The sequence below is a fragment of the Triticum urartu genome, chromosome 7 (genome assembly GCF_003073215.2).
Source record: "Triticum urartu cultivar G1812 chromosome 7, Tu2.1, whole genome shotgun sequence".
In the NCBI taxonomy this organism is placed as follows: domain Eukaryota; kingdom Viridiplantae; phylum Streptophyta; class Magnoliopsida; order Poales; family Poaceae; genus Triticum; species Triticum urartu.
The window spans coordinates 648,095,160-648,167,010 of NC_053028.1; the positions used below are offsets into that span (position 1 = coordinate 648,095,160).

General features: G+C 47.3%; 3 protein-coding genes across 3 annotated transcripts; all 3 read left to right on the plus strand.

Moving 5' to 3' along the window:
- Positions 1-25,359: 25,359 nt before the first annotated feature.
- LOC125519285 (peptidyl-prolyl cis-trans isomerase Pin1-like) lies at positions 25,360-26,323 on the plus strand. Its single transcript, XM_048684145.1, has 2 exons — positions 25,360-25,606; positions 26,283-26,323. The coding sequence occupies exons 1-2, from the start codon at positions 25,360-25,362 to the stop codon at positions 26,321-26,323; spliced, it is 288 nt and encodes a 95-aa protein (XP_048540102.1).
- A 1,287-nt stretch (positions 26,324-27,610) lies between these two features.
- LOC125519286 (peptidyl-prolyl cis-trans isomerase Pin1-like) lies at positions 27,611-28,621 on the plus strand. Its single transcript, XM_048684146.1, has 2 exons — positions 27,611-27,857; positions 28,563-28,621. The coding sequence occupies exons 1-2, from the start codon at positions 27,611-27,613 to the stop codon at positions 28,619-28,621; spliced, it is 306 nt and encodes a 101-aa protein (XP_048540103.1).
- A 5,873-nt stretch (positions 28,622-34,494) lies between these two features.
- On the plus strand, positions 34,495-40,834 carry LOC125519287 (transcription initiation factor TFIID subunit 5-like). Its single transcript, XM_048684147.1, has 18 exons — positions 34,495-34,628; positions 35,023-35,104; positions 35,517-35,595; positions 35,874-35,881; positions 36,294-36,381; positions 36,478-36,587; positions 36,811-36,912; positions 37,164-37,318; positions 37,546-37,656; positions 37,733-37,802; positions 37,880-37,919; positions 38,264-38,428; positions 38,537-38,613; positions 39,315-39,431; positions 39,533-39,798; positions 40,415-40,510; positions 40,598-40,673; positions 40,781-40,834. The coding sequence occupies exons 1-18, from the start codon at positions 34,495-34,497 to the stop codon at positions 40,832-40,834; spliced, it is 1,830 nt and encodes a 609-aa protein (XP_048540104.1).
- Positions 40,835-71,851: the final 31,017 nt, after the last annotated feature.

The window sequence follows — 71,851 nt, forward strand, 5'->3', positions numbered from 1 at the left end:
TGTGAGTTCCTGGCATACCAAACAAGGAGTGCCAAATCCAGAGGTCCTGTGTGGCCGCCAACTCAAGTACCAGACTGCAACTGCCTTTGGCGCCTTTGTACATCCCCTGCCAAGCAAATGGGCAGTTCTTCCATTTCCAATGCATGCAGTCGATGCTTCCAAGCATCCCAGGAAATCCTCTTGCTGCATTAGGATCCGAGCAGTGTCTTCCGCATTGGGTGTTCGCAAGTATTGCGGTCCAAACACCGCCACCACTGCCCTGCAAAACTTGTAGAAAACACTCAATGGTCGTGGACTCGGCCATGCGCCCATAGTCGTCGAGTGAATCACTAGGAGCTCCGTATGCAAGCATCCTTATAGCTGTCGTGCACTTATGGATTGAGGTGAATCCAAGTTTGCCAGTGCAATCCTTCTTGCACTTGAAGCAGCTGTCGAACTCCCGGATGGAATTCACAATCCTGAGGAAAAGCTTTCGACTCATCCGATAACAGCGCCGAAATACATTGTCGCCGTGCAGTGGAGCATCGATGAAGTAGTCGGAGTAGAGCATGAAGTAGCCTTCCAGACGATGTCGGTTCTTTGCTTTCAGTCGCCCTGATACGTCTCCAACGTATCTATAATTTTTGATTGCTCCATGCTATGTTATCTACTGTTTTGGGCAATATCGGGCTTTACTATCCACTTTTATATTACTTTTGGGACTAACCTATTAAGCGGAGGCCTAGCCCAGATTTGCTGTTTTATGCCTATTTCAGTGTTTCGAAGAAAACGAATATCAAACGGAGTCGAAACGGAACGAAATCAACTGGAGAAGTTATTTTTGGAAGGAAAGCCACCGGATAGACTTGGACTCTATGTCAGAAGATACGGGAGCTGGCCGCGAGGGTGGGGGCGTGCCCCCTGCCTCGTGGGGCCCCCGAAGCTCCACCGACGTACCCCTTGCACCCATATATACCTACGTATCGCAAAACTTCCGGGACGGAGATTAGATCGGGAGTTCCGCTGCCGCAAGCCTCTGTAGCCACCAAAAACCAATCGGGACCCTGTTCCGGTACCCTGCCGGAGGGGGGAACCCTCACCGGTGGCCATCTTCATCATCCCGGCGCTCTCCATGACGAGGAGGGAGTAGTTCACCCTCGGGGCTGAGGGTATGTACCAGTAGCTATGCGTTTGATCTCTCTCTCTCTCTCTCGTGTTCTTGATTTGGCACGATCTTGATGTATCGCGAGCTTTGCTATTATAGTTGGATCGTATGTTTCTCCCCCCCTCTTCTCTCTTGTAATGGATTGAGTTTCCCCTTTGAAGTTATCTTATCGGATTGAGTCTTTAAAGATTTGAGAACACTTGATGTATGTCTTGCCGTGCGTATCTGTGGTGACAATGGGATATCACGTGATTTACTTGATGTATGTTTTGGTGATCAACTTGCGGGTTCCGCCCATGAACCTATGCATAGGGGTTGGCACACGTTTTCGTCGTGATTCTTTGGTAGAAACTTTGGGGCACTCTTTGAGGTTCTATGTGTTGGTTGAATAGATGAATTTGAGATTGTGTGATGCATATCATATAATCATACCCACGGATACTTGAGGTGACATTGGAGTATCTAGGTGACATTAGGGTTTTGGTTGATTTGTGTCTTAAGGTGTTATTCTAGTACGAACTCTAGGGTTGTTTGTGACACTTATAGGAATAGCCCAACGGATTGATTGGAAAGAATAACTTTGAGGTGATTTCGTACCCTACCATAATCTCTTTGTTTGTTCTCCGCTATTAGTGGCTTTGGAGTGGCTCTTTGTTGCATGTTGAGGGATAGTTATATGATCCAATTATGTTATTATTGTTGAGAGAACTTGCACTAGTGAAAGTATGAACCCTAGGCCTTGTTTCCTATCATTGCAATACCGTTTACGCTCACTTTTATCGCTTGCTACCTTGCTGTTTTTATATTTTCAGTTTACAAAAACCTATATCTACCATCCATATTGCACTTGTATCAACATCTCTTCGCCGAACTAGTGCACCTATACAATTTACCATTGTATTGGGTGTGTTGGGACACAACAGACTCTTTGTTATTTGGTTGAGGGTTTCTTGAGAGAGACCATCTTCATCCTACGCCTCCCACGGATTGATAAACCTTAGGTCATCCACTTGAGGGAAATTTGCTACTGTCCTACAAACCTCTGCACTTGGAGGCCCAACAACGTCTACAAGAAGAAGGTTGCGTAGTAGACATCAAGCTCTTTTCTGGCGCCGTTGCCGGGGAGGCTAGGTAAGTGAAGGTATATCTTTAGATCTTGCAATCGAATCTTTTTGTTTCGTGTTTTAGCACTAGTTAGTCTATAAAAGAAAAATAAAAAAATGGAATTGAGTTTACCTCATACGCTTTATCTTTTAAATATCTTTCGTGAGTATGATGGGAAGGAAAATTGTGCTCAAGTACTAGAAGAAGAATTACATAGAATGCTTGGCATAAAATATGTGAATGAGCATGATTGCAATGTTATTAGTATGAATTCCTTGAATATCCATGATGCTAATGATATGCAAAGACACAAGCTTGGGGAAGCTATGTTTGATGAAGATGATATTTTTTGTCCCCCAAGCTTTGATGAGAAAATTTACTATGATGAAAGCATGCCTCCTATCTATGATGATTATTGTGATGACACGTATGCTTTAAAGAATAATGATAACCATGAAACTTGTCATCTTGATCTTAATTCTCAATCATATGATAGTTATTTTGTTGAGTTTGCTCCCACTACTATTCATGAGAAGAATTTTGCTTATGTGGAGAGTAATAAGATTTCTATGCTAGTAGATCATGAAAAGAATGCTTTAGGTGCTGGTTATGTTGTTGAATTCATTCATGAGGCTACTGAAAATTATTATGACGGAGGAATATATGCTTGTAGGAATTGCAATAATATCAAGTTTCCTCTCTATGTGCTTAAAGTTTTGAAGTTATGCTTGTTTTGCCTTCCTATGCTAGTTGATTATTGTTCCCATAAGTTGTTTGCTCACAAAATCCCTATGCATAGGAAGTGGGTTAGGCTTAAATGTGCTAGTCATATTCTTCATGATGCTCTCTTTATGTTTCAATTCTTATCTTTTATGTGAGCATCATTGAAATCATAATGCCTAGCTAAGGGCATTAAACGATAGCGCTTGTTGGGAGGCAACCCAATTTTATTTTAGTTTCTTGCTTTTTGCTTCTGTTTAGGAATAAATAATCCATCTAGATTCTGTTTAGATGTGGTTTTTTGTTTTAATTAGTGTTTGTGCCAAGTAGAACCTTTGGGAAGACTTGGGTGAAGTGTTTATGATCATGCTGTAAAAAACAGAAACTTTAGCGCTCACGAGATTAGCTTCAACTTTTTACTGGAGAGTGCTATTTAGTTGATTCTTTTTTCAGATGATTACTAGACAAATTACTCAGGTCCACCAATTTATTTTAGAATTTTTGGAGTTCCATAAGTTTGCATTAGTTACAGATTACTACAGACTATTCTGTTTTTGACAGATTCTGTTTTTCGTGTGTTATTTGCTTATTTTGATGACTCTATGGCTAGTAAAATAGTTTATAAACCATAGAGAAGTTGGAATACAGTAGTTTTAACACCAATATAAATAAAGAATGAGTTCATTACAGTACCTTGAAGTGGTGTTTTGTTTTCTTTCGCTAACAGAGCTCACGAGTTTTCTGTTAAGTTTTGTGTTGTGAAGTTTTCAAGTTTTGGGTAAAGATTCGATGGACTATGGAATAAGAAGTGGCAAGAGCCTAAGATTGGGGATGCCCAAGGCACCCCAAGGTAATATTCAAGGACAACCAAGAGCCTAAGCTTGGGGATGCCCCGGAAGGCATCCCCTCTTTCGTCTTCGTTCATCGGTAACTTTACTTGGAGCTATATTTTTATTCACCACATCATATGTGTTTTGCTTGGAGCATCATTTTATTTTCTTTAGCTTTGCTTTCTGTTTGAATAAAGTATGAAGATCTGAAGTTATTAAATGGGAAAGTCTTCACATAGTTGTATAATTATCCGACTACTCATTGTTCTTCACTTATATCTTTCGGAGTAGTTTGTCGTTTGCTCTAGTGCTTCACTTATATCTTTTAGAGCATGGTGGTAGTTTTATTTTGAAGAAATAGATGAACTCTCATGCTTCACTTATATTATTTTGAGATTCTTAAATAGCATGGTAATTTGCTTAAATAATCCTAATATGCTAAGCATAAAAGATTTGTAAGAACTCTTATGAGTGTGTTGAATACTATGGGAAGTTTGATCCTAGATGATTGTTTTGAGATATGGAGGTGATAATATTAAAGTCATGCTAGTTGAGTAGTTGTGAATTTGAGAAATGCTTGCGTTAAAGTTTGTGATTCCCGTAGCATGCACGTATGGTGAACCGTTACGTGATGAAGTCGGAGCATTATTTATTTATTGATTGTCTTACTTATGAGTGGCGGTCAGGGACGAGCGATGGTCTTTTCCTACAAATCTATCCCCCTAGGAGCATGCACGTAATACTTTGCTTCGATAACTTCTGGATTTTTGCAATAAGTATCTGAGTTCTTTATGACTAATGTTGAGTCCATGGATTATACGCACTTTTTCCCATCCTTCCACCATTGCTAGCCTCTCTAATACCGCGCACTTCTCGCCGGTATGATACACCAACCATATACCTTCCTCAAAACAGCCACCATACCTACCTATCATGGCATTTCCATAGCCATTCTGAGATATATTGCCATGCAACTTTCCACCGTTCCGTTTATTATGACACGCTCCATCATTGTCATATTGCTAGCATGATCATGTAGTTGACATCGTATTTGTGGCAAAGCCATTGTTCATAATTCTTTCATACATGTCAATCTTGAATCATTGCATATCCCGGTACACCGCCGGAGGCATTCGCATAGAGTCATATTTTGTTCTAAGTATCGAGTTGTAATTGTCGAGTTGTAAGAAAAATAAAAGTGTGATGATCATCATTATTAGAGCATTGTCCCAGTGAGGAAAGGATGATGGAGACTATGATTCCCCCACAAGTCGAGATGAGACTCCGGATGAAAAATAAAAAAAAATAAAAAAAAGAGGCCATAAAAAAGGAAGAAAAAGGCCCAAATAAAAAATAATAAAAAATGAGAGAAAAAGAGAGAAGGGACAATGCTACTATCCTTTACCACACTTGTGCTTCAAAGTAGCACCATGATCTTCATGATAGAGAGTCTCTTATGTTGTCACTTCCATATACTAGTGGGAAATTTTCATTATAGAACTTGGCTTGTATATTCCAATGATGGGCTTCCTCAAAATGCCCTAGGTCTTCATGAGCAAGCGAGTTGGATGCACACCCACTTAGTTTCTTTTGTTGAGCTTTCATATACTTATAGCTCTAGTGCATCCGTTGCATGGCAATCCCTACTCACTCACATTGATATCTATTGATGGGCATCTCCATAGCCCGTTGATACGCCTAGTTGATGTGAGACTATCTTCCCCTCTTTTTGTCTTCTCCACAACCACCATTCTATTCCACATATAGTGCTATATACATGGCTCACGCTCATGTATTGCATGAAGATTGAAAAAGTTTTGAGAATGTCAAAAGTATGAAACAATTGCTTGGCTTGTCATCGGGGTTGTGCATGATTTAAATACTTTGTGTGGTGAAGATAGAGCATAGCCAGACTATATGATTTTGTAGGGATAACTTTCTTTGTCCATGTTATTTTGAGAAGACATGATTGCTTAGTTAGTATGCTTGAAGTATTATTATTTTTGTGTCAATATGAACGTTTGTCTTGAATCTTTCGGATCTGAATATTCATGCCACAATTAAGAAGAATTACAATGAAATTATGCCAACTAGCATTCCACATTAAAAATTAACTTTTTTATCATTTACCTATTCGAGGACGAGCAGGAATTAAGCTTGGGGATGCTTGATACATCTCCAACGTATCTATAATTTTTGATTGCTCCATGCTATGTTATCTCCTGTTTTGGGCAATATTGGGCTTTATCATCCACTTTTATATTACTTTTGGGACTAACCTATTAACCGGAGGCCCAGCCCAGATTTGCTGTTTTATGCCTATTTCAGTGTTTCGAAGAAAAGGAATATCAAACGGAGTCGAAACGGAACGAAATCAACTGGAGAAGTTATTTTTGGAAGGAAAGCCACCGAATAGACTTGGACTCTATGTCAGAAGATACAGGAGCTGGCCACGAGGGTGGGGGGCGCGCCCCCTGCCTTGTGGGGCCCCCGAAGCTCCACCGACATACCCCTTGCACCCATATATACCTACGTATCGTAAAACTTCCGGAACGGAGATTAGATCGGGAGTTCCGCCGCTGCAAGCCTCTGTAGCCACCAAAAACCAATCGGGACCCTATTTTGGCACCCTGCCGGAGGGGGGAACCCTCACCGGTGGCCATCTTCATCATCCCGGCGCTCTCCATGATGAGGAGGGAGTAGTTCACGCTCGGGGTTGAGGGTATGTACCAGTAGCTATGTGTTTGATCTCTCTCTCTCGTGTTCTTGATTTGGCACGATCTTGATGTATCGCGAGCTTTGCTATTATAGTTGGATCTTATGTTTCTCCTCCCCCTCTTCTCTCTTGTAATGGATTGAGTTTCCCCTTTGAAGTAATCTTATCGGATTGAGTCTTTAAAGATTTGAGAACACTTGATGTATGTCTTGCCGTGCGTATCTGTGGTGACAATGGGATATCACGTGATTTACTTGATGTATGTTTTGGTGATCAACTTGCGGGTTCTGCCCATAAACCTATGCATAGGGGTTGGCACACGTTTTCGTCATGATTCTTTGGTAGAAACTTTGGGGCACTCTTTGAGGTTCTATGTGTTGGTTGAATAGATGAATTTGAGATTGTGTGATGCATATCGTATAATCATACCCACGGATACTTGAGGTGACATTGGAGTATCTAGGTGACATTAGGGTTTTGGTTGATTTGTGTCTTAAGGTGTTATTCTAGTATGAACTCTAGGGCTGTTTGTGACACTTATAGGAATAGCCCAACGGATTGATTGGAAAGAATAACTTTGAGGTGGTTTTGTACCCTACCATAATCTCTTTGTTTGTTCTCCGCTATTAGTGGCTTTGGAGTGACTCTTTGTTGCATGTTGAGGGATAGTTATATGATCCAATTATGTTATTATTGTTGAGAGAACTTGCACTAGTGAAAGTATGAACCCTAGGCCTTGTTTCCTATCATTGCAATACCGTTTACGCTCACTTTTATCGCTTGCTACCTTGCTGTTTTTATATTTTCAGTTTACAAAAACCTATATCTACCATCCATATTGCACTAGTATCACCATCTCTTCGCCGAACTAGTGCACCTATACAATTTACCATTGTATTGGGTGTGTTGGGGACACAAGAGACTCTTTGTTATTTGGTTGTAGGGATGCTTGAGGGAGACCATCTTCATCCCACGCCTCCCGCGGATTGATAAACCTTAGGTCATCCACTTGAGGGAAATTTGCTACTGTCCTACAAACCTCTGCACTTGGAGGCCCAACAACGTCTACAAGAAGAAGGTTGCGTAGTAGACATCAAGCCCCCGGCCGAGCCACCTCGCCGCGGCTTTTCATTGCTCGTGAGCAGGCCGGCAAGGGCGGCGAGGACCATGAGATGTTCCTCTTCCTGGACGTCGGCATCAGCTTCCTCCTCCAGCAGCGTGACGAGCGCCTCCTCCTCGTCCGAGTCCATCGCCGGGCATACAAATCACCGAACACCTGGCGGACGTGGTTGGCGCACACCCACCGGTATACCGCCCTGCGCGGCCGGAGTGCTAGAAAATTCGCCTGGACGATGGCGGAGAGGCTGCCGCGGCGAAACCTTCTCTCTTTTCCGGCAGGGAATGGCCTATCTAGCGGTGCAGGGCGGTGGGCGGCGCCGGGATCTATAGGGTGGTGGCCGAGCGCGCGGGGGTGGGAGGTGAATCTGGACGATTGGCTTGACTTTTCACCTGACATTGTGGCCCAGGCGTGTTTTCCCCTTGCGTCGGAGCCCCTGAGCGCCCCCCTGTGCGCTGGGTTCGGCTTGCGATCACCAGGCCCAAAAACGGGCCAGGCCAGCAGATTTTCGGTGTCTTGAGGGTGCGAGTGGGGGGATTTTTCAGCATCGGCATGTAAAAATGCGCCTGGGGGGCTTGTTGGGGGCGCGGCTGGAGATACTCTTATCTCTTCCCCTCCACTCGTTTCTCGCTTTCCCTTTTCAATTCTCTTGTTCGGGAGATGCTGGATGAGAGGGTCCAGGAGGGAATTAGGAGGACCACCATCGTAGTTGAGTAATTGAGTGGAGGACCACCGCACGGCCGCTACCCCGATGTCCTACGCCTGTTGCTGCCCTCACAATTGAAATCCATGCGGAACGTCCGCCATTGTTGCAGCAGAGGAGAGCCGCACAATGCCATCCACCCTGCTGTCATGAGCTGCAGGGCCGCCACCGCTGCTGATAGGCTCGCTGTACCACCGTTCGAGGATGTGGCGTTGCTGCAAAAGGAGAGGTCGCATCACTTGTGAAGTTGCAAAGCGGTAGCAGTCTGGCGACTGCAACACAGCTCTCCCCGTGCTGTAATGGAGCGCTCGTCGGCGGCACGCAATGCTGGTCGGCGTTGCTGTAGTTGCAATACAGCAGTCACAATGCTGCAATGGAGCACTCGCCGACAGTTGTCGGTGCTGCAACGCAGCGGTCGTTGGCACCGGCAGAGCTGCGATGCAACGGTTGCGATGCTATAGGGAGGAACTAGTGCTTTGATGTAGCTTTGCCGGTGGTTGCTGGTGCTGCGACGCAGCGCTGTCGGAGCTGCGATAGAGCACTCACGATGATGCATGGATGTTATTGGTGCTTCAGTGCAACGCTTGTCGGTGGTTGCCGTGCTGCAATGCGGTGCTCGTCAACGGCTGCTGTAAGGGAAGACAGGGGTGTGGCAGGGGAAGCTAGCGACGAACATGGGGGACGGGGACAACCCCTGCCTCAAAGCAGAGGCTGCGAGGCAAGCGACGACACAGAGGAGAAATAAGTAGGGCATGTGGAAGCGATAGGAGAAGCATGACGCAGCTTTGCGTGGACCGATCCAGTAGCCACGCGGGACAGATCCAACGGCTTCAGACCCGATTGATTTCCTCTGAAAATCAGTTGGATGACGCCTAGAAGTGGCCTTAAAATAGGGCAACTATTGGAGATAGATAATTCCATAGAAATGCAGTGGTGTCCTATTTTATGACACTTGTTGGAGACATCACTTTTTCATGCCCAAAAAATATGTTTTTTCATGCCCTAAGATTTCTTCCAGCTGCTTTTTCTTGCCTTAAAACAGGGCAACTATTGGAGAGTGATAATTCATAGAAACTATGCTGAGTACTGCTAAGGTTTTACACCTATGCTGCAAAACGCAGGCATTCCTTTTTTCGTGAGAAAATTTCTGATCTATTTATCTTCAATCATGGTAGTACAACGAATACCAGAAATAATAGAAATTACATCCAGATCCGTAGACCACCTAGCAACGACTACCAGCACTGAAGCGAGCCGAAGGCGCGCCGCCGTCATCGCCCCTTGCTACCTCTTGAGCACTGCGTTGCTTTTCCCTTGAAGAGGAAAGGGTGATGCAGCAAAGTAGCGTAAGTATTTCCCTCATATTTTGATAACCAAGGTATCAATCCAGTAGGAGGCCACGCACGAGTCCCTCGCACCTACAAAAATAAATAAGATCCTCACAACCAACACAATAAACGGGTTGTCAATCCCTTCACGGTCACTTACGAAAGTGAGATCTGATAGATATGATAAGATAATATTTTTGGTATTTTTATGATAAAGATGCAAAGTAAAATAAAGGCAATGAAAATAACTAAGTGTTGGAAGATTAATATGATGGAAAATAGACCCCGGGGCCATAGGTTTCACTAGTGGCTTCTCTCGAGAGCATAAGTATTACGGTGGGTGAACAAATTACTGTTGAGCAATTGATAGAATTGAGCATAGTTATGAGAATATCTAGGTATGATCATGTATATAGGCATCACGTCCGTGACAAGTAGACCGACTCCTGCCTGCATCTACTACTATTACTCCACACATTCACCGCTATCCAGCATGCATCTAGAGTATTAAGTTCATAAGAACAGAGTAACGCTTTAAGCAAGATGACATGATGTAGAGGGATAAACTCATGCAATATGATATAAACCCCATCTTGTTATCCTCGATGGCAACAATACAATACGTGCCTTGCTGCCCCCGCTGTCACTGGGAAAGGACACCGCAAGATTGAACCCAAAGCTAAGCACTTCTCCCATTGCAAGAAAGATCAATCTAGTAGGCCAAACCAAACTGATAATTCGAAGAGACTTGCAAAGATAACCAATCATACATAAAAAGAATTCAGAGGAGATTCAAATATTGTTCATAGATAAACTTGATCATAAACCCACAATTCATCGGTCTCAACAAACACACTGCGAAAGAAGATTACATCGAATAGATCTCCACGAGAATCGTGGAGAACTTTGTATTGAGATCCAAAGAGAGAGAAGAAGCCATCTAGCTAATAACTATGGACCCGAAGGTCTGAGGTAAACTACTCACACATCATCGGAGTGCTATGGTGTTGATGTAGAAGCATTCCATGATCGATGCCCCCTCCGCGGAGCTCCGGAAAAGGCCCCAAGATGGGATCTCACGGGTACAGAAGGTTGCGGTGGTGGAATTAGGTTTTTGGCTCCGTATCTGGTAGTTTGGGGGTACGTAGGTATATATAGGAGGAAGAAGTACGTCGGTGGAGCAACGTGGGCCCCGCGAGGGTGGAGGGCGCGCCCAGGGGGGTAGGCGCGCCTCCCTACCTTGTGCCCTCCTGGTTGCTTTCTTGACGTAGGGTCCAATCCCTCTGGATCACGTTCGTTCCAAAAATCACGCTCCCGAAGGTTTCATTCCGTTTGGACTCCGTTTGATATTCTTTTTCTGCGAAACATTGAAATAGGCAAAAAAACAACAATTCTGGGCTGGGCCACCGGTTAATAGGTTAGTCCCAAAAATAATATAAAAGTGTATAATAAAGCCCATTAACATCCAAAATAGAATATAATATAGCATGGAACAATAAAAAATTATAGATACGTTGGAGACGTATCAAGCATCCCCAAGCTTAATTCCTGCTCGTCCTTGAGTAGGTAAATGATAAAAACAGAATTTTTGATGTGGAATGCTACTTAGCATAATTCTCAATGTAATTCTCTTAATTGTGGTATGAATATTCAGATCCGAAAGATTCAAGACAAAAGTTTAATATTGACATAAAAATAATAATACTTCAAGCATACTAGCTAAGCAATTATGTCTTCTCAAAATAACATGGCCAAATAAAGTTATCCCTACAAAATCATATAGTATGGTTATGCTCTATCTTCACCACACAAAGTATTTAAATCATGCACAACCCCGATGACAAGCCAAGCAATTGTTTCATACTTTTGGTGTTCTCAAACTTTTTCAATCTTCACGCAATACATGAGCGTGAGCCATGGACATAGCACTATATGTGGAATAGAAGGGTGGTTGTGGAGAAGACAAAAAGGGAGAAGATAGTCTCACATCAACTAGGCATATCAACGGGCTATGGAGATGCCCATCAATAGATATCAATGTGAGTGAGTAGGGATTGCCATGCAACGGATGCACTAGAGCTATAAGTATATGAAAGCTCAACAAAAGAAACTAAGTGGGTGTGCATCCAACTCGCTTGCTCACGAAGACCTAGGGCATTTGAGGAGGCCCATCATTGGAATATACAAGCCAAGTTGTATAATGAAAAATTCCCACTAGTATATGAAAGTGATATCATAGGAGACTCTCTATCATGAAGATCATGGTGCTACTTTGAAGCACAAGTGTGGTAAAAGGATAGTAACATTGTCCCTTCTCTCTTTTTCTCTCATTTTTTTGGGCCTTTTCTCTTTTTTTATGGCCTCTTTTTTTTGTTTTTTTTTTCTTTTTCGTCCGGAGTCTCATCCTGACTTGTGGGGGAATCATAGTCTCCATCATCCTTTCCTCACTTGGGACAATGCTCTAATAATGATGATCGTGACACTTTTATTTACTTACAACTCAACAATTACAACTCAATGCTTAGAACAAAATATGACTCTATGTGAATGCCTCCGGCGGTGTACCAGGATATGCAATGAATCAAGAGTGACATGTATGAAAGAATTATGAATGGTGGCTTTGCCACAAATACAATGTCAACTACATGATCATGCAAAGCAATATGACAATAATGGAGCGTGTCATAATAAACGGAACGGTAAGGTGCATGGCAATATATCTCGGAATGGCTATGGAAATGCCATGATAGGTAGGTATGGTGGCTGTTTTGAGGAAGGTATATGGTGGGTGTATGATACCGGCGAAAAGTGCGCGGTATTAGAGAGGCTAGCAATGGTGGAAGGAAGAGAGTGCGTATAATCCATGGACTCAACATTAGTCATAAAGAACTCATATACTTATTGCAAAAATCTACAAGTTATCAAAGAAAAGTATTACACGCATGCTCCTAGGGGATAGATTGGTAGGAAAAGACCATTGCTTGTCCCTGACCACCACTCATAAGGAAGACAATCAATAAATAAATTATGCTCCGACTTCATCACATAACGGTTCACCATACGTGCATGCTACGGGAATCACAAACTTTAACACAAGTATCTCTCAAATTCACAACTACTCAACTAGCATGACTCTAATATCACCATCTTTATATCTCAAAACAGTTATCAAGCATCAAACTTCTCATAGTATTCAACACACTCATAAGAAAATTTTTACTAATCTTGGATGCCTATTACCTTAGGACAAATTTCTCAATTTAAGCAAATTACCATGCTGTTTTGTAGGACTCTCAAAATAATCTAAGTGAAGCATGAGAGAACAATAGTTTCTATAAAAAAATCCACCACCGTGCTCTAAAAGATATAAGTGAAGCACTAGAGGAAAAACTATATAGCTCAAAAGATATAAGTGAAGCACATAGAGTATTCTAATAAATTTCGAATCATGTGTGTCTCTCTCAAAAGGTGTGTACAGCAAGGATGATTGTGGCAAACTAACAAATAAAGACTCAAATAATACAAGACACTCCAAGCAAAACACATATCATGTGGTGAATAAAAATATAGCTCCAAGTAAAGTTACCGATGGAAGTAGACGAAAGAGGGAATGCCTTCCGGGGCTTCCCCAAGCTTTGGCTTTGATTATCTTGGGGTGCCATGGGCATACCCAAGCTTAGGCTCTTGCCACTCCTTGTTCCATAATCCATCAAATCTTTCACCCAAAACTTGAATACTTCACAACACAAAACTTAGCAGAAAATCTCGTGAGCTCCGATAGCAAAAGAAAACAAAACACCACTTCAAGTACTGTAATTAACTCATTATTTATTTATATTGGTCTTAAACCTACTGTATTACAACTTCTCTATGGTTTATAAACTATTTTACTAGCCATAGATTCATCAAAATAAGCAAACAACACACGAAAAACAGAATCTGTCAAAAACAGAATAGTCTGTAGTAATCTGTAACTAAAGCAAACTTCTGGAACTCTAAAAATTCAGCCAAAATAGGACGACCTAGGCAATTTGTTTATTGATCAGAAGCAATTGGAATCACTATTTTATCACGTTCTGGTGATTTTTAACAATTGTTTTCATGAACAAAAAGTTTCTGGAAATTACAGCAAGATCAAATAACTATCATCCAAGAAGATCCTATAGGTTAAACTTGGCACAAACACTAATTAAAACATAAAAACAAATCTAACCAGAGGCTAGATCAAATATTTATTCCTAAACAGAAGCAAAAAGCAAAAAGCAAAAAATAAAATTAGGTTGCCTGCCAACAAGCGCTATCAATCTAGGTATTGCCATCTTTGGTAGGCAATCCATAGGTGGCTCTCATAATAGATTCATATGGTAGTTTAATTTTCTTCCTAGGAAAGTGTTCCATACCTTTATTTAATGGAAATTGGAATCTAATATTTCCTTCCTTCATATCAATAATTGCACCAATCGTTCTAAGGAAAGGTCTACCAAGAATAATAGGACATGCAGGATTGCAATCTATGTCAAGAACAATAAAATCTATGGGCATATAATTCCTATTTGCAACAATAAGAACATCATTAATTCCCCCCATAGGTTTCTTAATAGTGGAATCCGCAAGGTGCAAGTTTAAGGAACAATCATCAAATTCACGGAATCCTAGCAAATCACACAAAGTCTTTGGAATCATGGAAACACTAGCACCCAAATCACACAAAGCATAGCATTCATGATCTTTAATTTTAATTTTAATAGTAGGTTCCCACTCATCATAAAGTTTTCTAGGGATAGAAACTTCCAACTCAAGTTTTTCTTCATAAGATTGCATCATAGCATCAACGATATGTTTGGTAAAGGCTTTATTTTGACTATAAGCATGTGGAGAATTTAGCATGGATTGCAACAAGGAAATACAATCTATCAAAGAGCACTTATCATAATTAAATTCCTTGAAATCCGCAATAGTGGGTTTATTGATATCTAAAGTTTTAACTTTTTCAATCTCACTTTTATCAATTTTAGCATCAAGATCTAAAAACTCTGAATTTTTGGAACGCCTTCTAGGTAAAGGTGGATCATATTTAGTCCCATCATTATCAAGATTCATATTCAAAAACAAACATTTAATAGGGGACACATCAATGACTTTTAGATCTTCCTCTTTATTTTCATAGAAACTAGAAGAACACGCTTTCACAAAGCAATCTTTCTTAGCACGCATCCTAGCGGTTCTTTCTTTGCACTCATCAATGGTCATTCTCATAGCTTTGAGAGACTCATTGATATCATTCTTAGGAGTAATAGATCTAAGTTTCAAAGAATCAACATCAAGAGAAATTCTATCGACGTTCCTAGCCAATTCATCAATCTTAGGCAACTTTTCTTCAAGCAAAGCATTAAAATTCTTTTGCGAATTCATAAATTCTTTAACACTAGTCTCAAATTCAGAGGGCATCTTATTAAAATTTCCATAAGAATTGTTGTAGGAATTACCATAATTATTAGAGGAATTACTAGGGTACGGCCTAGGATTAAAGTTTCCTTTATACGCGTTGTTACCAAAATTATTCCTACCAACAAAATTCACATCCATAGATTCATTATTATTCTCAATCAAAGTAGACAAAGGCATATCATTAGGATCAGAAGAAACACTTTTATTAGCAAATAGTTTCATAAGTTCATCCATCTTTCCACTCAAAACATTAATTTCTTCTATCGCATGCACTTTTTTATTAGTAGATCTTTCGGTGTGCCATTGAGAATAATTAACCATAATATTATCTAAGAGTTTAGTAACTTTTCCTAAAGTGATTTCCATAAAAGTGCCTCCCGCGGCTGAGTCTAAAAGATTTCTAGAAGCAAAATTCAATCCGGCATGAATTTTTTGTATAATCATCCAAAGATTTAAACCATGTGTAGGGCAATTACCTATCATTAATTTCATCCTCTCCGAAGCTTGTGCAACATGTTCATGATCAAGTTGCTTAAAATTCATAATATCATTTCTAAGAGAGATGATCTTTGCGGGAGGAAAATACTTAGAGATAAAAGCATCTTTGCACTTATTCCATGAACCAATACTATTTTTAGGCAAAGACGAAAACCAAGCTTTAGCACGATCTCTAAGCGAAAAAAGAAATAGCTTCAATTTAACGATATCATTGTCCACATCTTTCTTCTTTTGCATATCACACAAATCAATGAAGCTATTTAGATGGGTAGCGGCATCTTCACTAGGAAGGCCGGTGAATTGATCTTTCATGACAAGATTCAATATAGCAGCATTAATTTCACAAGATTCAGTATCGGTAAGAGGAGCAATCGGAGTGCTAAGAAAATCATTATTGTTGGTATTGGTGAAGTCACACAATTTAGTATTATCCTGAGCCATCGTGACAAACAAGCAATCCAACACACGAGCACACAAGAAGCAAGCAAAAAAGAGGCGAACGGAAAGAGAGGGCTAATAAAACGGCAAGGGTAAAGTGGGGGAGAGGAAAACGAGAGGCAAATGGCAAATAATGTAATGCGGGAGATAATAGTTTGTGATGGGTACTTGGTATGTTGACTTTTGCATAGACTCCCCGACAACGGCGCCAGAAATCCTTCTTGCTACCTCTTGAGCACTGTGTTGATTTTCCCTTGAAGAGGAAAGGGTGATGCAGCAAAGTAGTGTAAGTATTTCCCTCAGTTTTTGAGAACCAAGGTATCAATCCAGTAGGAGGCCACGCACGAGTCCCTCGCACCTACACAAACAAATAAGATCGTCGCAACCAACGCAATAAAGGGGTTGTCAATCCCTTCACGGTCACTTACGAAAGTGAGATCTGATAGATATGATAAGATGATATTTTTGGTATTTTTATGATAAAGATGCAAAGTAAAATAAAAGGCAATGAAAATAACTAAGTGTTGGAAGAATAATATGATGGAAAATAGACCCGGGGGCCATAGGTTTCACTAGTGGCTTCTCTCGAGAGCATAAGTATTACGGTGGGTGAACAAATTACTGTTGAGCAATTGATAAAATTGAGCATAGTTATGAGAATATCTAGGTATGATCATGTATATAGGCATCACGTCCGTGACAAGTAGACCGACTCCTTCCTGCATCTACTACTATTACTCCACACATCGACCGCTATCCAGCATGCATCTAGAGTATTAAGTTCATAAGAACAGAGTAACGCTTTAAGCAAGATGACATGATGTAGAGGGATAAACTCATGCAATATGATATAAACCCCATCTTGTTATCCTCGATGGCAACAATACAATACGTGCCTTGCTGCCCCCGCTGTCACTGGGAAAGGACACCGCAAGATTGAACCCAAAGCTAAGCACTGCTCCCATTGCAAGAAAGATGAATCTAGTAGGCCAAACCAAACTGATGAAGAGACTTGCAAAGATAACCAATCATACATAAAAGAATTCAGAGGAGATTCAAATATTGTTCATAGATAAACTTGATCATAAACCCACAATTCATCGATCTCAACAAACACACCGCAAAACAAGATTACATCGAATAGATCTCCACGAGAATCATGGAGAACTTTGTACTGAGATCCAAAGAGAGAGAAGAAGCCATCTAGCTAATAACTATGGACCCGAAGGTCTGAGGTAAACTACTCACACATCATCGGAGAGGCTATGGTGTTGATGTAGAAGCCATCCGTGATCGATGCCCCCTCCGACGGAGCTCCGGAAAAGGCCCCAACATGGGATCTCACGGGTACAGAATGTTGCGGCGGTGGAATTAGGTTTTTGGCTCCGTATTTGGTAGTTTGGGGGTACGTAGGTATATATAGGAGGAAGAAGTACGTCGGTGGAGCAACATGGGCCCCACGAGGGTGGAGGGCGCGCCTAGGGGGTAGGCGCCCCCCCCTACCTCGTGCCCTCCTGGTTGCTTTCTTGACATAGGGTCCAAGTCCTCTGGATCACGTTCATTCCAGAAATCACGTTCCCGAAGGTTTCATTCCATTTGGACTCCGTTTGATATTCTTTTTCTGCGAAACACTGAAATAGGCAAAAAACAACAATTCTGGGCTGGGCCTCCGGTTAATAGGTTAGTCCCAAAAATAATATAAAAGTCTATAATAAAGCCCGTTAACATCCAAAACAGAATATAATATAGCATGGAACAATAAAAAATTATAGATACGTTGGAGACGTATCACCCCTCCATCGCCGGAGTCGAGCACAACTTGTTGTAGTAGTAGACAGTCGGGAAGTCGTCGTGCTAAGGCCCCGTAGGACTAGCGCACCAGAACAGCAACCGCCATTCATGCCAAACATTTCCTCTAAACAGTAGAGAAGGAATCAGAATCCAGTAATAGACTCCATGTCATTATGCAAAAAAAAGCAAAGTATCAGAAGCATATTGCAAATGAATCCCCCTGGTATCAGATGTGGTACCAAACCTCTAATCACACCTTCTTCCTTAGCTCTATCCAGAATTGCAGATAGTGCATCACCTACTAGGTGAAAAAGCAAAGGAGAAAGAGGATCTCCTTGCCTCAAACCTTTGAAAGTAGAGAAATATTCTCGCCAATCTCCATTCATATTCACACACACTTTGCCTCCTTCCACTGCTTGTCTAATCCAATCTATCCACCTGTCAGGGAAGTTTTTCCTATGCATTACCTCTGCCAAGAAAGGCCACTGAACTCTATCATAAGCTTTTTCAAAGTCCAACTGAAGCAAAATTCCTTTAGAGTGAGAGGTTTTCAACTCATGCAAAACTTCATGAAGAATTACACATCCATCCAAAATGTACCTCCGAGGAATAAATCCAGTCTGAAGAGAGCTGATTACTTGTCGAGCCATAGGAGTAAATCTAAGTGTCAGAGCTTTGGTAATAGCTTTAAACATAACATTTAGAACACATATGGGTCTATACTGTAGGAGACTATTAGCATCCTTAATCTTTGGCAGTAGAGATATGACACCATAGTTAAGTCTGGACAAGTTCAACCCGCCATGATACAGCTCCTGAAGCATTTATATTAGTATATCTCTCAATTGGGGCCAAAAAGCTCTAAAAAGCTAACAGAGAAGCCATCTGGACCTGGAGCAGTATTTGGTTTCATGCTTTTCACCACCTTGTCTATCTCTTCACTCATGAAGTTAATACAAGTGAGGACTAATTTCTATCATTCATATAATTCAGAAGAGGAAGGCCAGTTGAGTGCTTTCCGCATAAGACTATTGAGTTTCCAGCTGATTGCCCATATTTTCCAGGATAGGATTTGTCCACTTGATTGAATTCATGTCATTGAAGCAATGAACTTGCTAGCCAGCGTGCCAAAAAGGTTGCTAACTTTGGGTACACAGAGTAGTGGCAAGAAAAGGGCTTGCGCCTCAGCCGTTTCGCTTGATTCGGACCTTGTGGTTGTAGTCACAGGGTACAAAGATAACCCCACAACCATTTGGTGTATTCTTTAAGTCAATCGCTCGTAGTATGTGCTAGAATGAGATGAGATCCAGCTCAAAGGTGAAGACCTCATTCTTTGAACCCTCCCGGGCAGTTCCTATTCTAGCTTCTCTATCTCTAGCAAGTGATACGAACAACACAACATCTTCTCCGGTCGTAGGTCGGTAGAGCTTGCCCTGGCTAAGAAATGGAATAAAAAAATCCTGGTTTCTTGACCGTTTCTGAGATTATTTACCTTTATTTACATGAAGATGCATGGTCTCTTACACTTTTCCTAGCTTAAGTTGGTGGATTGGTAAACAAATGGCTCTGCAGCTCCGTTTGCTTCGGCACCACTCCCTTGCTTCTTATCGAGGTCGGTGCCAACAAACAAGTCACATTCGAGCAATGGAATCTATATAAGAATGTAATCACTGTTAAGTATTCCACTCACTGATGCCCAGGAAAATGGGCCTCTAAATAAAGCAAAGACGTGGCCCAGACCAAAAAAGGAACTTGATCACCCGGAGAAGATTTCTTTTCTTTGTTGATTCCTCTCAATGAAATTTGCCATGTTGCACTAAGTTACTTACGGATGTATGCATGCAGTCCGGGAACACTTTGGGGTGAACACCCATCCGAACAAGTAGGGTCAATAGTTCAGCATTTAGGCCATAACATTTAGCAAAAAACGAATCTGAAACCCAACAAGTGCTCTCCGAACCAAGCTAGATAGTCTACTATCACTAGGCTCACCAACCAACCTGGACTTTGATTCTTTCTTATTATTCTAACCGGATATAAAAACCATAAGGATTGTTTCCAGCCGAGAGTTCCCATATGACATAAGCGCTCTTGGGTGGGGTGGCCCCTCATTCACTAGGTCTTTGAGTGCCCGTCGTACCACGTGGTTGGTACACTAGGCTGATAGATACATTACTTTAAGGATCTGGCACCTTCGCTAGACGGAGAGTAAGCGAATGTTATGTTTAAAGCTATTACCAAAGCTCTGACACTTTGATTTACTCCTCTGGCTCGACAAGTAATCAGCTTTCTTCATACTGGATTTATTCCTGGGAGGTACATTTTGGATGGATATGTAATTCTTCATGAAGTTTTGCATGAGTTGAAAACCTCTCACTCTGAATGAATTTTGCTTTAGTTGGACTTTGAAAAAGCTTATGATAGAGTTCAGTGGCCTTTCTTGGCAGAGGTAATGCATAGGAAAAACTTCCCTGACAGGTGGATAGATTGGATTAGACAAGCAGTGGAAGGAGGCAAAGTGTGTGTGAATATGAATGGAGATTGGCGAGAATATTTCTCTACTTTCAGAGGTTTGAGGCAAGGAGAGATCCTCTTTCTCCTTTGCTTTTTCACCTAGTAGGTGATGCACTATCTGCAATTCTGGATAGAGCTAAGGAAGCAGGTGTGATTAGAGGTTTGGTACCACATCTGATACCAGGGGGGTTAGTCATTTGCAATATGCTTCTGATACTTTGCTTTTTTTGCATAATGACATGGAGTCTATTACTGGATTCTAATTCCTTCTCTATTGTTTAGAGGAAATGTCATGCTAAGTCATTCCTTTGTTCCTCTTTTCTATAGTCTGGTGGTCTAGCATGCTACAACCACTCGCAGAGCTGTCCTGGGGGACACTAGTGTAGAATCTGCCCTTTGGGTGAGATTGCAGGATTAACCCTAAAAATTCATATCTAGACAATCCAAAAAATTCTAATTTTTTGACAACATACATGCCGGGTATGTTTACATCTAAAAAAACAGTTTTAAACTCGACCTACAATAAGAGATTCAAACAAAGACAAATTTGACTATGAATAGTGTCAGTTTTTGGTGAATAGTATTTGACACTATTGACATCTGATTTTGTCTTTTTGATTCTCTAAGTGTAGTTCGAATTCGAAGCTGAAACCTTTTGAGGTTGTACATCAAACAAGTATGTGTATCTACAAATATTCTCAGAATTTTTGAATATGTTTTGTGTCTTAAAAAGATTTATCTAATTGATCTCACCTAAGAGCAACTCTAGCAGATGCGCTATATTCCCCTCCCGCAAAATCGTTTTTACAGTTTCCCCTTAAACGATTTTGTGGGAAGTGATGCACCTCGGCCACTATTCAAGATATCTTCCGATATCCCGATAAATCGGCCGATTTATCGCTTACCAGTGTCTGACCAATAAGATAAATCGGCTGATATGCCAATATACTAGCCGATATACCCCTTATTATGGGTCGACCGATAAGTTCCCGATAAGCCATATCCTCAACATTGACCTAAGCACAACAGATCCCACAAAAACTTACTGCAAATTTAAAACCATATGTGAAACATACTTGCCGCTACAAAGTTCGTCACACAACACACCGAAGTTCATCATACATAGATAAAACATAGCTAAAAACATAGATAAAACGCAAATCTAGCTACTAGAGCGGTGGTGGCTCAGTGCTTGATGCCGAGGAAGACCTCCTCCACCGACTAGCAGCAGGCGTGGGTAAAGACGTGCTCCTCCTTCACCGCGGCGAGTCGCTCGACGCCCCCTTCTTCTCCGGCCTCAAAGGCGCGCTCCACTGCAAGGAGCTCTGCATCCGCCTTGCGGCAAGCCATGGTGTGCGGGGTAGAGCTCCTCGTGGAGGCGGTGGAGTGGGCCCAAGGTGCCCGCCCGCCACTGCGCGAGAGGCGACCGCATTGTCGCGCTTTCTCCAACCGCCAAGCTTCAACGGTGGGGGAGGAGAGGGAGCTACTGGCCTCCGTGTCGTTGCACAAGATCTTGCAGGACGGTGACCCTCCGCCGCTTCACGGTCACTGCCTCCACGCTTGCGTGCAGATCCCATCACGCTCGCCAGAAAAAAGCTCTGTGCGGGTGGAATTGACCAAGGAGTTAGAAAGGGAGGTGGCGGAGGAAAAGAGAGACGACGGAGGAAATGAAGCACAAAAACCATAAATAGCGTGTTGTTCGATAGATGTAGCGGTCGGAGGTGGTTTTGCGGGCCGCTCGTGTGATTTTTGTGGCCCGGGCCAAATATGGTGAGCCTCCTCAGGCTGCAAAACACGCAAAAACACTATATCCGCTAGAATTATACGGTCCGGCGAGGTTATATTGCATCTGCTGGAGTGGCTCTAAGAGCATCTCTAGCAGACCTCGTATAATGTCGCGACCCACAAAATAACCGTCAAAATACGGGTCTGCGCGGAAAATTCTGCCCGACCAGACCCCGCAAACGCGTCTAACCCACAATTTTTTTGCGGGACGCGGCATAATTCCCATCCCAACTCGTGAAAACGCGGGTTCCCCCCTCACCCCGTCGGCGCCCTGTATATAGCGGTAGCGGTTGGCGGCGGCGGCGAGGGGGGGGGCATTTCAGCCCGCGCTTTTCTCTACCCACCGTCGCCCCTCTCCCCCTCGCCCCGCGCTTTTCCCCGCCCCCGTCGTCGGGCCGCCGCCTACAATTCCGGCCAAACTAGCCGACGAGATCACGCTAGAGGGTCGCCACACGCCCGAGCTTGCCCTCCGCCACTTCCTCCTGCGTCGGCAGGACGGAAAGTCAGATTGGCGGCTGTTCGACGCGGTGGCCGGATTTGGCGTTTCCTGCCACCGGTGGTTGGGCCAAGCCATGGATTGGTCGGGGAGCACCCCGCGCAGCCCCGGCAAAGCCCCAACGCCGCATGCAGGTACTAGTTTGTCTTGTTGCTGCCGTCGTCGGTTTGCCGGCAAGGATTCGGCCGGCCGTTCGCCGGGCTCGGCGCTCGCGCAGCGGCTCGCCGATGCCGCTTATACAGTGCGACGACTGCACACGGACAGTGCTGCGGCTAACTTCTGGCACGCCGAAGCACCCCAGATGGGTATTCTTCAAATGCGAAAACGGTAGGGTATGTGTTGTTTCCATTCGGCTTTGTCACCCTATTCGGTTCAATTTCGATAGCTTATGGACATCGTCATGTGTGTAGGAAGATGGATGCTCATTTTGTTTTTGGGAAGGAGAATGCATTGATTTATTGATAGAAAGAAACTTAATAGATGTTCGTGCACTTCTTAGTAGAATTGAGGTTAATGATGCGACTGCATGTGCAATTAGAGAAGCAACTAGAGGGGAAGCAACGTCTAGTTCTTTAGAACCAAAAAAGAAGAATGAAGAATGCAAGATCAAGAATTCACACATAAAAAACGAATGCATGGAGAAGATATTGGTCCAACTAGTGGAAGCAGTTATGGAAGTTGGATATTTTCTAGAATGCACAATTGTGTTTCTTGTTTTCTTTGGTCTTGCTATTCTATCAAAGATTTGATGAATTACTATGTATCCAATGCCGTTGAAGAAAATAAAAAAGCAAATAAATGTGTTTTCCATGTCTAAAATGCGGGGTCTGACTCTCTACCGCTGTCCGGGCCGACCTGCAAAGCCGTTTTTCGCGAACTTTATATTTAGATACATTACAACTAAGCACTCTAGGAGCGCTCTTAGGCCATCAGCGTTTTTGACCGTCAGATCGCGTCCTAAGAATGTTTTTGGCCGTTAGATGAAGTTAACTTGCGCTAAACTGGACCAAATGTTTTATGGGCTGCTACTCCCGTGACAAAATCGCGCATATCTGGTTAATTGAGCCTTTTCTCATGGAAGAAGCCCATTTAGCCGCATTGCTCCAGCTTTTCCAAGCGGCGTCAGCCCACATCGCGTTGCGAGCCAGAGAATCGAACATTGGACCTCTTCGTTCTCAGCGCACTTAGCTAACCACTAGGGCCATCGCCAACTTATGTACTCCCGCCGTCCGAAAAAGATTGTTCTTTAATGGTTGTATCTAGCATCAAGTTAGTGTTAGATACATCCATTTGAAGCACAAGCTTGGGACAAGTTTTTTCAGACGGAGGGAGTATGAAACTGCTTCCGTCTTCTTTCTTCTCCGCTAGTTCGCATCTCTTTTGCTTTTTTTTTCTATTTTTCTGTCCTTCTTTCCTTTCCTTTCTTTTTCTGAAATGCGCAATTGTAAATCAATTAACTTTTTCTTCATAAGCAATGGACGTTTTTTCAAAAGTCCATGAACTTTTTTCAAAATTCGTGAACGTTTTTAACATTTGATGAACTTCGCTCAAAAATCCATGAACTTATTTTTCAAATTCGATGAACTTTTCTCACATTTAATTAAAATTGGAAATTCATTGAACTTTAATGAGAACCAATGAACTTTTTTTCAAGTTCGGTGATTTTTTTTTTCAAATTTGATGAACTTTTTTCCAAATCGATGAATTTTTTACAAATTTGATGAACTTTATCTTAAATTTGATAAAAAAAATTCAAAATCAATGAACTCTTTTCAAAATCAATGAACTCTTTTCAAATTCGATGAACTTTTTTCAATTTGGATGATTTTTGTTTCAAATTCAATGAACTCTTTCTCAAATTTGGTGAACTTTTTTAAAAGTTCATGAACTTTTTTCAAATTCATGAACTTTTTCCATTTTTGTGAAGTTGTCTTTTCAATTCATGGTTTATGTGAATGTTTTTTCATATTATTTTTTCTTTAGTCAAATAATTTATAGTGGGTATATAATACTAGTATATGTTTAATGTTTGTACTGGATGAAAGGTCAAAGTGCTCAGTTTTCCTTAGGTAATCAAGAAACTAAATACTGTCCAGTGGTTCACTCGTGTTGGCGTGTACTAGAGCGTCGGTAGTTCGAGTCCCACGTCTTCCAGAATTTAACGTCGCATTTTTCCTTCGCCTTTTCCTTTTATAGCACGTTACTGGACCAGCCCACTTCCCGTCCGTGCGAGCGCCAGCGGCGCGAACCGGCGCCTGCAGCGCTCAATAGGAGCTCCCCATCAAAAAGGCAGCATTGCATAATCATCTATATTATTATTAAAAGAGCAAACATGAATTACCCTAAACCCACCAAACTTAGTGTATACAAATTAACCAGCACCCTTGGATCTAACCTGCTTAATTGTATCTAACAGTCTGTATTACTTCGGTGGTCTGCCATCAAAACGAATGGACGAGATTAAATGTTCTGCCGGTCTGCCACCAACGTACGGTCTTCACGCACGCCCACTAATCCGCTCACGACCATGTCTCAGTTACGAAGAAAAACATCACGTCTCCACCTCCAACAATAGCGCCCCCCTCTCCCCCCAGCCGCCAGAGAACTCCTCCCTGTTCCCATCACCGCCGCCGCCGCCGCCCGCCGCTCCTGTCCTCTGCTACCCCAGGCGTGAGGAAGCAACCTCTCGAAGCAACCGGAACGGCAAAGGGGCGGAGGAATGGAGAGATGGCGTTTGCGGCGGCGGGAAAGGAGATGGGGCGGGCGTCCTACATCCGGCTCAAGCACGGGGAGGAGCGGCGCGAGGCGTCCTGGAAGGCGCCCGAGGGCCGGATCTTCTCCGCCACCACGCGCACCGATGTTGCCGCGCGCCTTGGCGAGCTCCGCGACCAGATCCTCGCCGGTTGCGCCTCCTTCACCGACCTCGCCGCACAGCACTCCGGCTGCTCCTCCGCCCGCCGCGGCGGCGACCTAGGTACGCCTCCACTTGCCCCACTTACGCGCTTTGCAGGCTTTCATATAGGGTCTCTGATCATGGCAAACCGGAAGCACCAGCCCAGGAAGAGCTCGACAGCGTGGAGGTCCTCCCCAGCCAGGAGTACGTGACCAGCTCGAGATCCACCGCCGAGCCAAGCACTTCTCCGTTCTTTTTCTTCTTCGGTTACCCAGCCAAAAAAAATTTGTCGAGAACAATCCTATCTGGTTAGGATCCACACAGGAATCTACAGCACAAATAATGGAGGAGCGACTAAAAAAGATGATGGACCTGTGGTTGCTTCCCAGCTCTTTTCTTCAAAACAATCTGAGAAATAGTACAAAGTAAATTGGAGCATATGGAAAATTGCTCAGGAATATCTCCATTTTATGCTTATTGCCTTGATGTACAGTGACTTATAAAAGGGTGAAAACAATCAGTGAGATACTTCTCTGGATGTAGAGCTCACTGACATACGCTTAAAAAATTAAAATTATATTTTTTTTACATTATTATTCTCAATAGTATAGCCGAACATTCATTACCGTGTGGTTTGTACTTGGTCCCAGCCTCCCAAGCTTAAATCTGAAGTTGTTCTGTATAGGGGAGTGAATTGTATGAGAGTGTGTTTCCAGACTTAAATCTGAAATGTTGTGTATACTATATGTGCATGCAGTGTGTATGGTAGAACCAATCAATATGCAGAATATGGCATGAACTGGATGGGTAATCGGTGCCATCACCGGAAGGCTCCATAGTGGTAATCGCCGGAACTACTTCAACAAGATGAAGGTGCTGGCGGACACGCTCACCTCTATTGGTCGTCCACTTAGCGATGACGAGTTCGCCGGCTTCGTCATCAAAGGCCTCCACGCCGACTACGACAATCTCGCCAAGGCCGTCCACAACGCCAAGCCAATGATGCCTCCTCACGAGCTCTACTCATGCCTCCTCTTCACCGAGCAACGCGTTGAGGCTCGTCGCTCCTCCGCCACCATCACCGCCCAGCCGGCGGCCTTCTGGGCCTCTCGTGGCCAGCGCCCACCTGCCCCGTCACCTGGCAAGACAGCCCCGCCCCCTACATCGACCCTGGGTGGGGGCCCTAACACTAGGGTGATGTGCCAGCTATGTGGTCGTGAACGCCATGTCGCCTCCAAGTGTCACTGCCGCTTTCAGAGGAGCTTCCTTGGCATTGGCATCGACGACAAGGGCAACGAGCGCCAGTTTGCCATGGCAGAATTTGGTCCTCCCGCCGCCGTCCCGGCTGCCCACATCGTTGCCGCCCCGTCTGCCCACATCGCTGCCAAGGGCAAGGACCCGAGCGTCGAGCAGGGATACACACCATCCTACCCTGTTGATCCAGCCTGGTATATGGACACCGGCGCTACGGATCACATGACGAACAAGCTCAACAAACTCTCCACCTACCAGCCCTACTACAGGCACAATCAGGTTCATTCGCCTTTTCCTTTTATAGCACGTTGCTGGGCCAGCCCACTTCCCGTCCGTGCAAGCGCCAGCGGCGCGAACCGGCGCCTGCAACGCTCAATAGGAGCTCCCCATCAAAGGGGCAGCATTGCATAATCATCTATACTACTATTAAAAGAGCAAACATGAATTACCCTAAACCCACCAAACTTAGTGTACACAAATTAACCAGCACCCTTGGATCTAACCTGCTTAATTGTATCTAACAGTCTGTATTACTTCGGTGGTCTGCCATCAAAACGAATGGACGAGATTAAATGTTCTGCCGGTCTGCCACCAACGTACGGTCTTCACGCACGCCCACTAATCCGCTCACGACCACGTCTCAGTTGCGAAGAAAAACATCACATCTCCACCTCCAACAATAGCGCCCCCTCTCCCCCCAGCCGCCAGAGAACTCCTCCCTGTTCCCATCACCGCCGCCGCCGCCCGCCGCTCCTGTCCTCTGCTACCCCAGGCGCGAGGAACCAACCTCCCGAAGCAACCGGAACGGCAAAGCGGCGGAGGAATGGAGAGATGGCGTTTGCGGCGGCGGGAAAGGAGATGGGGCGGGCGTCCTACATCCGGCTCAAGCACGGGGAGGAGCGGCGCGAGGCGTCCTGGAAGGCGCCCGAGGGCCGGGTCTTCTCCGCCACCACGCGCACCGATGTTGCCGCGCGCCTTGGCGAGCTCCGCGACCAGATCCTCGTCGGTTGCGCCTCCTTCACCGACCTCGCCGCACAGCACTCCGGCTGCTCCTCCGCCCGCCGCGGCGGCGACCTAGGTACGCCTCCACTTGCCCCACTTACGCGCTTTACAGGCTTTCATATAGGGTCTCTGATCGTGGCAAACCGGAAGCACCAGCCCAGGAAGAGCTCGACAGCGTGGAGGTCCTCCCCAGCCAGGAGTACGTGACCAGCTCGAGATCCACCGCCGAGGCAAGCACTTCTCCGTTATTTTTCTTCTTCGGTTACCCAGCCAAAACTTTTTTGTCGAGAACAATCCTATCTGGTTAGGATCCACACAGGAATCTACAGCACAAATAATGGAGGAGCGACTAAAAAAGATGATGGACCTGTGGTTGCTTCCCAGCTCTTTTCTTCAAAACAATCTGAGAAATAGTACAAAGTAAATTGGAGCATATGGAAAATTGCTCAGGAATATCTCCATTTTATGCTTATTGCCTTGATGTACAGTGACTTATAAAAGGGTGAAAACAATCAGTGAGATACTTTTCTGGATGTAGAGCTCACTGACATACGCCTAAAAAATTAAAATTATATTTTTTTTACATTATTATTCTCAATAGTATAGCCGAACATTCATTACCGTGTGGTTTGTACTTGGTCCCAGCCTCCCAAGCTTAAATCTGAAGTTGTTCTGTATAGGGGAGTGAATTGTATGAGAGTGTGTTTCCAGGCTTAAATCTGAAATGTTGTGTATACTATATGTGCATGCAGTGTGTATGGTAGAACCAATCGATATGCAGAATATGGCATGAACCGGATGGGTAATCGGTGCTGCCACCGGAAGGCTCCGCAGTGCTAATCGCCGGAACTACTTCAACAAGATGAAGGTGCTGGCGGACACGCTCACCTCTATTGGTCGTCCACTTAGCGATGACGAGTTCGCCGGCTTCGTCATCAAAGGCCTCGACGCAGACTACGACAATCTCGCCGAGGCCGTCCACAACGCCAAGCCAACGATGCCTCCTCACGAGCTCTACTCATGCCTCCTCTTCACCGAGCAACGCGTCGAGGCTCGTCGCTCCTCCACCACCATCACCGCCCAGCCGGCGGCCTTCTGGGCCTCTCGTGGCCAGCGCCCACCTGCCCCGTCACCTGGCAAGACAGCCCCGCCCCCTACATCAACCCTGGGTGGGGGCCCTAACACTAGGGTGATGTGCCAGCTATGTGGTCGTGAACGCCATGTCGCCTCCAAGTGTCACCGCCGCTTTCAGAGGAGCTTCCTTGGCATCGGCATCGGCGACAAGGGCAACGAGCGCCAGTTTGCCATGGCAGAATTTGGTCCTCCCGCCGCCGTCCCGGCTGCCCACATCGCTGTCGCCCCGTCTGCCCACATCGCCGCCAAGGGCAAGGACCCGCGCGTCGAGCAGGGATACACACCATCCTCCCCTGTTGATCCAGCCTGGTATATGGACACCGGCGCTACGGATCACATGACGAACGAGCTCAACAAACTCTCCACCTACCAGCTACTACGGGCACAATCAGGTTCACACCGCCAATGGTGTAGGTATGCCCATCTCTCATATTGGCCAAGCATCTCTTTTAACTAGTCATCCCTCTAGGCAGCTCCATCTTCGTAATGTTTTACGGGTACCCTCGGTAACACGTAATCTTTTATCTGTCCCTAAGCTCACCCTTGATAATCATGTCCTATGTGAATTTCATCCTTTTAATCTTTTTGTTAAGGATTGAACAACCCGAGACGTTCTTCTTAGTGGCCGCTTGAGCCAAGGCTTGTACCTTTTGAAGGATCCATCCGCCCCGTGCCTCTTCAACGGTGTTCATGTGTCCCCTTCCCAGTGGCACTCTCTCTTTGGTCACCCCACCACACCCATCGTTCGCCACATTATCCACCGTCATGAGCTGCCATTAGTGTCTAGCAATAAAGAGATGTCCGTTTGTGATGTCTGTCAGCAAGGCAAGAGTCATCAGCTACCTTTTGTTTCATCTACTAGAGAAGTAAAGAACCCTCTTGAAATTGTGTTTTCTGATGTGTGGGGTCCGGCACAAACATCTGTTAGTGGTCACAACTATTATGTCAGTTTTGTTGATGCCTATAGTCGCTTCACTTGGCTTTATCTTTTTAAGCAAATCTGATGTGTTTGATATATTCATACAGTTTCAATTGCATGTTGAACGTCTACTCAAGCATAAAATTATCCATGTTCAATCAGATTGGGGGGGGGGGGGCGAATATCGCAACCTCAACACCTTCTTTAATAAGCTCGGGATCTCTCATCATTTATCATGCCCGCATACACATCAGCAGAATGGCGCTGTTGAGCGCAAACATCGCCATATAGTTGAAACCGGTCTCACGCTTCTTGCTCATGCTTATGTACCCTTTCGTTTTTGGAGTGATGCTTTTGCTAGCGCGTGTTTTCTCATTAACAGATTACCTACGCGTGTTCTTAATATGAAGACTCTGATTGAGCTTCTCTTAGGTGAAACTCCTGACTATACCTTTTTTAAGGTGTTCGGGTGTGCCTGCTGGCCTCATCTTCGTCCTTAAAATGATCGCAAACTTGAGTTTCGCTCCAAAAAGTGTGTGTTCTTAGGGTATAGTTCTCTCCATAAAGGCTACAAGTGTCTCCATGTCCCAACCAATCGAGTCTACATATCTCGGGATGTTGTTTTTTATGAGACCGTCTTCCCCTTTTCTGCCATGCCTCAGTCATCCACCACAGCACCATCTATGCATTCATCTCCTCTTATGCCTGGCCAATTTGAAGATGTTGCATATTTGCCTGTGTTGTTACCTAATCATGGTGCAGGAATTGGACGTGGAGCTCGCCTGGAACTCCTCCCTGACGGACCCGCTACGTCTCCTGTGGTGCACGTCGATCGGCCGGTGCATGCACCGCCTCCCGTCCTCGACCCCACACCGGGCGCCCTGTCTCCAACCGCGCCTGGGCCAGAGCCCACGTTGGCTACTGCGACCGGGCCAGAGCCTGCGACGACCTCCTCTGAGCAGTCTCTGTCGCCACCTCCTCGCCCGGACTCCCCTCCATCGTCGCCCTCGCCATCGGTGCGGGCATCCTTGGTGCCTACTTCGCCCGGGTCTACAGCGGCTCACACGCCGCCGGGGCCTACGTCGCCTGGTCTGGTGTCGCCTGGTCCGCCGTCGCCCGGCCCGACGTCACCCGGTCCTTCTTCGCCGGAGTCCCCTGGACCGGCCTCACCTGCTCCGGACATCCCGTCGGCCACGGTGTTTGCTCCCCCGCGGCGTCCACACACTCGCAGCTGCAGTGGTATTGTTCGTCCCAAAGAGCGCACCGATGGCACGGTCACCTATCTTGCTGCTTGCCCGGCTCATGCTGTGGATGATCCAACCGCCGAACCACGCAGTTATCAAGCCTCTATGAGTATTCCACACTGGAGGGCTACTATGGAACAAGAATATCATGCTCTTATGAAGAATAATACCTGCACAATTGTTCCCCCTCCGTCTCGCGTCAACATCATTGATTCGAAGTGGGTGTTCAAGGTGAAGAAACATGCAGATGGTTCCATTAAGCGCTACAAAGCGCGCCTCGTGGCTAAGGGCTTTAAACAGCGTCAGGGCCTGGACTATGAGGATACATTCAGCCCAGTTGTCAAGCCTACCACTATTCGACTTCTTCTGTCTCTAGCAGTTTCTCACGGATGGTCTCTCCGCCAACTTGATGTGCAGAACGCTTTTCTTCATGGATTGCTTGAAGAAGAGGTTTACATGCGGCAGCCACCTGGATTTGTTGGTCACACTCAGCCTCATCATCTCTGTCATCTGACGAAGGCCATATATGGACTGAAGCAGGCTCCCCGTGCCTGGCATGCTCGCCTTGCTTCAGCTCTACGTACTCATGGGTTATTTCCTTCGATGGCTGATACTTCACTGTTCTTGTTTCAGCGACTGAGTGTGACCATGTACCTCCTTGTGTACGTGGATGATATTGTCCGGGTGAGCTCATCTCCGACGGCTGCTGATGCTCTTGTGACTGCACTTGGTCGTGATTTTGCAGTTAAGGATTTGGGACAGCTTCATTTCTTCCTGGCTATTGAGGTCGCTCATCAGTCTCGTGGCAGTTTGGCTCTCACCCAGAAGAAGTACTCTCTTGATCTCTTGCTCCGTGCTGGTATGCTCAAGTGCAAGCCATCGCCTACGCCCATGTCCTCCACTGACACCCTTTCAGCTGCTGATGGTGCTCTTCTCTCTCCTGAGGATGCTACTGAGTACAGGAGTATTGTTGGTGGCCTGCAGTATCTGACGATCACGCGTCCTGATCTCTCCTTTGCGGTTAACAGGGTGTGCCAGTATCTTCATGCTCCTACTGATGTACACTGGTCTGATGTGAAGCCGCATACTGCGTTATGTGCGTCTCACTGTCTCCTTTGGTCTTCACCTGCGCCCCAGTTCCTCCGGAGTTCTTTCTGCATTCTCTGATGCTGATTGGGCTGAGTGTCCAGATGACAGGCGATCCACGGGGGGACATGCTGTGTTCTTGGGTCGTAATCTGATCACCTGGAGTGCACGCAAGCAAGCCACTATTTCCCGCAGCAGCACAAAAGCTGAGTACAAGTCGGTTGCCAATGCAATTGCTGGACTTATATGGATTGAGTACCTACTTCGAGAGCTAGGAGTTGCTCAGCCACATCCTTCGGTCCTTTGGTGTGACAACATCGGTGCTACGTTTCCGTCGTCAAACCCGGTGTTCCATGCACGGACTAAACACATTGAGATTGACTATCATTTTGTGAGGGAACATGTTGCACAGAAGCTACTACAAGTCAGGTTTATCTCTTCAAAAGATCAACTTGCGGACATCTTCACCAAGCCTCTACCTTCTCCCATGTTTGAGGTCTGTAGGCGCAATCTCAACCTCCTAGATACTTCAGGAGTGAGTTGAGATTGAGGGAGGGTGTTAGACTTTGTATTGTAGCCCAACTGTGTAAATCATACCTTATTGGTATTGGACTTGTATGTCATCATTATATATATGTGATAGGCCACCCCTTTGAGGGTTAAGCCAGTTCCCCCAAAACCTACGTTTTACATTATTCAGGTAAGATGCCTACTCATGTACAACTTTCTCAAGTACAACTTTCTCATCTTTTTCCACTGCCCATGGTAAATTCTAAGACACTTCGATTTCTTCAGCATTGAAATTTCGTTGCATTTAGTTGATATCTTTTGGATGTCGTAGGGCACCATATGTATCCTTGTAGTATTCCTAAGGCAAGATGGAGCATAAGGCCACAAAAAAGTCAGTGATAAATGGCGAGCCCATAGCTAGCATGATTTTTTAACCTTTTCTAATTTCGAGTGAGTTAGATGATCACTACCATACCTATATAAACCTGCTGACGGGACGATTTGAAACATTGGAAGACAGATTTAATAAAATATAAAAAATAATCAAGATCTGTTACCTCTAGTGGTAAATGAAAACTAAACATGCACCCTGTTATCAGCTAGACATTATGCTTTGTATGCGTCGATGGCAGTTTAGGAAGGCTATATTTTTTTGAAGCGCCAAAGTGTACCATACTTTTATAGAATGCAAGATCAAAATAAGAAGCACAAAAATCGTTGTGGATAGTTTGTATCTAGGAGGAGTAGAGTCGCTGAATAATCATGATTGGGCACCTGAGTTTACACTTTCCACTTTTAGTTGAATTGATATTTAAATTCTTCAAGATTTTATATTTTGTGTAAAAAATGGATGGATACCGCAAATCATGTATGTACCATGAATTGTCCTAATAATAATAAAACATATACACTGGAGGACCAAGTTCAAAGCAACTTTAAACGAATATAAGATCCAAGAACTAACCCAGTTCTTTTCTAAAATCACATTACGCCTATGCAAATTGATTAATAATAATATGCAATCATGACCATATATTACTTCATCCAAAATTAACTTCAATGCACGGTCATCATTAGAATTTTGTTGGACAACTGATTGGTGCGGCAACGTATGCCATCACGGTCATGGTTATTTGAGAAATAAGAGAAAACCACAAGCTACAAGAATGCACAATACTTTAAACAAATATATGTAAGTTTTTTATATTTCTAACAACTAAGAGTCAAAATAGACGGACGCAACAACGTGCGTCATCAACGATCTAGTATATTTTACGGGTCGGCATTACACGGGGTATGCTAGAGATGATCTAAAGCCCGATCCTAGTCTTCACCGAGCTCTCCTTCGGGCAAGATAGCCTCGTCCCTCCATTTCCTCTCGTGGGACTCGGGCTGTCTGTTAACTGAACCCGTAAGTATCGCATCTTTTGGACAGTAGCTTCGTAGTGACTGACTGGCGGTGCTGACAGCCCCCGCCCCGTCCTGCCTCTCCACCGCCGCTCCCCCACGCCAGCCCTGCACCGCCACCCTACGCCGGCTGCTCGTGCTCTCGCTCCGGGCGGCGGGCGGCGAGGCTGTCGGCGCTGCCCCCCCTCCTCCCGGTGTCCTCGTCCTCCGTCTCCGTCTGCCTAGCGCCGGCGCCTCGTCTTCCTCTCCGGCAGGGCGGGCCTCCATAGCCGCCGAGCGACCGAGGCGAACGGAATCTGAGGATTTAGCGGGGCGGGGGCAGCACCGAACAGGCCCCAGTCTTCCCCTCCCACCCGCCCGCGGATCCGGCCCGCTCCTAAACCCCAGGGCGCCTCCTCCCCGGCGAGCCAGCGATGGAGGACGAGGAGATGGAGAGGAAGGTGCAGCAGTACCTGCACCGCAAGGGATTCCGCCTCGCCGAGCTTGCGCTGCAGGAGGAGCGCAACCGCCACTCCACAACCTCCCTCTCCGACGTCTCGCTCTCCAGGTACGCTCGCCCTCGCCCCCGCCGCGAATTCCCTCGTTTTCGTGCAGTTCGTTAGTACTAGAATGGTGCCGAATTAGTGGTTCCGTGGCCGAGCCGTGGCGGTCTGGCTCGTATACGGCCAGGATTGGCTCACCTGACTCGGGTTGAGCTGTTTCCACTAGGTTTAAGCTCTCCGAGTTCTGAATTAGCTTAGCTTGGTCGAGTCGAGTGTAAGAAATTGATACTTTCGCTTGAGGAATGGCAAACCTTCAACAAGATTTGAGAGGGGCCTTGAACACAGTTGAGGGGGGCTAATCTAGAGTATTATGTCAAACATGCACCAAATATGCTCTAAATCCATGTTAATTTAAAAATTTACCGTCATGTAACGTTGTATGTTCCTCTTTGTTGACAGGTCAGATAATGATCCAGCAAGATACCATGATGGCTATAATAAATTAAGAACATGGGCATACAGTTCTCTGGATCAATACAAGGTGTGTTTCATTAGCTGGGGATTGTGCTTCACGTTTACAGCTCTAGTACATTTGAATGCACTTCGCTTTGCAGCATTCACAGATATTTTGAGGCATGAAGCTACTATATCCACACTGTTCATTAATCTAGCATGCTGCTCATGAGTTATCTTCGTGTTTCTCTGGTTAAAAATGGTCTTTGTGTTTTATGACATGTGTTCACACTGCAGAGCTTCTTCAAGAAAGAAAAAGCCCATTCACATAAGCATAATCACGTACTTGTTACATTATTTTACTCGCTGGAAATGGTATATTTTCTTGTGGTGGATGGATTACTTGCTATAATTTGATGTACCTATTTCATGGAATGGCCTTTTTTATCCTTGTATTCAGCTATATATTTCGTGCCTCTGAGTTGTTTTTTCTATCGTAGCATGAATTACTCCGCATCCTTTATCCAGTGTTCATCCATTGCTTCATGGATCTAGTGTCAGAGGGACACACACTAGAAGGTAAAATTTTTGTGGGCAAAGAAGGCATTTGTAGTTTGTGTACATTATTGGATAAACTTTGTTTACACCACTGTTGAACCTGTCAGAAACGTGTTTAAAAGAGGCAAATCGGGCTCTTTTCAGACATGGTAGTTTTTAGTCAAGGATTAGTGAGAAAGTGGTAGTTTTTGGCACAAATTTGTAAAGTGGTAGTTTGTAGGCACGGTTCCACGAAATGTGGTAGTTTTTTGTTAAATACTCTCCATATTTGCATTCCATCTCTTTGTTGCAAGTTGCAGCTACGATGGTATGGTTTCCCCCCCCCCCCCCCCCCCCCCCCCCCCCCCCCCCCCCCCCCCCCACTTGTTTTGCAAGTGTCGTTAAGACCAAGGGAAACAAACACAATCTAGGTCTGTTCTTACTTTTTCCTCCTGAATCCTAATGGGCAACTCGTTGCAAATAAGAGTAGACAATACATCATCATGATATTATAATATGTACTGAATGCTAGTGCGAAATTTGGGACACAAACTACATATAGATCAATTCTTCACATATGTTGCTGGCGAAGCACATTCCAAGTGGTGATTCTTAGTTCAATTGGCAACTCGTTGCATGATACATCATGATCCACCTTCTTTCTTTGCTGTGATGTTGTTTTTCCTAGAAAATTAAGTCAACCGCTCTGTTTAAAATTTCTACCTCGTGTCCCATTGCAGTATTCATATGAATTACTCCTCCAGTATCTCCAGAAAACACAAGCTCTTGTGATGCTTGGAATAATCAATGAAAGGATAATTTTTGAAGGTACAGTTCCCGGTCTGTTGACATTATATCACACATTTTACTTACCCTCACTTCCCAAATCTTTTCCATCAACTTTTCTCTATGCTATATTGGCAGTATCCGCTGGGCAACCTTCATTGATCTCTGATGATGCGGATGCTGTTGCTCTTGTTGGAACTAGTAAGGACTTGGCAAAACAGATAAATCAGAAGGAAGTGCATTGGGGGGTATGTTACTTAGCACATCAGTGATCAATGTGTTTGTTTCCTATTATCTATTCTATCAAAATGGTTAGCAATGCCGATCAAACAGGGATAAACTGGCTCTAGCAGGACTGTTTTGCCACTTCCTAAACAAAGCTCTTCCATGAGAGCAATTTTTCAGTTTTCTATTTATTCTTCATTATTCTTAGGCATGTGTTATTCTTAAAATTAATTTTTTTGTATGCAGTTGCTTGAAGATTCAGTCGAGGAGCGTATGGAGAAAGCACTCTCAGATTCTGATAAAACTGAAGCAGACAGCAAGGATGCAGATGCAGAAGATAATAACAAGGCAAGAAACTCTCATAATATGGGACCCTTGTTATATTATGTTTCCTACGCTCTCTGCCATTGAAACATGGACATTCTTTTCCTTTTAGTGTGTCTTACTGCCAGCACTCAGTAGCATGTTTTTGTTCTCTCGTCTTCTGTTGTTATCTTGAGAACAGGAATGCTGCTGTTCATTGCTTGGTTCTGCTATCCATTTTCCCTTGTTTGTTACTCACGATCGGCGTTTCATTTTTCTTATTGTTTTTGCTACAGAAAAAATCCTCAGAAGGTGGAAAGCAGGGTGGGTCTCTTACTAAAAAGCTCAAAAAGGATAAGCTTGTAGGTGCAACAGGGAAAAATACCAAATCCGAAACAAGCATGATTTCTGCGGCACCTCGTGTGAAACCGGAGCTAACCCTTCCAGCGATGTAAAATTTTATCCTCTTTGTAAATTTCTCTATGAGAAGCTCAGTTTTATGTACAGTTCTAAAAAGTGTTCTAAATAATTTCTGAACTGTAGCCTTTGAGAATAAATACCATTCCTATAACTTAATGTGGGTCAATACTCCAGACATGTGAGTGTCATGTGCTTGGGCCTGTAACGGGGAGGTCTTCCTTGTGTCTATGATCCTGAAAAATTACTCGTTTGTTTCAGGCCTGTTGAAGTTGAACAATCAATGCTTGACGACCTAAGAAACCGTGTACAATTGAATAACTTGGCATTGCCATCTGTTAGCTTCTACACATTCCTTAATACACATAACGGGTAAGCTTAGTTTTAACTTAGTATCAACTGTTTCAGTGTGCATACTTTGGTTTGAACATTATCCTGCGGAATGCAGATTAAACTGCTCATCGATCTCAAACGATGGATCATTGGTTGTTGGTGGGTTCTCAGACTCATCAGTAAAGGTTAGTAGTCCCTTTAGGTGATAGTTTGTTTCTCATGTGATCACTACATTAACCGGTAAAGCTTCGTTGTTCACTAGGTTTGGGATATGGCAAAGATTGGTCAACCCGCCAAAACATGTTAGTCGTTCTACACTACATATTGCTGATATTTTTGTTCCACTTGTGTTACGGTGAAATGCTCCTGTAACTGCGCACCTGATTTGGCCATGGTAGCCTTTTGTTCTAAAGATTCTAGTTTATTTCATTCAGTTTAAGTTATGACCTAGAAGTTTAAGGTGGTGTTGCAGCATTGATGCATGTCTCAACATACAAAAAATGGCTTCTGGATCTACTTGCTGGACATGCTATATTATTTTAATGGCGTTGCAGTATTTGACTGGAACCTGTCTGGAACCTAAGCTAGTAGGGTCTTCATTTCTATCTTGATGGTATTTGCTGATTAGGCAAATTTGGATTCTCAGCTACTTCACAAGGAGAGAATGGATCTTCGCAGGGTGAACACTTGTCATCAACATCTGAGGGGAAACGACCTTATACATTATTCCAAGGTCATTCTGGACCAGTTTATTCCGCTGCCTTTAGTCCATTTGGAGATTTTCTCCTGTCATCATCTTCAGATTCAACAAGTAAAGCATCACTTACATTATGCTTATTTTGTACCATTCATTTCCTTGTTCATTTATTTAATTTAATCAAACTAACAGTTCGTCTGTTTTCTTTCATATTTGTTACAGTTTGGTTGTGGAGTACCAAGCTGAACGCCAATCTTGTTTGTTACAAAGGACACAATTACCCAGTTTGGGATGTCCAAGTATGTGAACAAATCCTTTCTCTGTGCCGTTGTCGTGGAAACAACATTTGAGTTCTTTCTTCATGGGGTGTCTTGACTGCCTAGTTCAGGCCAAAACATTTGATTATTTAGTTAATTTTTCAGTATTTCTTCATGGGGTGTTACAGTCAATGTCTATGCCTTACATCAGTAGTTTTTAATAAACTCTTCGGAAGTTCTAATAGTGTCTTCATTTCAGTAGTTTTTAATAAACTCTTTTGAAGTACTGGTCTCATTGTTACAAACAATGATCATGCACTACTATTATTTTAGTCTTGATCTTGGGTGTGAGGAGTGCAAAACTGCAAATACTTGTGATAAATATTCCTGGATCGTTCTTCATTTTGAACACTTCTGATGATGAGATTTGGAATAGGTCCATTGGGCTTGATGTTCTTTTCAACTGCTTATGATTGGTACAGACATTTGTGTCGCGTAGTTTTCTAATTATGTTCTATTGAACCTCATGACATCATTGTGCGTTGTACTCCCTCCGTTCCTAAATATAAGTCTTTGTAGAGATCTCACTATGGACCACATACGGATGTATATAAATGCATTTTAGAGTGTAGATTCACTTATTATGCTCCGTATGTAGTCCATAGTGGAATCTCTACAAAGACTTATATTTAGAAACGGAGGGAGTAGTATTTGTTGACATTTGTTTTATGCTTTTGTGGCAGTTTAGTCCAGTCGGACATTATTTTGCCAGCGCCTCACATGACAGGACTGCTCAAATCTGGTCAATGGATAAAATCCAACTTTTGCGGATAATGGCTGGGCATCTTGCTGATGTTGATGTAAGTGTGCTTCTAGCTCAGAACTTGTAGTGATTTGAGAATTGATAGGTAGCCTGCATGTTCTGACTGATGTTTTCTTCTGCAAACTACTTATCTGACAGTGTGTGCAATGGCATGTAAACTGTAACTACATTGCCACCAGTTCTAGTGACAAAACTGTAAGGTTATGGGATGTTCAAACTGGTGAATGTATATGGATGTTTATTGGTCATAGGAGTATGGTCTTGTCACTGGCAATGTCTCCTGATGGGCGATACATGGCCTCTGGAGATGAAGATGGGACCATCATGATGTGGGATCTCTCTACTGGTTGCTGTGTTTCACCACTAGCGGGACACAACTCTTGTGTGTGGTCGCTTGCTTTCAGGTAATCATCATCATTATACATTGTTTTGCTTGCTTAGTATCCCATGTGTCCTTGTTGCGATGGTAATCAAACAAGAGCTGATATACCAAATATGTGTAAAGAATATTAGTTTATGGTAGGGCTTGACAAACTGGCCTTTCCCGTCTGCTGCCTGTAATCAGTTTGCTGAGCAGCTGCTTCAGTTCATACTCGTGATCAACCATTTTGGCCATCCCTTTTTAGAGTATTTAACGGATGGTTGTGTAATTCTGTCTTCAAATTGCCACATCCACGGACCTTGAACGCGTGTATGTTTTTTTTTTGAATATACATTGACGATGGTTCAGGCTTATGCACTTGGCCGTAATGAATTTGCTGGTTGATCACAGTAGATTTTCTTAGGATCTCTTGTTTAAAGAAATTCTGTAAAAAAAATGTCTTGGTTGTTTTGTCCACTGTTTTCAGTAGAATTATGTTGCAGCGGATTAGATTGAAAACCACTGATAGTTCTTCTGTTTTGAAAAGTAATATGGGTCGGAGGGAGTACAGTTTTTCACTTTCAGTGACAAGCCATGCTGTGCTGTTCTGTCTAGCTACATATGATTTTAGGTAAACAATTCTCCCTTTGTTTTTGTAGCTGCGAGGGAGCATTGCTTGCATCTGGATCGGCTGATTGCACCGTTAAACTCTGGGATGCTGCGTCCAGCACAAAGGCCCTGAAGATGGACGACACGTAAGTTGGTTGACTTGCTTGCAAAATGCCACTCTAGCTAGTTGCCTTACTCTAGCTGTAAAACATCTCTTACTTTTTGTGAAACAGCCAAGCTGGTTCTACAAACCGACTGAGGTTGCTGAAAGCTCTCCCTACAAAATCGACTCCTGTTTATAACTTGCGGGTGAGAAACCCGTTCCCCTTCCATCCATCATTTTCATCAGTTAACATATGGCAGTTGTTACTGTGTGCAGCGAAAACCAAGACCTAACTGTTTTCTCCTAACCGCAGTTTTCTCGGAGGAATCTCTTGTTTGCGACCGGCGCTCTCTCGTTAGGATCCTAAGCTTGCTGTATGCTCGCTAGAATACAATCCACATTCCTTCTGTTTTGACCTTGTTAAAACTAAAGTAGTGAAGTTGATGTTTACTCGGCTGACTCCTGTTGTAGAGCTTAATTACATTGTCCATTACTGATCTCAATGAACCCTATGACTAACTTGGGTTGTTCAACTGTAGCATGTGAGCATTGCGACTCGTTGAAACGTGTGCATTGCTGTTGTAACATCAGCTAATTTTGAATTATGTAATACGGAGTAGTTAGCAGTCATAAAGGAGCTTCTTGAGGGATCTTGGTGTAGTGTCTGATGGAGCTGTAATTTGATATATGTCGCGAGAGAAAAAGCATGACCTGTACGTCTTGAGTTGAGTGGTAAAGGCCCTATATTTTTTTATTTTTTTTTTGAACAAGAAAAGGCGCTCGAAGCGCCAAATTCATTTCAGCTCAGAAACAGTGTACAGCGTGAATTACAAACTCCTGAACCTGAAAATTTGAGAGAAGAGACACCACAGGACAGGAACTATGTCTATGAGCTGAAGCGAAGCAACAAACTTGAGGTTCAACCTTAGAATGAAGAACCTGATGAGCTACATTGTGTGCTATGCCATTAATTTCCCTAGAAATGTGAAACACTCGAGGTTGCAAGCTATTAGCATGCTTGAAGAAATCAGCCAAAGGCTTCCTGATGCTCCAAGGGGTGGTAGATTCCACAATCTTGCCGATAGCAGCCACCGAAGATAAAGAGAGGCAATCCATGAGAAAGGTTGGCTGAAGAATATTGAGCTTATTAGCCACTTGAGCTGCAAAAGAAAGAGCCAGAGCTTCTGCATGTAGAGGAGAAGTAGTGGGAGGAGCTGATGCTTGAATTTGCACATTGATTTCAAAACGATCTGGAGGCAAAACAAGATAGACCCCTATTCCAGTAGCAACTGCTCCCTGTAATAGACCAGGAACTTTTGAACTTCTGAAAGTAGCGTCAGAAAATATTTTGGTTCCCGTAATGAGCAAATCCGATTTAAGAGTTCGACCCTGCGTAGGAAGATGATCAGGAGGACAAAGAACTTTTGGCATCACCTGCATCTTAGAGAAATGAGGCAAGTCCTTATAAGAATCAGAGGACAAGGCCATAGTAGCAATGTGCACATGATGAGGTAGAGCGTTTTTCCTGTCAAAAAGAAAATCATTTCTAGCCTTCCAAAGACACCATAAGAAATTAAGAATGTTAGAGATAGAACCATTAGGATGTCCCATTTGAAGCAAGGCAATAAGGATAGAATGCATGGAAGTATGACCTTGGATTAAAACATCAGACCTAATAAACCAAGGATAGTCAAACCAAGCAGCACGAGCAAGGCCCTATATCTATCTACTCATGTCGTTGAACTGTGACTGGCCTCATTGGTCGAGATGCATCATATATATCTGGACCAAAGCGTTCCTATCAGAAGCAAATGTTGATTTGTTCAAGAGAGCTGCCAAACCCTAAACCACCACCGGAGGAAACCAAAGGAGAGAAGCTTGGCCTGCCGTTGGCTCCAGCAGAGGTTTGCTATCATCTTTCGTCCTGATTCCTTGTAGTTGTATCTCCAGTAATCATCTATTTTCGCTTGCCATCCTTGAAAAAAAAGGCAGGGTGCATCTATCCGTAAGTTGCCTGGAAAAGCTCTATGGAGCAGTTGATATATTTTCACGGTTTACTACTCATCTTCCTCCAACGCGTGGCTACTGTTCATCTTCTTCCCCTCCCAGTGGACCTGCTCTTTATGTGTCGTTTTGCTATTTTTTCTTCACATATTTTCAACACGTAGGGCTATTTTTTATTTGTATTGAACATTGCCGAGCAGACGTGATGTTGTATGCACTAATGTAGGTCTGTAATTTGATCAAGCTTCTTATGCTGAAAATGCATGTCTGGCCTTTTGCAGGGAACATAGACCTAATGGGTGATCGGTTATCCCTGCATCTCGACATGCTTGTGCTTCTAGTGCTCTTGGGGATGTTTTAGAGGGGCCATCACACCAGATCCGAGACGAGCCTTGCGCTCTTGAAGTGACAACACCCACTACTGTATGTGGTCTGGCATCAAGTGCAGCACAAGGCACCCAAGACGTGTTACGCTGCCGGACGGCAACATGAGCTTGACAGGCTAAATCACAACCTCTCTTGGAAACCTAACGTTCCCGAATAATTATCCGACAATCGCTTCTCTAGCCAAATTGCCTCCTCTCAATTGTCTTAGAAGATTGTGGATCCTTTTTCTAGAGGGCAACTTGTTGCAGGGGAACATTCGAATGTGCTTACAAATTGTCCCGAACTCTTCGCGCTAGACCTCTCTGCTAACATGCTAGTGGATTCGATTCCCTGAAATATAGGTTCCCTCTCCAATCTGATAGGAATCGACCTTTCCAATAATAGCCTCACCGGAAACATCCCACCAACCTTCGGAAACATCATTTCCTTAGAAGAGACATTACTTGCACACAATCAACACTATGTAACCATTCTCGGAGAGCTCGGGAAATTGTTGTATTTGCAGGGGGTGTATCTCGGTTAGAATAGACTATAGGGTAGGGTTCCAACAACATTGTTTAATCTATCAAATCTTATGGTAACGAAGTTGAGTACAAATAAGCCGAGCAACGCATTGCCATCTGATATCGGTAATCTATCTCTTGCACTAAATCGGCTAAATTTGGGTGCAAACAACTTGTCCAGGACAACTCCATCGAGAGTTGTGGCCCTAAAGATATGGAAGCTTGATCTAGCTATCCAATAATCATTTTAGATCTTGGAGGAAACAACTTTGTTGGACCAACAACATACTCTATCGGCAGTTTGGCAAAGTTATGGAAGCTTGATCTTGCTATCCAATAATCATTTTGATTGTTGGTAGCGAAGCTACGCTGACGTGGCTGGCCCTACAAGTGCACTCGGCTTTGAGCGCTACAAGCAGAGCGGCCGATGAAATACTCTCGGCTTATCAAGAAACACAAGGAAAAAAAATGTTTTTTCTATAGTGCTTACTCGAGTGGAAGGTGACGCAACAGCAAGGTGCACATGGTGACTTTGCCAATCTTGAAGCTCCGCAACTCTGACCCGGTCTTCAGCAGGCGCTGTGTGAGCACGTGTTTTTGAGCATAAAATATTGTTTGTTTAGTTGCAAACTTAAAGCAGGTGCGCAAGCTACTTAATTTTACTACACCAGCCACACATGCATGGTTCAGATCAACATAGCAGCAAACTAAACCAGTTAATTTTAGCTACAGCCACCTGGCTTGCGCCAAATAGTATGAACCAACCAGCACTGGCGGAGCTAGGAAGAAAGTCTAGGGGGGGGCAAATGGTAAAACTGGCAGACCTGAGGGGGCCAAATACTAAATTTATACTCATCTAAACCCTCTAAAAAATTCCTTCACACTTTTTGCTTAGGTTGGGGGGGCCACAACACCCCCATGAGCACACATAGCTCCGCCACTGCCAACCAGACACCATTCAAGGCAGAGACTCGAGTTGGCTGGGTGCTTCACATCTACCATGATAAATTAATAGTTTTATTTTGTGGTTAAAATTATTTTTCAATAAATTCACCCTAAGATACTTAAATAGAATTCAACAAAGTGTGGGAATATAAGAAGGTCGCCGGTGCCACATGCTGCCGCTGCTCACCGGCGTCGACGCGTCGGCACAGTGGTGCTGCCCGATGCACATAAGGTGCTTGTTGAAATGTCAAACAGAGAAGGAGGGGAGGAAGAACAAGGTTGATGATGACGTGTGGGTCCCATTTATCATAACGGTTAACTTCACGGTCAAAATAAATAGAGTTGACTTTGCTACCGGTCCCACATGTCATAAACAGGTTTAAAATCATAAAAACGGTCATCAACTCAACTTGGTAGTTTTTTGTCACAAAATTAGTATTAATTTGGAGTTTTCGGTCAGTTTTCAAAATATAGTAGTTCTGTGGGATGGATACGTGAAATGTGGTAGTTTTTTGTCAATTACTCTGCAAACACCATTTCCTTGGAAGAGACATTACTTGCACACAATCAACACCATGTAAACATTCTCGGAGAGCTCGGAAAATTGTCGTATTTATAGAGGGTATATCTCAGTTACAATAGGCTATAGGCTAGAGTTCCAGTAACATTGTTTAATCTATCAAATCTTATGGTAACGAACTTGAGTACAAATAAGCTGAGCCGCACATTGCCATCCGATATCAGTAATCTATCTGTCTTACTTCATTGGCTAAATTTGGATGCAAACAACTTGTCCGGGATAACTCCAACGAGATTTTAGATCTTGGAGGAAACACCTTTGTTGGACTAATACGGTACTCCATCGGTAATCTGTGAAAGTTATGGAAGCTTGATCTAGCTATCCAATAAATCATTTTGATTATTGGTAGCGCAGCTACGCTGACATGGCTGGCCAAGTCAAGGTTGCTGTTTGCTCTACAAGTGCACTCAGCTTAGAGCCCTAGAAGCAGAGTTTTGGCTTATCAAGAAACACAAGGCAACATATGTTTTTTCTGTAGTGCTTAGTCGAGTGGAAGGTGACGCGACAACAAGGTGCACATGGTGACTTTGCCAATCTTGAAGCTCGGCAACTCTGACCCGGTCTGTGTGCGTAGGTGTTTTTGAGCACATAATATTGTTTGTTTAGTTCCATCACATGCATGGTTGAGGTTAACATACCAGCAAACTTAAAGCAGTGTGCAAGCTACTTAATTTTACTACACCAGACACACATGCATGGTTCAGATCAACATAGCAGCAAACTTAAACCAGTTGCCAAGCTACTTAAATTCTAGCTACACCAGCCACCTGACTTGCACCAGACATTATCAACCAACACCAGACACCAACCATTCTAGGCCAGAGATTCGAGACTTCGAGTTGGCTGGGTGCTTCACATCTGGCCTCAGCATCAGTGGCTCTCCTCCTTGGCCAAGAGATCCCTGCAGAACTTTGCGTACTCTTCGTGTTGAATTCCGTCCGGATAGGCCTTAAACCTCCGGATCTCCTTATCTGTCCGGTCTGCTAAATAGTGTATTCCCTCTGGGCGGCGCGGGAGCTTGTCGACGGTGTCCTTGAACATCTGGAACCGCATGGCCTTCTCTTCCTCGTCCCAGTATCTCTTGTTGTACTTCTTCACCCAGTCCTCGAACATCTCCTTCATGTCCTCCTCTTCCTTGCCTTTCTTGTACTGATGAAAGGCCAAGGCTCCACCACCAGCCAACAACGCAGCCACGGCCGCGGCCACACCAGCAGCTCCACGACGGCCGTCAGCCAAGGGGAGATCCCTCAAGGAATGGATACATCGTGCAGCAGGAGCCGTCGTTAGTGGCGGCGAGAACCTCATCTTCCGTGTGTGAAGGAAACCGACGGCCTGCCGGAGGGACATGATCAATCGCCTCTTCCTTTGCCTTCGATCTCCTCGATAAGTTTCCTTTTCGCTCGTCTCCACCGCCGCCTCTCGCCTAGATTCGATTCTAGGGTTTCCTGTGTGAGCACGTGTTTATTGGTGTGAGTCTGTGTATCATGTCCATGTTGTAATCGATGTTTCCGAAAAGAAAGAAGGGAAAATAGAGATTACAGAGGGAGATCGCGGAAGATATTCCTTGATCTACAAGAAGCCGGCCGATCTGTTACATTTTTTTTGAGCTGGCGCACGCTCGTACTACAACAGAATAAGTTGTTTTCTTCTCGTTCGTGGACAAATTACACAAACCCACGCACGGATGACATAGAGAAAGAGTCGGAACCGATTGAGCCCCAAAGGTTTTCTTCTTCTTCATGGACATGACAATCGACGCGTCAATCTCTACATCGACGAATGATTGCAGGCGCACCATGGAATTAGCAACGCCCTCCGGCCAGTGGGCGGATCTCCCGGCCGATCTGCTCCGCGACATCTCCGGCGGTCTCCACACCGCGTCCGACGCCGTCTGCAGATCATGGTGCAACACTCCTGAAAATAAAAGGGGCCTCCTGACGTGGCTTGTCGCGCTGTCCGCCATCGACGACTCCGTCTCCCTGAAGGACAAACGGTGCCGCTGCGTCTTCTCCAAGGCGAGCTACAGCGCGCCCAGCGTCTCACTATCGGACTCGCGGTCTATGCCTACGGCCACGGGCCGTCGGCATAGATCTATGCCTACGGTTGCCGTCGGCATAGACCCGTCGGCGTAGATGTCGTCAGCGTAGTCTTGTCAGACCGTCGGCATAGGGGCCTATGCCGACGGCCTGGCGTCAGCCGTCGGCATAGTTTAGCTGTCGGCAGTGTTTTTCGTCTGACGGCAACGGACGGCGCCGTCAAAAGCACTGACGAATCATGCAACGCCACATGGCAGAGGTATGCCAACGGCTTTGCCGTCGGCATATCTCTGCCACGTGGCAACCCATGGTACTCCTGGTGGCAGGGCTATGCCTACGGCAAAGTCGTAGGCATAGATGAATCTATGCCGACGGCTTTGCCATAGGCATAGCTCTGCCACGTGTCGTTTCCTGGTTCCTCCTGGCAGCAGGGCTATGCCTACGGCAAAGCCATCGGCATAGATTTCCATCTATGCCTACGGCAAAGCCGTCGACATAGATATGCCACGTGGCGAGCCCTGGTAACTCCTGGGCTTATATATGCCAACGGCTTTGCCGTAGGCATAGTTTTTTCCCCTGTTTTCTCTTTTTCAATTCATTTGACAGCATTTCAAAGCAGAACAATATGAAATTATGCAGAAATATGACAGTTCATCATCTAAACATACTCAAGTTCATCTAAACATACTCAAGTTCACCATCATCATCTAAACATACTCAAGTTCATCACATCATCTAAAGATCATCACCGACGGAAGTTCATGAACATAAAAGTAGTGCAAGACATGAAACATCATAAAAGTAGGAATATGAAAGGCATGGCACGACGGCCACATGCACGGAATCATCAAGCAAGACCACCTCCGCCAAAACCACCACCTCCGCCAAAACCACCACCACCTCCGCCAAAACCACCACCACCTCCGCCAAAACCACCACCACCTCCGCCAAAACCGCCATCGCGACCACCACCACTCTGCCAGATCGGAGTGACTGGGGTCGGCGGAGCAGGAGTCGAGCCACCGGTCCCCTACATGTTTCAGAAAAGATTCTAACGGTAAATATGATATGATAGTGTTGAATGAACGAGAACTAGTTTGCCAGTAGTTAGGCAAATGTACTAACCGGACCATCACTGCCTAGTGCCACCCATTCATCGAACATGGGCACGTGTGGGGGTTCTCCCGCAGGTGGTGGTGGGGGTCCCATTTGTGGTGGATCCGTGCGGTTACTCCAAGACGCCAACATAGCCTGAATGTTAGTTAAACAAGCAAACTAGAAGATCAGAAGGAATGAAAGTGCAAAAATTTAGCTTGGTTTTAAGAGGGCAAAACTAACCGTCATCATCTGACGGTTGTAATCATCGTTTGCCTTCACTCGTTTCAAGTACTCCCGCACCTCGAGATTCCTATGCTCGACAAACTCCTTATATGCCTACATAATTTAGGTTGTTTCTAAGTGAGCAATGCTGAAAATAAACTGAGAATGCTAGATAGAAAAAGATAAAGAGGAAGTACTTACAGCATGCTGGCGGGCTAAGGGAGTCTGTGAACGCCCCGTACTCTCTAACTGGCTCGGGTTGGTAGCCCGAAGCTGTGTGTACGAGATCGAAGGAGTGAGCAAGCCGTCGAAACACGGATACCGGCCATTCTTCTTCCCCTGGATGGCCACCACCACCGTGTCGTCGATCTGAGACTGGGCGACCTCAGCAACAGGAAAATCCGGATGCAACTCCTGATAGTGATGAATGTAAGACCCCAGGTGCTCCTCGGTCTTGTCGTAGTACTGGCTCTCGCCCTCCTTGCGATGACTCCACTCGCGGGCCAGCTTCCACGACTCCATGTCTGAGAGCGGCCTCTTCAACTTGTCCTCCTACAATGTCAAATAGAAGTTAGCCATACATAAGAACATGACGGTAAAGAAGAACAAAAATGCATCATGCACATAGATATACCTTCATGGCCTTGAAGCCCCAGTGGTTCCTGTTTCCTTGGCCGTGTGTCCCGTCGGCTCCACGGTTAGCCCGGGCCTTGATGCTCTTGGCAGCAAACTCTGCATCGGCGCCGAGCCACCTATCCACCAAACTCGCCCATCCGTCATGCCTTCCATAGCACCAACGAGGAACAACCTATGCAAATTTTGGAAGCATGACATGTGAGCACGAAACATATAGTTGACTGCTTGAAACAATGAAAAGTTAGTAATAGTTACCATCATGAACTGCTCCCTATTCAAGGTAAGTCGTAGCTTCTTCGCTTGAGTTTTGGTCATCTTTTGGTGCAGGTAGTAGTGGTAGTACTGCGAGACGGCAACCCAGCGCACCTCATAATGCAACTGATGAGCTTTATTGGAAGCCACACAACAAAATTAAGAATTCATTTAAATTACTCACATCAATATTTTATTTTTTACAAGGTTGACGAGAATCGACATTTAATCCACCTACATCTCTAATAGGTAAAGATGGGTCCTAATCCCACCCGAGAATGTGTAGATTGAGTACGTTGTCCATGCTCTACCCTATTCCGAGACAAAATTTCGGCAGCACCTCCCCGCTGTTCTCCAAATACACGTCTCGGCAAAATGCCGAGAGAATGTGCATCCGGAGAACAACAGGGAGGCGCCGCCGAAATCTTGTCTCGGAACGGGGTAGAGCATGAACAACGTACCCAATCTACACATCCTCGGGCTGTCCGTGGAAAGCGCTGGACAATCCGAAAGAGCTGCGGTGATAAATATGCAATTGAATGCATATTTATCGATGCAACCCTTTCAGACGGGAGACCTAGGTTACGCGACTTGATGTGAAAATTTAATCTAGTGACATGGAAAAAAAAGTGGACGAGGTCATGGAATTGCTGCTCACCCTCCGATGTAGTCGATCGAAGGAGAGGGACGATCGTGGACCAACACCTCCAACGTCGACGATCACTCCACGAAGATGGAACACCACAAATCCTGTTAATTACACCGAGTGAAAAAAAATTAGGTCATCACATATCACATAAAGCATTGACACTATATTATGAACCAACATGAAACAACATCTCAAATTGCAAAAAAAAGCTTTATTTAAGTGTCCTATGGAACAACATGACCTAACACTAAACATGACAAATAACGTATCATATGAAACAACATGACCAAACACAAAACTTACAAATATTCATCAATCCATCCATCTAACAAAATTTCATCCATCCATCTATCACAAATCCATCTTACAAATTCATTAATCCATCCATCTATCACAAATTCATCTAACAAAACATAACAACATTCATCAATCCATCCATCTACCAATATTCATTAATTCATTTAACAACTAGTAACATAACAACTATCACAAATTTCATCCATGCATCCATGCACATAACAACTAGTAACATAATGCAAAAAAATTCATCCATGCATCCATCTCACCGCTGTAGGGGTCGCCGGGGCAGGGGCCGGGACGGGCGGCGGGGCCACCGCTGCAAGGGTCGCCGGAGGAGGGCTCCGAGCCCCGGCCGGCACGGCGAGGGCCGAGGCCCGAGCAGGAGGGAGGCGGACTCGGGGCGGCCTGGCTGGGGCGGCGCGGCGCGAGGAGGGTGCGGAGAGGGGCGCGGCGCGAGCAGGGGGCGGTGGGGTGAGGGGGCGGGCTGGAGGCGGCGGCGAAGCTGGGTCGGGGTGGCGGCGCGACGTGAGTAGGGAGGAGAGGGGCGCGGCACGAGGAGGGGCGGAGAGGGTCACGACGGCGACGCGGGTCCGGGTGGCGAGGCTGATGGCGGCGGCGCAAGGAGGTGGGCGGAGAGCGTGGCGGCGGCGGCGTGGGTCAGGGTGGAGCGGCGGCGCAGCGTGGCGGGTGGGGAGTCAGGGGCGCGATGGGGAATGGGTGGAGGGGGCGAGCCCGTGAGTGGATAAGGCGAAGTCCGTCGGCATAGCTGACGATGCCACGTGGCACCTATGCCAACGGCTTAGCCGTAGGCATATATATTTTTTAATATTTTCTTATAGTTATATTTTTCCTTTTGTATTTCATATAGGTTTTTTAATTTTTTTATAGTAATATTTTTCCATTTTATGTTTTTATGTATTATTATTTCATATAGATTTTTTAATTCTTTTAACCGCTCGGCCCTCTCCTCTCCTGGAACCACACAGAGGGGAGGGGAGGGGAGGCGCCGAACTCGAGTAGCTTCGTCCGCCGAGGCCGTGGCCTGGTCGCGGGTCCGGGAGCGCCATGGCCACCGCCTTGCGTGCTCGATTTGGAGCTTAGTTGGTCGGGGGGGGGGGGGGGGGGGGGGGGGGGGGGGGGGGGGGGGGGGGCGGCGGCGGATCCAAATCCGTCGGAGGGAGATGGTTGGCGCTCCCAGACACCTGGGAGCAACATCCGGGCCAAACCCACAGCTACATCCCCTCCATGTAGAGCGGACGTGTCCGTTTCCCCCCTCCGGATGCCAGCGGCGGCGCCGTTCGTGAGGGGGGCCACACCCCGAAGACGCGTGCCGCCTCTTCGGACATGCCACCACACCACCCCGCATGTATGAGGGCCCGGTGCGACGCTCCGGTGGCATTGCTACCCCCCAGGGCCCAGTCCCGCCTAACCCTGTAGCGTTTGACCACGGGATCTAGCCCTTTGACTTTGCACGGACGGGCTTTGACCAGTGGACCTCTCCACCCGGTTTTGTTAGGTCAGCCCATAGAAACACTTTGGAGCAACAACCGGGCCAGACCCATAGCAAGATCCCCTCCGTGTAGACCTGACGCATCCGTTTCCCCCCTCCAGGTGCCGGTGGCGGCGCCGTCCGTGAGGGGGGGCACACCTCGGACACGCGTGTCGGGCGTTTGCAACCGCCACAACACTTCTAGACTGGTGAGAGGCCGCCTACGCAAGATTTGGCGGCATGCTAGCCCCCGGAGGCCGCCGGCCACACCCGTAGACGCGCGAAGGGCAATCCGCGTAGAGGGAATTTTTCGGATACTTCTCCATCACCAAAAATTATGAAAAAAATACCATCATTCCTATAGCACATGTGCCCACGTCGTGCAAAAAAACTCATGATTTTATCGCGCTCCGAGTATTTAATAATATTCACGCCGCATCGTTACCGCAGAACGTCTACTACCGTGTCATCGCCGTCCGTGAGGGGGGGCATGCCCCGGAGACGCGTGCCGCCTCTTCGGACATGCCATCACACCATCCCGCATGTATGAGGGCCCGATGCGACGCTCCGGTGGCATTGCTACCCCCAGGGCCCCCGTCCCGCCTAACCCTGTAGCGTTTGACAAGGGATCTAGCCCTTTGACTCTGCACGGACGGGCTTTGACCAGCGGACCTCCCCACCCGGTTGTATTAGGTCAGCCCATAGGAACACTTTGGAGCAACATCTGGGCCAGACCCACAGCAAGATCCCCTCCGTGTAGACCCGACGCGTCCTTTTCCCCCTCCAGGTGCTGGCGGCGGCGCCGTCCGTGAGGGGGGCACACCCCGGAGACGTGTGCGGCCTCTTCGGACATGCCACCACACCACCCCGCATGTATGAGGGCCCGGTGCGACGCTCCGGTGGCATTGCTACCCCCAGGGCCCCCGTCCCGCCTAACCCTGTAGTGTTTGACCACGGGATCTAGCCCTTTGACTTTGCACGGACGGGCTTTGACCAGTGGACCTCCCCACCCGGTTGTGTTAGGTCAGCCCATAGGAACACTTTGGAGCAACATCCGGGCCAGACCCACAACAGGATCCCCTCTGTGTAGACCCGACGCGTCCGTTTCCCTCCTCCAGGTGCCGGCGGCGGCGCCGTCCGTGAGAGGGGGGCACACCTCGGAGACGTGTGCCGCCTCTTCGGACATGCCACCACACCACCCCGCATGTATGAGGGGCCGGTGCGACGCTCCAGTGGCATTGCTACCCCCCCAGGGCCCCGTCCCGCCTAACCCTGGAGCGGTTGACCACGAGATCTAGCCCTTTGACTTCCCACGGACGGGCTTTGACCAATGGGCCTCTCCACCGGGTTGTGTCAGGTCAGCACAGAGGGACACCTGGGAGCAACATCCGGGCCAAACCGGCTACATCCCCTCCGTGTAGACCTGACGCGTCCGTTTCCCCCCTCCAGGTGCCGGCTGCGGCGCTGTCCGTGAGGGGGGCCACGTCCCGGAGAGGCATGCCGCCTCTTCGGACATGCCACAACACCACCCGGTTGTGGTAGGTCATCCGATATATATACACTTGGGAGCAAAGTCCCCTTCCTATAGACCCGATGCGACAGTTCCCCACTCCAGGTGCCGGCCGGCGGCGGTGCCGTCCGTGAGGGGGCTCACACCCCTCCGTATAAACCGAAAATAATGTATGTATGCTTATATTAACACATGCTATATGTAAGTTAGTCAGATAATAATATGTAAGAAAACATAAAATATAGCTATGAAAAAAAGGAAAAAATATATGTATGCGTCGGCATAGTTGTGGCCAGGTCAGATGGACGCCGCGGTGCGGATCGATGACGTGGCATCTATGCCGACGGCAGCCGTCGGCATAGGCCTTGGTCGGTGCGCCTTGGATCGATGACGTGGCGTTCATATCTATGCCGACGGCCACCCGTCCCAGCCGTCGGCATAGATCTGACGCCATTAGCCGCCTGTCAAGGGCATGGTCGCCGGGCCTGCAGCTATGCCGACAGCCGGTATATGCCGACGGCAGCTGTAGGCATAGATTCGTCTATGCCGACGGCCATTCTTTGCCGACGAGGGCCGTCTGCGTACACTGGGATAGCCCGACGGCTGTTGTACGCCGACGGCCTGGGGCCAGCTGTCGGCATAGTCTGGATTAGGCCGACGGTAGCCGTCAGCATACTTGCGGCCGTCGGCATCGAGCCCTGTTCTGGTAGTGTCTGCATCCGGGACACGAGGGTCGGCCGCGCCGACGGCACTGCAGCGTGGCTGCTCAGCGCCGACCTCTCCCTCGTCAACCCTCTGACTGCCCAATCCATGCCCTTCCCCCGCGAGCGTCTCGACTGCAAGTGGCTGGATCACAAGCATCGCGTCGTCTCCGATGACGGCGCCGTCCTTTTGTACGACTTCCGGCCAGAGCAAGGTAATAATCCACGTAGCAGATTCCGGGCGTCCTTCCTGCGCCCGGACCATGACGAATGGCTGCACGTGACGTCAAACCTCGGCACCAACCGCTGCTGCGCCGCTGTGTATTACTGTGGCTACATCGTGTGCGTGGGCTTGGCCAGCTGCCACGTCCTCTAGCCGCGCTGGATCAAATCTATCCCGGCCAGGGTTTTGGTTACCGCTCAAAATTTCAAGATTTACCATGATTACCGCGTATTTCCTTGCCCCTTGGTAAATATACATTTCGAGCAAAAAATAAATTTTTTTGAATATTTTGAAATTAAACTCTCAATGTACAGTAAAGTACGGCAGCATCTCAATTATTTCAACATAGTTAGTTCGGGCGTGGTGCTAACAGTCTATTTACATGTTCAAAAGATAGCTGGTTTGAGTTCTCCTTCTTGCACTTTTTTCTTGAACTAATATAAGTTTAGGTGCTATCTATATCTATTTTGAAAAAAAATCATAATTGAATCATAAATTTCGTTTGAAATTTGCTTGAAATTTTGTCGTAACCGTCGTAACCATGTTTACCGCCCCCCGGGTAAAAATGCCACATTCAGTAACCAAAATAATGATCCCGGCCTCTACATCAATGTAATCACCAACAAAGTGCAAGCGGTGCTGCCGGATGAGCCCGGAAAGGTATGCCGGTGCAGCTACATCCTTGAATCTGGAGGCAACCTGCTCTTGGCCTGTGTTCTTCAAGAGGACAGCGGCACCGACTTGTCGGTGTCGCTGCACCAGCTGTGTCCGCGGAACGGCGGCGAGGGGGAGGAGGAGCGGGTGGTGGAGTGGGTGTGGGATGACGAATCAGACTTCCATGACGCTGTCCTCTTCTTGGGTTTCACGGGCAGCTTCCTTGTGGATGCCGTGTGCTTCGGTGGGGAGCTGAGCGGTGGCACCGCCTACTTTGTTGTTGACAACACGGCAGGCCACGCCAGATGTTCTTGTCTACCAGAGTCATGTAGCGTGGATAGGTATAGCTTCAAGGACGGCGCCGCCACGTTGATGGAGACACTGCCGACCGGATGGACCGACGCGAGGTGCATGTGGTTCCTACCCGATCCCCAGATACCTGTCTTTTGTGCGCCGCCGATGACTCGGGGCCGGTGAGGAACCCCAACGACCTGCAACGACGGCACCACTCAGTCACAACCGCAACAACTGACGATCTACGTTGGTGATTTGTCCCCGAAGGTGGATAGCTCCCGGCTGCGAGACATGTTCAGCAAGCACGGGAAGGTGGCCCATGCAAGAGTCGTGTACGACAAGCGTGGACGATCACGAGGGTTCGGGTTTGTGACAATGGTGACACAGAAGGGATTCAACAACGCCATGGCCGCTCGCAACGCCATGGAGTAGCCACACCGCAACAGCGTCATCAATCCAATAATATATTTTTGCATTATTTCATAGCTTCATGGGCTAATGCTACCAACAGCGACCGAGCTACCAAAAGTGGCAACGACGCCGGGAGGATAAAAGAGCTGGAAATGAGAACGAGAGCGTGCTAGGGGGCAGGGCCCCCTACTGGTCTCCCTGTCTCCGCAACTGCATCTCCCCTTGCCTCGGCTCACTCGCTGCTATCTCCCACCATGTAGCAACTCGTCATGCACGGGCAATCAAGAGCATCGCCGAGCATCGGACTTGTTACGGATAATATGCTGACTTACCCTACACCCCCCCCCCCCCCCCCCCCCCCCTCCTTTGCACACCGTTGTAAGATGGTTAAAAAATGTGCTGCGGTAGAGTCAAGCTTCCTTTTTGAACCACAGGAATCAAATTCTAAAGCTCACTCTTTAGTTAAAGCAGCGTCCACACTTGCTATCGGACGTTATTTGTGGCTAGGGTCGTTACCAGATATCATTTGTATCCCCAACTTGTTGAATGTTGAATAAAAAATAAAATACCCAAGTTTCACCTAAAAGAAAACGAAAACACTAACGCCCACACGTGTGGCAACATTGCAACTCGCCCACACGTCTGAATCATCGTCCAGTTAAGTTTGCACGAATCTTGACACACCGAGGCAGTTTTCACGTGGCACGTAGGACAAGGTCGGTGTGTGGGCATTGGAGAGGTTGCCCACACGCCAACAGCACGCGGTTGCCATCTGCGCTGTGTGAGCGAACTAGTTTTTGTCCATATAGCCACCATCTAGTCCACGCGTGTGGGCGAACTGCTTTTCACCCACACGACAGTCATATGTTGTTGGATGGCAACTGCAGTCGTACATGGCAACTAGGTAAACACGCATGTCAACTATGATTCGTTTGCTAGACGGCAACTGCATTGTGCTTACATGTCAATTAGGTAAACATACATGGCAACTGTGATTAACCACACGTGGCAACTAGGTAAACACACATGACAACTATTGTTTGATTATACGTGGCAAGTAGTTAATTACACACGACAACTATGTTTACACGTGGCAGCTACACATAAATTAGACATGGCAACTATAGTTAACCAAAACAGAGAGAGTAGTTGACATGCTTCTACAACCATATTTGCCATCCCGGATAACTACATCTACCATTCCTGAATGGCAACTAAATCGTCATCCCGCGGTTATCTATTGTAGCTGCGCCAGGACGTGTGGGCATATTTGCTTCGTGCCACACGCGCGAGGTGGGGATGAGTAGTACTTGTTGGGCGTGTGGCACAAAGTAGCTGCACCCACACGTATGAGCAATTCTACTGTTCACCCATACACAATCCGCGTGGGCTGCCCCTGCTCATGCCACACACGGTGTGTGGGCGAATGGCTATTATGCCACACGTGTGGTGGATATCGGCGTCCAAAGAAAAATGATACAGAGGATGCACATCATCAGGAAGACATGTTACTAGAGTGAGATTTTTTTTTAAATTAAACCATGAACAACGATGGTTTTTCGCAAAAAAATAAAAGTGGCAACGACGCCAGGAGGATAAAAGAGCTGGAAATGAGAACGAGAGCGTGCTAGGGGGCAGGGCCCCCTACTGGTCTCCCTGTCTCCGCAACTGCATCTCCCCTTGCCTCGGCTCACTCGCTGCTATCTCCCACCATGTAGCAACCCGTCATGCACAGGCAATCAAGAGCATCGCCGAGCATCGGACTTGTTACGGATAATATGCAGACTTACCCTACCCCCCCCCCCCCTCCTTTGCACACCGTTGTAAGATGGTCAAAAAATGTGCTGCGGTAGAGTCAAGCTTCCTTTTTGAACCACAGGAATCAAATTCTAAAGCTCACTCTTTAGTTAAAGCAGCGTCCACACTTGCTATCAGACGTTATTTGTGGCTAGGGTCGTTACCAGATATCATTTGTATCCCAAACTTGTTGAATGTTGAATAAAAAATAAAATACCCAAGTTTCTTCTAAAAGAAAACGAAAACACTAATGCCCACACGTGTGGTAACATTGCAACTCGCCCACACGTCTGAATCATCGTCCAGTTAAGTTTGCACGAATCTTGACACAGCGAGGCAGTTTTCACGTGGCACGTAGGACAAGGTCGGTGTGTGGGCATTAGAGAGGTTGCCCACACGCCAACAGCATGCGGTTGCCATCTGTGCTGTGTCAGCGAACTAGTTTTTGTCCATACAGCCACCATCTAGTCCACGCGTGTGGGCGAACTGCTTTTCACCCACACGACAGTCATATGTTGTTGGATGGCAACTGCAGTCGTACATGGCAACTAGGTAAACACGCATGTCCACTATGATTCGTTTGCTAGACGGCAACTGCAGTTGTGCTTACATGTCAATCAGGTAAACATACATGGCAACTGTGATTAACCACACGTGGCAACTAGGTAAACACACATGACAACTATTGTTTGATTATATGTGGCAAGTAGTTAATTACACACGACAACTATGTTTACATGCGGCAGCTACACATAAATTAGACACGGCAACTATAGTTAACCAAAACAGAGAGAGTAGTTGACATGCTTCTACAACCATATTTGCCATCCCGGATAACTACATCTACCATCCCCGAATGGCAACTAAATCGTCATCCCGCGATTATCTATTGTAGCTGCGCCAGGACGTGTGGGCATATTTGCTTCGTGCCACACGGCGAGGTGGGGATGAGTAGTACTTGTTGGGCGTGTGGCACAAAGTAGCTGCATCCACACGTATGAGCAATTCTACTGTTCACCCACACACAATCCGCGTGGGCTGCCCCTGTTCATGCCACACACGGTGTGTGGGCGAATGGCTATTATGCCACACGTGTGGTGGATATCGGCGTTCAAAGAAAAATGATACAGAGGATGCACATCATCGGGAAGACATGTTACTAGAGTGAGATTTTTTTTTAAATTAAACCATGAACAACGATGGTTTTTCGCAAAAAAATAAAAGTGGCAACGACGCCGGGAGGATAAAAAAGCTGGAAATGAGAACGAGAGCGTGCTGTATTGTCCAAGGGAACAATCACTCAAGGAGGCCAGCACGTGCACCGTTATTATTTTCTCCTGGGACGGACCAGGCTACCGGAGAGCAGGACCGATGCAGCTAGGACGTACGCTGGCCGGCTTCAATTTCATTACACCGTGCGCCTGCCGGCGGCGGCGTAGGCGTCGTTGGCCCACTTGAGCACGAACCACATCACGTCGACGACCACGTCGCCGTATCCTCCGGTGCTGCCACGGCCTCTCAATTCTACGCCACCAGCGTACGGCGACGGGCCTCGGCTTGCGGCTGCAGATCCTTTATCCGCAATCTCTTCTCTAGCGAAATTGCCCCCTCTCAATTGTCTTAGAAGATTGTAGATCCTTTATCTAGAGGGCAACTTATTGTAGGTGAAAATTCCGAATGCACTTACAAATTGTCCCGAACTCTTGGCGGTAGACCTTTAGGCTATCATGCTTGTAGATTTGATTCCCCGAAATATAGGTTCCCTCTCCAATTTGATAAGAATCGACCTTTCCATTAATAGCCTCACCTGAGACATCCCACCAACATTCGGAAACATCATTTCCTTAGAAGAGACATTAATTACTTGCACACAATCAACACCATGTAAACATTCTCGGAGAGCTCAGAAATTGTCATATTTGCAGGGGGTATATCTCGGTTAGAATAGCCTACAGGGTAGAGTTCCAGCAACAGTGTTTAATCTATCAAATCTTATGGTACGAACTTGAGTACAAATAAGTTGAGCGGTACATTGCCATCTGATATCTGTAATCTATCTGTCGCACTTTATTGGCTAAATCTGGATGCAAACAACTGGCTCAGTTTAACATAGAAGCAAACTACTTAAACCAGTTGCCAAGCTACTTAATTCTAGGTACACCTGCAGCCACCTGACTTGCACCAGACATTATCAACCAACCTGCAGACACCATTCTAGGCAGAGACTCGAGTCGGCCGGGTGTTGCGCGCTGCTGCTTCACATCTGGCCTCAGCATCAGTGGCTCTCCTTGGCCAAGAAATTCCTGCAGAACTTTGCGTACTCTTCGTGTTGAATTCCGTCCGGATAGGCCTTAAACCTCCGGATCTCCTTATCTGTCCAGTCTGCTAAATAGTGTATTCCGTCTGGGCGGCGCGGGAGCTTGTCGACGGTGTCCTTGAACATCTGGAACCGCATAGCCTTCTCTTCCTCGTCCCGGTATCTCTTGTTGTACTTCTTCACCCAGTCCTCGAACATCTCCTTCATGTCCTGTCGTGGTTCTAACTCTGACAGTGATGTAGGGGGGTGAGTATGGAGAGGCTAGATCCTAGCTATTGGGAAGTTGTTACATGCGAGGTTTACGAGTTCATGCCCTTCTCGGAGGAAGTAATAGCCCTACGTCTCGGAGCCCGGAGGCGGTCGACTGGATTATGCGTGTATGGATTACAGGGGTGCGAACCCTTCCTACTGAGGAGGGGGGTGGCTTATATAGAGTTCGCCGACCCCCTCCCGCCCTCAGTAATGCAGGGTTTTAAAGTACATTTAAGATGGGGCGTTACTGGTAACGCCTCTAATAAAGTGTTGTAATGACCATGAAGACTACTTAACAGCTGACCGTTTGCCTACGGAGTGACTGTAGATCTCCTGGCAGTCGAGTGAATAGCTTCATGGTCGAGTGGTAGCTTCTTGGTCGAGTGTCTTGAAACTGTCGAGTGGGATGCCTTCAAGTCGATTGAAAGGTGATTTCTCCCAGGGGTGTCCTAGAGTAGGACCCTTCGGTCAGGTCCGTGTCCCTACCCTAGGTACATGTCTTCATCATTAGCCCCCGAATGGATCGAGGTTAGAGTGGGGAAAGAGTTGGAGATCTTTCTGACTGGTTCTTCGGGCTATGTGAGCGCCTCGTTTCGGGGCAATTGTCACGGATGACGTTGCCAACCTTTTTCAGTCGCCTTGATCCATTCCAGGCCTTCTGTCGAGTGAATTTCTTTGTTTGTGCCATACCGAGTGCCGGCGCGATCGGGGTCTTCTGTTTTTTAGCAAGCTGTTCTGCGGCCCGCGGATGTCGCGGGATTTGGATTTTGGGAAGCGCGCGGGACGGGAGCCGCCGCAGTAATCGGGAGCGATAAAGCGGAAGTTCCTCGATCTCCGTGTCGCCTTTTTCGCCACGTACTGCGCGCGCGTCTGTTGCGGGATTTGACTGGATGGCCTGGGCCTACCGGTCAGCCACTCGGGAGCGGCCCCTTATAAGTTGCCGGCTCGGGGTTTCCAAGCCGTGTGCTCTCTTCTCCTTCCTTCTTCCTCTCTCCCTTTGCCAGCCTCTCTGCTACCTCCGCTCTCACCCTAGCGCCGCGAGCCCGTGCGAGATCTCTCCGGCGACGATGGTGAAGGGCAAGACCACCGCTTTGGAGCGTGCGAAGAAGGCGGCGGCGGCGGGGAAAGGGAAGAGATCTGCTCGGGGCGGATCCTCCTCCAGGACCGCTCTGCCCAAAGGTTGGATCCAGGGCGACTGGATGCCCTCGGTGCTCCGGCAAGACGATCTTGACGACATGGTCGAAGGGGGAGCCATTCCCCACGAAGCTGCGCGTCTTCCGGAGGGAGAGATCGAACCTCAACCCCGTGACGGTGAGTGCGTGCTCCTAGCCACCCACATCGACCGAGGGTTTTCTCTGCCGCCCCATCCTTTCTTCCGGAGTTTCTTGAATTTCTTCGGAGCGCAGCTCCATCACTTTACCCCCAACTCCATAGTCTATCTTGCCGCGTTCATTTCCATGTGCGAGGCCTTCCTGGGTTGCCGTCCGCATTGGGGGCTTTTCAAGCATATTTTCACTTGCCGCTCTCAGTCGGTTAAAAAGGCCAAGTCGAGTGATGAAAAGACGCAAGTGATCCAGCTGTGCGGGGGCCTGGCGATCCAGACAAGGGGGGAGAGCTGTTTTCCCTCTATCACCTTCCCGGAGTCGGTCCGCGGCTGGCAGTCGACCTGGTTCTACTGCCAAGACTAGGCGACCCCCGGACAGTCGACTGGACTTCCTCCTTTTTCCCTCGACCGAGCCGAGAAGCCTGTCTCTCTGAAAGTCACGCCGGAGGAAAGGGCCCAGGTCAAGGTGTTGGCGGGTCGAGTGGTTGAGCTTGTCCGTGAGGGGGTGACCAGGATGGACCTGTTAGAGGTCTTTCTCCAGAGGCGCATCCAACCGCTCCAGGCGCGAGACCATCCGATGTGGCTGTATTCTGGCCTTGACGACACCACTCGGATCCACCCGGAGGAGGTCACCGATGAGATGCTGGCGGGGTGGCTGTCAAGTATCACGGGGAACAAAGACAACCCCCGAGGAGCCAGAAGAGTGATTCCACTCGACAACTCATATGAAGTGGATCAGGTATGTCTTTGTGTCGGATATCTGGCCTTCTGTATTAGTCTTCTTTGTATAAGTCGACTGACTTTCGTCCTGCCCGTTGTCCTCTAGGCTACCACTGAGATGTACTCGACGCCCAGCGGGGCACAAGGGCCGACCGAGGAAGGTGAGGGGAGCGGAGGCGAGAGCGGGGACGACCAGGTCGAGTGGGAGTCCGACGGTGAGGGAGAGGAGGGCGACGACATCTTCTCCAGCGAGGAGGAGGAGGAGGCTGAACCCTCCCGCCCGGAGGGACGGTCCAACCTCGCCCACGATCCGGCGCAGGAACGTGGCAAGGCGGCCGCTCCTGTTGGGCAGTCGTCGAAACGCCCTCGGACTTCTTCTCCTCCGCCGACCGGGAAGGCTCCCAAGCACCCACGAACGGCGCCATCTAAGCCGCCCAAGGCCTTGCCCAAAATGAAGATAGCTGTTCCCACCATTTCGGGGTAACAACAACACTTGCTTTCCTTCGTCGACTGTGGACGGATCCTTGGTCGATTCACTGGGCCAACTGACTAACTTTCGAGATTTGCAGTGGCGCGACTTCTGAGGTCTCCGCCAGGAACGACGACCAAGAGATGGAGGACGCTGTCACCTCCAACCCTGATACAATCACTGCCATCCTACTTACGAGTCGACTGAAGCGTTGGTCGATTGAATGTTTTTCTTGCAGCTCCTCCTCATGTTATCGACCTCCCGGACGACGACGATAACACACCACTGAGGGTGAAGAGGAAGAAGAAGGTGTTGGCTGACAAGGCTCCGCAATCCACTCCCGCGCCTGAAGCTGTAGTTCGGGATGATGACGAACCCACTCGGGCTTCCGTGACTTTCGTTGTTCCTTTGACGAGTGTGCAGCCTTCAGCGTCGACTGCAGATCCGTCTTCGCTTTTTGCTGCGTACCCCGTCCCTGAGGACCAAGTGGCTGCTGCGAAGGAGGCTGTACGCCAGGCTGGAGTCATGATGGAGTAGTTAAAGTGGCTCGGGAGGCTTGCCAGGCGGCTTACGACGCAAGCTCGGCTCTTCAGAGCAATGTCCAGGTCAGTTGACTTCAACACTTGGTCTGTTTTGGTATGTTCTTTGAAGAATCTCTTTTCCGAAGATCTTTAAGTTTGTACACCCAGTGGGTGTTTTTTGCCAATTCTTGGATGAGTGGGGGCACGCTAAGTGCACCCACTGGGTGTAGTCCCCGAGACTACGGTCGACTGCTGGCAGTCGACTGTAGTCTTTTTAAATTGAGTCGTAGTTGAGTTTCTTCGCTCTGTCTGATCGGGTCGTGCCGAATGGAACCTCGTCGACTGCGGGCAGTCGACGTCTTTTCTCTTTTTTTTACTGTGGGGGCACGCTGAGTGCACCCACTGGGTGTAGCCCCCGAGGCTACTGTCGAATGTTTTGCTTCGGCTGTAGTCTTAGAAACTCTGTTATTGTCTCTTAACTGCTCGGAAGCAGCTTGTCTTGGACTCGACTTCAGGGAACGGTCGAGTGGGATAGGAACCGGTGGGGGCACGCTAAGTGCACCCACTGGGTGTAGTCCCCGAGACTATGGTGGACTGCTGGCAGTCGACCGTAGTCTTAGTATATACTGCCTTTGTTGCTTTTTCCTTTTTACTGAAATTGTGATTCCTCCTCTTTGACTTCAGAAATCTTATGATCTTGGAACCCGCTTGGCTGACTTGGAGAAGCAGCAAATTCAAATGAACCTTGATCTGGAGCTGGCCAGGACAGAGCTGCAGAATGTCAGAGACGGCGCCGCAGGTAAGACACCTTTGTCGACTGGTTGGTTTTTAGGCTTGAGTATCTTTTCGCTTTCTCCGACTCAATCGTCATTTTTTGCAGAAAAACTGAAAGAAGCTCTGGCGAAGAAGGATCAAGACTTGGCTGCTGCCCATAAGGAGGCTGATGACAAGGCCGCTCTGGCCGCGCAGAAGCTGGCTTCGGTCGACCAATTAGAAGGGGAGAACACCAAGTTGAAGACCGCTCTGAAGGAAGCCAACAGGGAGTGTTCGCGTTGGAAGAAGGAGCACCTCACCCTGAGCGAGAAGATGGAAAGCGTCGCTCGCAGGAGAGACGACCTGGAGAGCTACTTGAGGAGCTTTGCCAAGAAGCTGTACATCAAGCTCGAAGGTGCACAATCAGTTCCGACTGGTTCTTTTGTGTCAACTCAGTTTTATGAAATTTGACTTATCCTTGGGCCGTGCATGCAGAACTTTGCCAGAACTTCGAAGAGGAGACCGGGCGGATCGAAACAGGTTTGGATCCAATCAACTGTCCGGTGCAAGACGAAGCTGCTATGAACCTGCTTCGACTGGAATCCCGCGTTGACGGCGTCGTGGATTATTTGGCTCGACTGAAGGTCGCCATGACGCGGATCGACCCGACGCTTTGGCCAGAGTCCACGCTCCAGAACGACCTCGAGTCTCTGATGACTCGACTCAACGGAATCCCTGACCGAGTGCAAGAGTGGAAGAAGTCTTCAGCTCGGTGTGGTGCCGATGTGGCTCTGTCTCTGGTCCGCGTCCATTGCAAGGAGGCGCGAGAGGAGAAGCTGGCCGCCATCCAAGTTGCCAAAACAAGGAAGCACAACTTCCAGGACTTCATGGAGACATTTATTGCTGCTGCTACCCGCATCGCAGATGGGATCGACTTGGATGAGTTTGTCGCCCCTGCTAGTCCTCCTCCTCCTGAGGAATGAAAAAACTTGCCTCGGGATGCCGAGTATATTTTGTAATCCGTTAAACTCTGCCTTAAATTTGCCTCGGAATGCCGAGTGGAAGTGTAACAGTTAAACTCTGCCAAGCTGTGGGCTCGAGTACTTCGATCTGAGGTCTCTCGGATATTTTAGGCTTTATTTGAACTTGATTTGTCATTGAATCTCTTTGTGGATGACCCGTCGAGTGGGATTTGATCTTCACTCGAAGCAACTTTGTGTCTGTGGAGCGGCTCCGAAGGAGAAGGTGGCAGTCGACCTGCCTCTCGTCGTCCTTGGGACATGGGAAATGTTTCACACTTAGGCGAGCGCTGGGCTGCAGCTAAGTCTCCGAGCGGGAGGTTTGCTCTCGCTCGGTAGGATTTCAAACTTAGGCGAGTGCTGACTGCAGCTAAGTCTCTTCGTAGGAGAGCTTAGGCGAGTACTGGACTGGAGCTAAGCCCCCGAGTGGGAGGTTTGCTCTCCACTCGGTAGGATTTTTCAAACTTAGACGAGTGCTGACCGCAGCTTCGTAGGAGACCTTAGGCGAGTGCTGGACTGCAGCTAAGCCCCCGAGTGGGAGGATCGCTCTCCACTCGGTAGGATTTTTCAAACTTAGGCGAGTGCCGTACTGCAGCTAAGTCTCTAAATGAGAGAACTTAGGCGAGTGCTGGACTGCAGCTAAGCCCCCGAGTGGGAGGATCGCTCTCCACTCGGTAGGATTTTTCAAACTTAGGCGAGACGGATTCGCAGCTAAGTCACCCACTGGGGGATTTCGTATGTAAACAAAAGTGACAACAATTAATGGAACACTCTTGACCTTGATAAAAATGAACTCCGGAAGATTCTCTTATTACATCTTTATGGGAAGGAACTTAAGTGTAAAAGGGGCGGAGTAGTTCCGCATTCCAAGCTCGAGGCTCATCGATCTGGCGATCAACATTGAAGAGGTGATACGCTCCATTGTGGAGGACTCTGGTGATGATGAAGGGGCCTTCCCAAGTGGGAGCAAGCTTGTGTGGTTTCTGTTGATCCAGTCGGAGGACCAAATCTCCTTCTTGGAAGGCTCGACTCTTCACATTCCGGACGTGGAATCGACGCAAGTCTTGTTGATAAATGGTCGATCTGATCATTGCCATCTCCCTCTCTTCTTCGAGGAGGTCGACTGCGTCTTGCCGGGCCTGTTCTGCTTCATCTTTGGTGTAAAGCTCGACTTGGGCGCGTTGTGAAGAAGATCACTTGGCAGAACCGCTTCGGCTCCATAAACCAGAAAGAATGGAGTTCTTCCAGTCGACCGGTTAGGGGTGGTCCTCAATCCCCACAGAACTGACGGAAGCTCGTCGACCCAAGCACCTGCCGCGTGCTTGAGATCACGCATCAGCCGAGGTTTCAGTCCTTTAAGAATCAGACCATTTGCTCTTTCAGCTTGCCCATTCGATTGAGGATGCGCGACCGACGCGTAGTCGACTCGTGTGCCTTGAGAGGCGCAAAAAGCTCTGAACTGGTCCGAATCGAAGTTTGACCCATTGTCGGTGATGATGCTATGAGGGACTCCATATCTGAATGTTAGTCCTTTGACGAAACTGATAGCAGTGCCAGCATCGAGGTTCTTGATAGGCTTGGCTTCGATCCATTTGGTGAACTTGTCGACTGCCACAAGCACATGCGTGAACCCGCTCCTGCCTGTTCTCAGTGGACCAACCATGTCCAGTCCCCAGACAGCAAATGGCCAGACGAGAGGAATGGTCTTCAGGGCTGATGCAGGCTTGTGTGACATGTTGGAGTAGAACTGGCAGCCTTCGCACTTGTCGACTATCTCTTTTGCCATCTCATTTGCTCTAGGCCAGAAGAATCCCGCTCGGTATGCTTTAGCCACAATGGTCCGAGAGGACGCATGGTGGCCACAGGTTCCCGAGTGGATATCATCAAGGATTATCCGACCTTCTTCTGGTGTTATGCACTTATGACCGATTCCAGTCGCGCTTTCTCTGTACAACTGCCCCTTTATGACTGTGAAGGCCTTCGATCGGCGGGCGATCTGTCGAGCCTCTTCCTCGTCTTCTGGGAGCTCTTTCCTTAAGATATACGCGATGTACGGTATCGTCCAGTCGGGAGTTATTGCCAAGACTTCCATGACTAGGTCGACCATAGCAGGAACTTCGACTTCAGTCGGGTCTGTGGCACTTTTTGGTTGTGGGGCTTCTTCTGTGAAAGGATCTTCCTAGACTGACGGTGAGCGGATGTGCTCCAAAAACACATTGCTGGGAATGGCTTCTCGCTTAGAGCCTATCTTTGCCAGGTCATCAGCTGCTTGGTTTTTCAGTCGGGGGATATGATGAAGCTCTAACCCCTCGAATTTCTTTTCTAGCTTTCTCACTGCATTGCAATAACCAGTCATAGCTGGACTTCTGACGTCCCACTCCTTCATCACCTGATTAACCACCAAATCTGAGTCGCCATAGACCATGAGGCGACGGACGCTGAGTGAAATGGCCATGCGCAGCCCATACAAAAGTGCTTCATACTCTGCTTCATTGTTGGAGGAATCGAAGTGAATCTGGAGAACATATCTGAGCTTATCTCCTCGGGGGGAGACTAGAACTACCCCAGCACCAGAACCATTCAGCATCTTAGACCCATCGAAAAACATGGTCCAGTGCTCCGAGTGAACTTGAGTCGGAAGTTGCTGTTCAATCCACTCGGCGATGAAATCTGCGATTGCTTGGGACTTGATAGCTTTCTTTGCTTCAAACTTGATATCTAAGGGAAGGAGTTCAATCGCCCACTTGGCCACTCGACTAGTTGCATCTCTGTTATGCAGAATTTCTGACAGTGGGGCGTCGCTGACGACTGTAATGGAATGGTCAGAGAAGTAGTGTGCAACCTTCTTCGTGGTCATGTAAATCCCATATACAAGCTTCTGATAGTGAGGGTATCTTTGTTTTGAAGGGGTCAAAACTTCAGACAAATAATAGACTGGGCGCTGAACTCTGAAGGCCTTTCCTTCTTCTTCCCGCTCGACCGTGAGTACTGTACTGACAACTTGTCCCGTGGCCGCAATGTACAGCAGCAGAGGCTCTTTGCTGATTGGGGCGGCAAGCACCGGCTGGGTGGAGAGCAGAGCTTTGAGTTCTGCAAACGCTGCGTCAGCTTCTGGAGTCCACTCGAACTTGTCAGACTTCTTCATTAGTCGGTAGAGAGGCAACGCCTTTTCACCGAGACGAGAAATGAATCGACTTAAAGCGGCCAAGCAGCCTGTAAGCTTTTGGACATCGTGCACGCGTACAGGACGCTTCATCCGGAGTATGGTGCCAATTTTCTCAGGATTGGCGTCGATCCCTCGTTCGAAAACGAGAAAACCGAGTAACTTTCCGCCTGGAACTCCGAATGTGCACTTTGATGGATTGAGCTTGATATCATACCTCCTGAGGTTGGCAAAAGTTTCGGAAAGGTCAGCTCGCAGGTCGGAACCTTTGCGTGACTTGACCACAATATCATCCATGTATGCCTCCACATTCCGACTGATTTGAGTGAGTAAACACTTCTGAATCATTCTCATGAACGTGGCTCCGGCGTTCTTGAGGCCGAATGGCATAGTGACATAACAGAAGCATCCGAATGGGGTGATGAAAGCTGTTTTGATTTCGTCAGGTCCATACAGACGGATCTGATGGTACCCGGAATAAGCATCTAGAAAAGACAATCTTTCGCACCCCGCAGTCGAGTCGACTATTTGGTCGATGCGAGGGAGAGGAAAATGATCTTTTGGGCAGGCCCGATTGATATGTTTGAAATCAATGCACATGCGAAGAGACTTGTCCTTCTTGGGGACCATGACGACATTGGGGAGCCACTCGGAGTGGTAAATCTCTCGGATAAACTCCGCTGCTAAGAGCCGAGCCACCTCTTCGCCAATGGCTTGCTTCTTTTGGACGACGGACCGTCGAAGGTGTTCCTTCACAGGCTTGAATTTTGGGTCGACCCGTAGACGGTGCTCAGCTAGCCCCCTGGGAACTCCAGGCATGTCGGAGGGTTTCCATGCGAAGATGTCCCAGTTCTCACGGAGGAGCTGGATGAGCGCTTCCTCCTATTTGGAGTCAAGCGTCGTTGAGATATGAGTCGGGGCAGCATCGAGGTCGGTCGGGTGAATGTGGACTGTCTTCGTTTCACCAGTCGACTGAAAAGCTGACTCCGAAGCGGGCTTCTTGGCCCGTAGCAATTCACTCGGATCGGCAGTCTTTTGGTATTCTTGCAGCTCGACCACTGCCATCTGAGCATCTGCAATCTTTGAGCCCTTCTGAAAGCACTCTTCCGCCTTCTTCCGATTGCCTGTGACAGTGATCACACCTTTGGGGCCAGGCATCTTCAGTTTGAGGTACACGTAACAAGGCCGGGCCATGAAGCGTGCGTAAGCTGGCCTGCCCAAAATGGCGTGATAAGCACTTTGGAAGTCCACGACCTCGAATGTCAACTTTTCCTTGCGGTAATTCTTTGAATCACCCAAAACCACATCAAGAGCGATCTGGCCGAGTGATTGGGCTTTCTTCCCAGGAATGACTCCATGGAAACTCATGTTACTGGTGCTGAGTCTGGACATCGGAATGCCCATTCCTTTCAATGTTTCAGCATACAGTATGTTCAGACCACTGCCTCCATCCATCAGGACTTTAGTCAGTCGAGTGCCTTCAACAATTGGGTCGACCACCAAAGCTTGCCTCCCAGGGGTGGCAATGTGCGTCGGGTGATCAGACCGGTCGAATGTGATGGCAGTCTGGGACCACTTCAGGTAACTGGGTGTTGCCGGGGCAACCATGTTCACCTCTCGGTTAATGACTTTCAGTCGACTTTTGCTTTCGACATCGGCAAAAATCATCAGGGTGGAATTGATTTGGGGGTATCCATCGTCGCTGTCTTCCTTGTCCTCGACCATGTCCGACTCTTTTTCCTTATCCTTGGACTGCTTTCCTTGAAACTGCTGGATCAGGAGTCGGCACTGCCGAGTGGTATGCTTTGGGTAAATAAAATTACCCTCTTCATCCTTCTTGGTGTGGATGTGACATGGCAGATCCAAAACATCATTTCCGTCTTGATCCTTGACTTTTTTGGGCTTCTAGGTGCCCTTGGGTTTTCCCTTGAAGTTTCCCTGGGCCACGGCCAGGGCCTCCCCAGGAGCGGCTGGCTCGGCCTTCCGCTTCTGCTTCCGACTGGAATTGCCTCCAGTTTCCTGGGCGACTGCTTTCTGCTTGCCACTCCGGAGTCAATCTTCGTCTTCTCCGTTAGCATACTTGGTGGCAATCTCCATCATCCGATTCAGAGACATCTCTCCAGTTCGACCGAACTTCAGATTCAACTCTCTGTATTTAACACCTTCCTTGAAGGCACAAACCACTTGATGGTCCGGCACGTTCTCAACCGAGTGATGCAGCGTGATCCACCTCTGGATGTATTCCCTCAGAGTTTCATTCGGCTTCTGCACGCAAGACCGCAGCTCGGTTAGGCCTGCAGGTCGCTTGCATGTTCCTTCAAAGGTTGTGATAAACACTCGGGAGAGGTCCTCCCAAGTGTAAATGCTGCTGGGTGCCAACTGATTTAGCCAAGCTCTGGCCGAGCCCTCTAACATGAGAGGAAAATGCTTCATGGCCACCTCGTCATTGCCGCCGCCAATCTGTACAGCCACCCGGTAATCTTCGAGCCAGGTGTCAGGCTTAGATTCACCGATGAACTTGCTGATTCCAGTCGCCAACCTGAAATTGGGAGGTATCACTGCGGCTCTGATGGCTCGACTGAAGCACTCTGGCCCTGAAGCGCGTACTCTGCTGCTGGCAGGCGTATCTCTGTTGTGGCCTCCTCGATGAGCTCTGTTCCTGTCAACCAAACCTTGAACGAGGATGGATCTCGCATCAAAGCCTGGGTCTCTGGGGTCGACTGGAATCCTCTGTCCAACACTATGAGGGCGCCTGTCATCTTGCCGTCGAGGCGCATATGACCCACTCCTCGGGGGAGGGGTTGGCACTCGACGTCGATCATCACGGTCGAATCGGTGATCATACTGCTCATTCCTCTTGTACTGATCATGCTGGCCACCACGTCTCTCACGCCTCGGGGCCGATCTCGGGCTGTGAGCTGACTCGACTGTATCTGTTGCGACAGACCGACTGGATCCTATTCCGCGATTGTGAGACAGCGGAATTCTGGTCTCCCGCCGCCCGGAGCAATGCTCTGATCTGTAACAAGCCCCTGCCAGCCTCCGACTGGGAGGGCTGAATCGATTCTGCTATACGGGCCGCGGCGGCCAGATTCTGAACTGGGGTTCGATATACCTGCGTCGGCGGGAAGAGCTGGCGTCGACTAGACTCGGGAGCCCGCTGACGCGCTTGCTCGTCGAGTGCTCGCTGGAGATTCTCCAGTCGAGTGCGCTCGGCCAAGTTGGCCAAACGCGCGTCCTCCAAGGCCCGGGCCTCGGGGGTCTCTCCGACGATAGGAGTGCGGAGCGCGTCCATGTTCCGGCGGCGAAGCTCCTCTCGCTGCAATGACGTGAGAGGTTCGGGGAGATACTCGTCGTGGGGATGCGACGGATCGCCCCACCCGCGCCTCCATCAGTGCGAGGGAAGCCAGGGGGACTGCGTGTTCCATCGACCGCCAGAACCTCAGCCGCTGGATCGCTGCTGTCGCACTCGGATGCGGTCTCCACGGAGCCAGTCGACAGATCGAACAGGCCGTAGAGGGATTCGACGGGCTCGATGGCCGCGACTTGCGGGACTGCCGATTGGCGGGCCACGGCGTGCCTCACCCACCGCTGAAGCCTTGACCGACCGGAGCGCTTGCGCTGGTGGGAGACAGGGCGGGGAGACGATACGGGGGCCGACCCATATTGGGTCGACGGTTGCCGCAGGAGGACGCCACGAACGCATGCGCGGAAATGTGTTGCACCGCGGGCGGGGAGCGCGTCGATGTCGAGTGGTGCCTCCTGAAGCCAGGCGGAGTCGTCGACGATGAAGGTGAGCGCGCCGAGACGGATCTCGCGGCCCTCCACCAAAACTCCGCAAGAAAACATGATCAAAGGGATCGAGAAAAAATCACAACTTCTCCAACTAAGCGCTAAGATTCCTGCCCCAAGGTGGGCGCCAACTGTCGTGGTTCTAACTCTGACAGTGATGTAGGGAGGTGAGTATGGAGAGGCTAGATCCTAGCTATTGGAAAGTTGTTACACGCGAGGTTTACGAGTTCAGACCCTTCTCGGAGGAAGTAATAGCCCTACGTCTCGGAGCCCGGAGGCGGTCGACTGGATTATGCGTGTATGGATTACAGGGGTGCGAACCCTTCCTACTGAGGAGGGGGGTGGCTTATATAGAGTTCGCCG

Bases quoted from the DNA above. Each gene is read 5' to 3' on its own strand.
- LOC125519285 (XM_048684145.1), top strand. From the start codon at position 25,360: ATGGCGTTTGCGGCGGCGGGAAAGGAGATGGGGCGGGCGTCCTACATC. The intron at 25,607-26,282 runs GTACGCCTCCAC...ATGTGCATGCAG, and splicing joins CCGCCGCGGCGGCGACCTAG to TGTGTATGGTAGAACCAATC.
- LOC125519286 (XM_048684146.1), top strand. From the start codon at position 27,611: ATGGCGTTTGCGGCGGCGGGAAAGGAGATGGGGCGGGCGTCCTACATC. The intron at 27,858-28,562 runs GTACGCCTCCAC...ATCGATATGCAG, and splicing joins CCGCCGCGGCGGCGACCTAG to AATATGGCATGAACCGGATG.
- LOC125519287 (XM_048684147.1), top strand. From the start codon at position 34,495: ATGGAGGACGAGGAGATGGAGAGGAAGGTGCAGCAGTACCTGCACCGC. The intron at 37,803-37,879 runs GTTAGTAGTCCC...GTTGTTCACTAG, and splicing joins TCTCAGACTCATCAGTAAAG to GTTTGGGATATGGCAAAGAT. The intron at 39,432-39,532 runs GTAAGTGTGCTT...CTTATCTGACAG, and splicing joins GGCATCTTGCTGATGTTGAT to TGTGTGCAATGGCATGTAAA.